Source organism: Vigna angularis, chromosome 4 (assembly GCF_016808095.1).
Source record: "Vigna angularis cultivar LongXiaoDou No.4 chromosome 4, ASM1680809v1, whole genome shotgun sequence".
In the NCBI taxonomy this organism is placed as follows: domain Eukaryota; kingdom Viridiplantae; phylum Streptophyta; class Magnoliopsida; order Fabales; family Fabaceae; genus Vigna; species Vigna angularis.
This window is the reverse complement of record NC_068973.1, coordinates 27704855-27776943: the sequence shown is the minus strand read 5'-3', so window position 1 is coordinate 27776943 and position 72089 is coordinate 27704855. Positions and strand designations below refer to the sequence as shown.

General features: G+C 36.2%; 3 protein-coding genes across 7 annotated transcripts; 1 reads left to right on the top strand and 2 right to left on the bottom strand.

The window, feature by feature from the left end:
• Positions 1-29712: 29712 nt before the first annotated feature.
• LOC108332079 (pentatricopeptide repeat-containing protein At3g49240, mitochondrial) lies at positions 29713-32359 on the top strand. 4 transcript variants are annotated; one of them, XR_001832475.2, is made up of 2 exons: positions 29713-31740; positions 32033-32359. XR_001832475.2 is itself a non-coding variant. In XM_017567186.2 (2 exons), the coding sequence occupies exon 1, from the start codon at positions 29779-29781 to the stop codon at positions 31672-31674; it is 1896 nt and encodes a 631-aa protein (XP_017422675.1). In that variant the 5' UTR covers positions 29713-29778; the 3' UTR covers positions 31675-31704; positions 32033-32359. The 4 variants fall into 4 exon arrangements, 2 of the variants coding, with proteins under 2 accessions (XP_017422675.1, XP_017422674.1); XR_001832474.2 differs by having other exon boundaries at positions 32026-32359; XM_017567186.2 differs by having other exon boundaries at positions 29713-31704.
• Positions 32360-33318: 959 nt separating this feature from the next.
• Positions 33319-37308, bottom strand: LOC108332112 (E3 ubiquitin-protein ligase SINAT5). The gene is made up of 3 exons (XM_017567233.2): positions 36776-37308; positions 34396-34782; positions 33319-33981 (listed from the first exon to the last, which is right to left on the bottom strand). Exons 1-3 carry the CDS (start codon positions 36998-37000, stop codon positions 33619-33621), a joined length of 975 nt encoding a protein of 324 aa, XP_017422722.1. The 5' UTR covers positions 37001-37308; the 3' UTR covers positions 33319-33618.
• A 7405-nt stretch (positions 37309-44713) lies between these two features.
• LOC108331630 (CLP protease regulatory subunit CLPX1, mitochondrial) lies at positions 44714-57763 on the bottom strand. 2 transcript variants are annotated; one of them, XM_017566445.2, is made up of 15 exons: positions 57133-57763; positions 56975-57039; positions 56761-56864; positions 56355-56434; positions 55872-55922; positions 55296-55370; positions 55125-55202; positions 54936-54992; positions 54541-54611; positions 54346-54445; positions 54143-54247; positions 53747-53809; positions 45938-46060; positions 45119-45274; positions 44714-45036 (listed from the first exon to the last, which is right to left on the bottom strand). In XM_017566445.2, exons 1-15 carry the CDS (start codon positions 57496-57498, stop codon positions 44968-44970), a joined length of 1563 nt encoding a protein of 520 aa, XP_017421934.1. In that variant the 5' UTR covers positions 57499-57763; the 3' UTR covers positions 44714-44967. The 2 variants fall into 2 exon arrangements, with proteins under 2 accessions (XP_017421934.1, XP_052732198.1); XM_052876238.1 differs by having other exon boundaries at positions 56761-56856; positions 57133-57205.
• Positions 57764-72089: the final 14326 nt, after the last annotated feature.

Here is a 72089-nt window from a genome sequence, read left to right as displayed (position 1 = left end):
GGAGTTTCATTATCTAAGAATCTTTATCTCTCTAAAACTTCTTTCTTCAAATTTGCTTTGCCTTATCTCAAGAAATTCTAACTCCCTATTCATCTATCGGAAGATCAGAGACCGTCTTAGCACAAGTGCAATAAAAGGAAACGACAACGGTTATTTTCGCCTATAGGCAGCGATTTCGCAACCGAGGTATATACAGACGAGGTAAAAAAGGGTAAACTTTTTGCCTCGATTTTGAACCGAGACAAAAAGGGTAGAATTTTGCCTCGGTTCTTAGGTAATCGAAGCAATAGAGTTTTTTCTTTTTTTTTATTTTGCTTTTTGCTTCGATTCTTTTTTTTTGTAATCCAAGATTTCCCAATTTTAGAAACCCAATTTGATAGAACCCCAAGGTTACAATTTTTGAATGGAAATAATGTTTTCCCTACAATGAAAACACAGAACCAGGAGAAATTTGTGGAAACGAAGAAGAGTTCCTGCAAATCCCCAAATAAAAAACATTCAATCATGAGCTTTGTTGTCGCGAAACCGCCTTAGAACGGAGACCACCACACTGCAAACGCAAGCCTACTCTTAATCGCCATCAAACAGGGCTTCTAGCATCGCAAAGACGAAGGAGATGGAACCCTTGCGGAGGCAGTGCCGCTGCAGCCCTCATTGTGCCGCAAGAAAGGAGTTTACTCTCGTTCTTGCGAAACTCAGTCAATCCCAATGAAAGAGAAAAGTGAAATGCCTCCCTTAGTCGCGATATCACTACACTGCCAACTACGCCCTCGTCGTGCCCTTGTCGCGCCCTCGCCACCTTAGCCTCGTCGTCATCGTTCTTTCGCTACCATCGTCTTTCTTTGGTTGTCTACGAGAAAGGAAGAACGATTAGAAAATGGCGATGAACGATTCTTGTGTGAGGAAGAAGAAGACGAACGCAAGAAAGAAGAAGAAGAACACAAGACAAAGAGGATCTACGAGGAAGAGAATGAACAGTGTAGGTTAAAATTTTTTACGTATCTAGAGTTAAGTAAGTCATACTACCTCGGTTCTTCCAGTAACCAAGGCAATAGACCCCTTATTGCCTTGGTTATTAGTACAACCGATGCCTAAGGTGCTCAGAGAAAAATCAAAATAAAAAAGGAAATGACAATTTTGAAATTATTTTCAACTTATATGCCTCGGTTGGCGGTATAACCAAAACATAATGCACTTTTAACAACGGGTCTAAAGAAACTGAGTCAATAGGGGTTGACAGAACGTTCAAAAAGCAGAACTGTCAAGGATTTGACAGGCTTTTATGCCTCGGTTTTCCTCTCAACCGATGTAGTAAGTATCTTCCAGAAAAGGTGTTGGATGAAAAGTCTGACTTGCAGAAAAGTAGGTGAATTCTACAAGTTGTTATGCCTCAGTTGCTCTTATAACTGAGGCAATAGACCCTTTTTGCTTTAGTTTTCAAGGAATTGAGGCATATAACTTTGCTATTATTACAAAATGCCACCACGTTTTTATATGCTTTGGTTTTTATAAAGCTGAAGCATATATGACGCGTAAAAAAACAATTTCTTTTACTAGTGGAGGGTTCCTTGAGGCGAGATCTTCATTTCTAACCGATTGATTTAAGCTATAAAGTAAGTTGATCTTTACCATATTTTCTTAAATTTTGGTGTCTTTGCCTGTAGGGATTTTCTTCACTCTTTTGGGGTCTATGTCTTCTCTAAGACTCTTTGGTGATCAGTGCTACTGAGGGTATACTCTGATCAAATTGTCATGAATTATAGGAGCAAATAGAGATCTTGGAGCCATAGGAGGAATTTTAGAGTTCGTAGAACTGTTAGAGCATCAACCAAGTAAGGAAAGCTAGTTTATTTAGTTTGGATTCGGTATGCATGTGATATTTGATGTTTATATGATGATTGATTTGTGAAATTTAATTAAATCGTGAAATTTGGTATGTTGGGTGATTGAAAATGGTGGTGTATTGATTTGAAAACTTGTGCATGTTGGTGTGTAGTTGGTTTGCTGATGTGAAAAGTTGTTTATTGATGAATTTGTGAATATAGATTTAGTGAATCTGAATTGATGTATTTTTATAGAACTTGGGTTTGAAATAAATTAGAAGAGTTAGTTTTGGGCATGAAATGAGGGTTTTGACAAGTAAAATTTTTAGATCATTGTTTTGAGAAAGTCTACAGTTTTGGGAACTGTCTTGGGGCCATTTAGGGTTTAGTTGATATCTTATTGTACTAAAAACTTGGTAGATCATCTGGTAGGGAGTCATCTGGTAAGGAGTCATTTGGTAAGGAGTCATTTGGGTAGGAGTCGTCTAGTAAGGAGTCATTTGGTAAGGAGTTGTCTGGTAAGGAGTCGTCTAGTAAGGAGTTGATTGATGGTAAGCGTTTGGTGGTACGAGTTGTCTAACAATGATTATGTGGTTTGGGATCACAAGTTTGGTGTTCTGAATATCAGTTCTGGACGTTTTTCTTTTGCGGGAGGGGGGGGGGGTGTGTTGAACCCTTCTAGAGCTATTGGTGAAGGTTTCCAAACTGTTTTCCTTGCCTAATGTGTATCAAGCTACTATGAAGAAAGTTGTGTTATTGTGTGGTTGCTATTTCCAAAATATTATAAATGATTTTATAATTGAAATACTTTGAGTATGTGATGATAATTGTTAGAAATAAGGAGACTTGTTTCTCAACACCAAGAGGGGGTGAATTGGTGTTTTATAAAAAACTTAAACTTTTCAAATCTTTTTGAGAAATTAGAATGATCTTTAAACTTTCTTATGTTGTAAGTAAATGCGCATGCAAAGAAAGTAAAAAGATAAGGAAAGAAAATCAAACTCAAGATTTTTATCCCGGTTCGGCCTCAATGTCTACACCCGATCACTCTCCCAATCAACCTTAGATTGGAGAGTATTTCACTATAATGATCAAAGTATTACAACAAAGGTTTTACAGAGCTTTCTCAAATGCAAACACCTTCCAAACTCTCAATCAAATATAGAAACAGAATACACCTGCACACACAGAACCACTTATCCATGTTGCCGAAACCCTTTGAGAATCCCTTCTCAAAGTCCAAGAGCTCCTCACTCTTCTTCCTGACGCGCACATCCAGGAAACAACAAATCAAAGATTGCAAAAACTTCTTCTGATTAATTCAGATACACTTGCAGTAGTGCTAATGTGATCAGCCAATGTAGTCCACGAAAATGCCTCTCAAGAATGCTTCAAGATTCTTCAAATTCTTCACGTTCTTGATTATTGGAGCGTATCTGCAACTTGTAAAATCTTTTCTCACAAAGAATATCAGATAAGACAATTTACAAAATGATCGAAAGTTGTAGTATTGCAAACAATGTGTCAATATATAGTTTTTATCAATTCAGACGCAAAACAATCGATTACGTTATTTATGTAATCGATTACATTAAACCATATGTAACAGTATTACAACAAACTCAGCCCTTAATTAATGTAATCGATTTGCAATTAATGTTGGTCAAACATATTTAAAAGTATGATCGTTAAAGCAGTTATGACTAGCATGAAATCAGTTTTCAAAACTTAACAGATTTAATTGAATACACAACTTATGTAATCGAGAAGTTAAATTTACGTCAGATTAAAAAAATTCGACGTTAAACTTAACGTCAAATTTTGTCAATATTCGACGATAATCAATTTTTTTTTAATTAATTGTGATCCTTTTTTACAACTCTAGGAGACCTGAAAAGCAAAAAAAACAACAAATTTCAGTTTTTTGTATTTTATAAAGCATGAACTATGAACGTGTAGTGTAGTATCAACAACAAACAATAATAACCAAAACCAAACAAGTTCAATCAAACAACAACAAACAAGTTCAACTAAACAACAACAACAACAAACAAGTTCAACAAAAAAAAACAACAAACAAGTTCAACAAATAAGTTCTTCAAAACGAAAACGAAAACTAACCTTCAAAAGGTGGGTTCGTCGGAATAAAGTTTCGTCACAATGAGAGAGAAAGCAGAATACGCCTATGAAGGACAAGAGTACGAAAATAATCGGTTAAAAAAAATAAAATCATACATAAAGTAATTAATTAATATGCATTTGTATCAAATGAGAGAAAGAGGGTCTCGCGCACTAAGATAAAGTGAATGAATTTTCAATCTCCCGCTCAAATTTTTATTGAATTCACTAACCTTTTGACGTCGAATGTAAAAGTCATTCGACGTTTTATATCCTTTTACGTCGAATTATAATTCTAAACGATGTTTAATAATTGCATTTATTTACAAAAATGTCACCGTTCATTTTTAACGTTGGTTATCCAGTGGTTGGACGTTGAACGCGTGACGTTATACACTGTTTTTGTACTAGTGTATGTATAACACAATGCATAAACCCTTTTCTGTTGTGACATGACATTATTCATGTGTTGTTGCTATTAATGTGTTGTCATCATAAAAAACAACATAGTAGGGATTGGGTTCAACTATCATATTGCTCCCCCTATCAACAATCTTCCCCTGTTTTTATGATGTCCAACCATGATGTACAATACACAATCAAAAATTATTTCACACAATTTCAACAATCTCATTCAATATTCAATTATTTCTTCCCCTTTGGACATTAGTAAAAAAGGATTTATAGCATAATGTAATTGAAACACAGAGATATTGATTTACACAGAGATGCATCAACACATGTTATCAGAAAAATATGATGCTTCCCCTGTCAGCAATATTCACATGATTTTAATTTCTTCCCCTTTTTAACATGTGATCAATTATGTAACATGATAGAAAACTCCCCCTATCAATATGCATATCATATTTCAGTGTCAGAGTTGGATGATAGAGATATAACAGAGTATGTATCATTCAAACATTTTCAAGCAGTGTATCAAACAAGTATATCTCAAATATCAGAGCATTTCAGATACAGCTTGAAACAAAACAACCTGGTGTTATCATACATAAACTCATACCATATTCACAGCGGATTTCAAATAAAGAGATTTATGATGAGTAAACACACATGAAATCAGAAGTCAAGGTTTAAAGTAAATGTTTCAGCAGTTTAGAAACTTCAAACTTCATAAATATTAATTGGTATCACAATGAATGTGAATTGTTCTTACAAAGCTAAGAATGTACCCGACAAAGACTTTCAAGACTTTCTAAACGCTTTCAACCTTCAACCTTTAGAGTACTTGTTCTATTTCAGAGTGCTCGTCCTCCTTAATACGAAAGGGGGTTGTCCCTGTAGAAGATACTCTAATGCTAAAGTTAGTCTCTCACGTTTAACAAACAATAAATGTGTAACTAATGAAAGTGTAATCAATTTACCTCGTAAAATGAACTATTTATAATTATATTTATGAGGTTTTCTACCTGGATGGGCCTGAGCCCATTGACCTAAGTACCTTTCATCTCCTAGATTATCGTAGTTAATAATGGGACATGTGACTTAATTTCTTGTATGACATTGCACTAGCCGAATAGAGATAAACCAAATACATATCAACTTAGTGGATCGACATGACACGAAACCTATATATGGCCAATAGATACTCAATCATATAGAATACAATTAGATTATTAAAGTTTACAAATTAAATTATATGGATATGACATTTTATAAACTAAATCAATATAAACTTAAGGATTTTATATTTTTTTTTTTGCGTACAAAAACTGAAGGTTAACTGCGAGAGATATAAGGATTCAAAAAATACTCATAGAAACACTTATTAATATCTATTAATAAATTTATACATTAACAACGTAATTTAAACTTAACTTTTTCATATTATGAATTATATTCTTATTAACTAGATCCGTCTTTATTTTTCTCAACCACTATTTGTATTGTATTATATAGTTAAATGCATTTTTGGTTTGACTAACATTTACTTTTGGTTTTCCTAACCTAAAGTATAGCTTTTTTGTCCATTTTCTTTAAATTAATCAATTTTCACTTTTTGAACTATTTTTTGTGGATTCAAACGATTATGTGACTAATGAAATAAAGCGTGCATCATGTGTTATCTACAGGTATATGATTGAATTAATCATTTCATTCGATTATCAGAATATTATAACTAAAAGTATATATTTATATGACAAATTTTTATGAATTTAGAAGGAGCAAAGTTTCTGATATTAAGTTCTGTAAACAAGAACCATAAACATAAAGATAAGGGAATAATTATTTATAGAGAAAGAAAAAGAAATCAAAGGAGAAAAAATGTGTTTTTGTGATAAGTGAATAAGGAGTAGGTTTCAACCACACATATAAATTATCAAAATTTAATAATTATATCCTGATTAAAAAAGTATATAACTTTTGCCATGTAATATTAATAATTTAATTATCATCCGTGCATAGATATGCAAAAGTAGGTAGAGGTTGTTTCTCCTTTGATTTCTTTTCTCTTTTTCTCTTTATAAATAATATATCCCTCATCTTTATGTTTATGGTTCGCGTTTACAGAACTTAATATCACAAACTTTGCTCTTTCAAAATTTATAAAAATTTAAGCCATATAAATATATACTTTTAGTTATAATATTCTGATAATCGAATCAATGATTAATTCAACCATATACCTGTAGATAACACATGATGCATGCTTTATTTCATTAGTCACATCATCATTTGAATCATTAACCACTCTTTGAACTATATCAATATCAATGTTACATATTTACTCATTTTTCCATTTTCATATAAGTGATAAATGTCATATATATGCTAGTATTTCTAAAGTGGGATAAAATATTAATCTCATGTTAAAGTTATTGATGTTATTTTAGCTATTAAATTTGTATGGATTGATCTGTAGACGTGTATAACTTGCTGTAATTTTTTTTATTGTGTCAGGCTTTTTTAATTGTTCCCAATTCTCTTTAAAGAGAGATAGAAAAATGTATAAATATTTATTATGAAGTTTATGTTATTTAACATCGCATGTGAGCTATTAAATAAAAGATTATAATTCTGAAAAATATATAATAGATAGATAATAATCATACAAAATATTAATATATTTATCTAATATAATAACTATACACATAAGGTCATAAATTAATTAAACAAATTTTTTAAAAGATAAATAACTACTAAGAAAATTATCTAACTAAATACTAAAGATTACTCGACAACATCCTTTGTCTATACATACTAAAAGCATGTTGGTATCTACCTCATCCTATGCTCACACCAAATAGTGATTATTATAAAAGAGAAATAACACAAACAAAAAACAACACGATAAGCTTGTATTAAAAAGAAAATATCATAAAATAACTTAAAATATCACATATTAATTCACAATCATAATATTGTATAACTCAAATAAAATATAAGTAGTTTATTCTAGACACAATTTATTCGAATATATGTTTTGACAAATAGTTTCATTATCTCTATGTAATAGGGTGATAACTTGCGTTTATGAATCTCTTGTCATCATCTCCCTCATCACATTCATCTCTGTATGAGTTGAATGACTGGTAGTATATCAAGATATTTATTTTATGAACTTTCATATGTCAAAGCACATACTAAAGAACACCACAACCAAACCCTCATTGGATTGGTTCTAATCATCCTCAAATACACATCACAAACTAATCATTATATTATCATTCATAGAGAAATATTTTAAATAATGTAAATAAAAGCAAAATTGAAAAGAGATGTTAGACTATGTTAATCTCGCATAACGAGAGTATCTATTTGCTTAGCAAGTAGTATTTAAAGTATTCTCACTTAGCAACCTGATAACTCTTCTAACTAGATCGTTACTGGATGCACAAGCATAACGCTCAGTTCGTTTGAAGGTGAAACACTGTGCAACGAGAAAAGAGAGCGATGATTTACGCAGCAAAGGTGTTCGTTTGGATGGATTTGCGAGCGACGAAATGCAGTGATTTGCGAGATGGGGTTATTTTTTTCATCTCGCTGATACGAGGAGATTTGCGCTGATTTCTTCGCAAATTACGTGTATGTCCTCGTGATTATGTTAAATATCGCGAAGGAATGAAGAAGCGTGTACTGTTCGATGTGTAGCAAGGGAGTTGATCAGAGGTGGTTGGATGTGGTTGAGAAGAAAAAGAATGTGGTTGATTGCGTTCTCCACTCACCGCCGCGGAAACCGTCACCTTCGCCAAGCTTGCCGCTGACAACACCCTCTCCGCGCACCTCCCAGACTTCTGCTCCGCCGAGCACTTGCTCTGTTATTCCAAATCTCTCCCTTTCTCTTCCGAACGCATAAGTAGAGACGCCAAATTTGCTGTCTACAACAACAGAAACTTCTCCGACTACGAGACGAGTCGACTCGGTGTACTCCACTCGTTCAAGAACTACTCCGACAACCAGCGTGCCCCAAAACGACTTCCGCCAATACAACAAAGCGTCGACAAACCACATTGAGAACACTATCTATCTCCCCCTGGAGCTTTCGACTCGCACCCATTGATCACGCTTCTCACTTCACCCAATGCCAGAGTGATGGTCCAATTGCTCTTTGATTCGGGTTTTAGGGTTTTTTTCTGCACTCACTTGCTTGCCTGCTTGCTTGCTCAGAGGACGCGGAGATTCTACCACTGCATCACTGTTTCATGTATAAACTCCATTTTATTATTCGTATTAAAGGAGGTTAATTTTTTTATTTTTTCAAACAAAGTTTAGTATAATTAAATAAATATGAATCACTAATTTTTAAATTGTGGATCTAGTTTTTTTTACCATAAAATCTATTAAATATTTTACATTTTTACTCCTTTAATTTATCTTTTTTATTTTTAGTCTATCCCATTAACTTTTAAAAGTTTATTTTGATGCTTGTAAATTGGTTTATCTTGGTGTTTTTTTGTAATACATATAATTTTTTTTAATTTATATTAATTTATATTAATTTACTACTTGATAGTAAATTATATTACAAACAAATACTACATTTAAAAATAAATTTATTTTACTAAATTATAACTTTTTTACTCTTTAAAAATTATTTTTAATGATTATTTTTAATTTTTTACTCTTTATAAACATTTTTACAATTAAATATAACATTAACAAATAACATTTTATATTATTTTAATAACTAGGGGCATTTTGGTAATCTTTAATTTTTATCAATTAAACTAATTTTTTAAATCTGTCACATCAATCAAATTCTACACTAATTCTCACAAACTTTACTTTCAAATTCACTCTCAATTACCCACAAATCCACTCAAAAAAAACAACAAAAAAATTATCCTCAAATCCACTTAAATCCATTCAAATCATCTCCCCCAAATTCCTACAAAAGAACAAAGCCTAAAAGATCATGAAATTCTTTTAGCAAGAATGGTCTCGCTCAACCATTGTCAAGTTAGTGATTTTTATGATTTTAGTCTTGCTTAACGAGAGTTTTCTTGCCTAACAACAACTAAGTCAATAGTTCTTTGACTCTAACCTTGCCTAACAAGTCTGCATAATTTTACAAAACACGAATTCTATAAATTTATGACTAGGCAACCTTTGAGATTCAGCCTAACACCAATGATATATGGTAACACAACCATTTCTCACATCCACTAGTACAAAAACAGCGTACAACGTCGAATATTTTGGGTCTTTCACGTCGAATTTGAGAACGACGTCATATCGGGAGACGTTAAATTGACGTCGAATTTAAAAAATTTGACGTTAAATTTAACGTCGAATTTTATCAATAAATGATGTTGATCAATTTTTTTATTTTTTTAAATTAATTGTGATCCTTTTTTACAACTCTACGAGATTTGAAAAGCAGAAAAACAACAAATTTCAGTTTTTGGTATTTTGTAAAGCATGAACTATGAACGTGTAATATAGTATCAACAACAAACAACAATGACAAACAATAAACAAGTCCAATCAAACAACAAACAAGTTCAATCAAACAACAACAACAAACAAGTTCACCCAAACAATAACAACAAACAAGTTCAACAAAAAATAACAAGAAACAAGTTCAACAAATAAGTTCGTCAAAACGAAAACGAAAACGAAAACTAACCTTGGTTCATCGGAATAAAGTGTTGCCACACGTGAGAGAGACAACAGAATGCGCCTATGAAGGACAACAACACAAAAATAATCGGTCAAAACAAACAAAAATCATCCCTAAAGTAGTAAGTTAACATGCATTTGTATTAAATGAAAGAAATATTACATATGATGGTCGTCAAACTTTGTTCGATAAAAGTTTGAGCAGAGAAAAGGGTCTCGTGTGCTAAGATAAAGTGAATGAATTTTCAATCTCCTGCTCAAATTTTTATTGAATTCACTAATTTTGACATCTAACGCTGGGGCATTCGACGTTTTATATCCTTTTACGTCGAATTACAATTCTAAACGACATTTAATAATTGTATTTATTTATAAAAATGTCACCGATCATTTTTAACGTTGGCTATTGAGTGGTTCGACGTTGAACGCGTGACGTTATACGCTGTTTGTGCACTAGTGATCATACACAATTTCAACAGATAATTTACTTCAAATACACTCCCAGTCATTAAACATAGCAGAGTTTAAATCATATAATCTCCAAAGACAAGTTCCCTAATCTCAACTAAACGGGTCAAATTGCATCAGACAATGAAATTTCACAATTCAACTATCATACAAGCCTACAATCAGTAATTAAACCTTGCCTATTAGTTAAAATCAAAGTAACCATCTTCCTTTACTTGTTAGATGATCAAACTGCTCTAAGAGTCCTAAACCAGCTCCATCAGTACTGAAAACTCTATATGCTCCTACGAACAATGGAAACATGATAGGTCACGCCATCAGGACCACTGGTTAGCAGACACATGCAAGAGAAAAACACTTACATGCACAAATATGCTTAGACAAAGAAAAAAAGTAGTAATCAACTTACTCTTTTGAGGAAACTAATCGGTTGAAGTAGAAGACTTTGCCTCAAGGATCACTTAGGCGGTATCTGATCTTTAAACATATGAACAAGGAGTCAGAATTTCTAGAGAAAAAGAAAATAAAGGGTTCTTAAAGAAGGATTTTTAGAGATGATGTATTTTTAGATTATAAAACTCGCTAATAGAAAATTCTATATATACGTTGAACTTTTAATAATAAAATAAAGAAACCTCGTTATCTTAACAATACCACTAAGACATTTTTTTCTAAGTTATTCCATTCATAAAGAAAATCCTTCTATTGATAAATTTACTCATTTTTATATTATAAATATAATTTGAATTCAAATGATTTAATTTCAGCTTAAATGTTTACTTTGTCCCCATGTTAAAAGGTGAATTTATATTTTGTACCCGGTTTTGAAAATGAAGACATTGGGTCCCTATGTTATGAAAATTGTATAAATAAGGTCTTGTCCATTAAGTTGACAGTAACGGTGTTAATTTCATGCTGATCTGGCGTACTTTTTCTCTTCTCTCCTCTGTTGTCCAGCTTTTTCTCTGTACTATTCAACTTTTTCTCTCTCTTCCAACTAAATTGACATGAAATTTCTTGATGAAATCGTGCGCTTTTAAAAGAGTGAGACCAAATTCCTCAATTAAATCAGTAGCAAGTAAAGCTTGAATAACAAAGCTAATATCCCATGTTTGGCTTCCAGTAGTACCCTGCATTATATACACAATCTTCAAAGTTATTATAGTTTTACATACCGCCCAGTTTGAATTTGGAACCTTAACCACGAGCACGCTGAAGCTTCTCGGCGATGCCCATTTGAACAACAACACCGTCAGCCTCACCGGCGACCTCGTCGTCCCAAACTCCGCTGCTGGCAGAGTGCTTTAGGCATATGAAAATGTGTTGGTCTACACCAAATTATTAGTTACTATTAGCAGCAGTTATCAGATAGAAGAAGGACCTGGTTGGGTGGCATCTATCTGAGTCTTCGTTTTTTGCAGTACCTAAAAAATATACATCCACTTAAATATTAGCTGGCAACTAAATGTAGGATAAGATATTTATCTTAATTATAAAGTAATTTAGACTATAGAACATATTATCATGTGGAATTCTTCAAATAATAATAGAAAGAGCGGTGATATAAGGGAATAAAAAAATAGTGAAACAGAGCAATGCCTTTACTGATTTTTTTCACACCGGCATTTTCAGGTCGTTCATAGAACCATTCATACCACCTACAACAGAATGGAAAGTGCATAAATATACACTCACATTTTGAAATTAATAAGAATAAGGAAATTGACATTACTGGAGATGATGACATTATTACCAAGAAAACATAATAAGAGAACGCGTAGTTTCCTTTTTAATTTCTTAGCTCATGCTGAAACCTTTTCCATGAAGTGTTCGTCCAGAAGAACATTTTCTGGTTTGATGCCACAATGAACAATCTTCGAGTCACAATCTTCGTGCAGATAAGTAAGTCTTTTGTTGTTCCCAGAGCTATATTAAACCTAGTATCCCAATCCAACTGAAACTCACCTTTGTTTTTCTAGAATATCCATTTATCCAATGAGCCATTGGGCATGTACTCGTAAGCAAGCAGTCTGTGAGATCCATCAGCACAGAATCCCTTTAGCCTAACCAAATGGAGGTGATGAATGCTGCCAATGATACTAACTTCGGCCCTGAACTCTTTCTTTCCTTGTCCAATAATTTCCAATTTCTTCACTAGTATTTGAGTTCCATCTGCTAGAACTCCCTTATACACTGACCCAAGACCCCCTTGCCCAAGCTTCACAGAAAAGTTATTGGTGGTAGTTTCAAGGTCCTTGTAGTTGTAATGGATTGGCATACCGGTTAAATTTTCCAAGAAATTGGCCTCTTCTGAGCCATCTGAAGGAGACTCAGGCACCCTTTGCTTTCTTCCTTGGTATCTAACTCCCCAAAATACAAGACCACAAATGACAAAAAAGGTTACTAAGACAATTATCACAACAACTACAGTGTGCTTATTGCCACTTCCACCGCCCCCAAAACCCGAGCCAGAACCTCCTTCACTGGAGACCTTGATATAAGAAACATAACCAGGATCAGAAGCAGGTTTCTGAAAGCTTCCTACACTGTCCAAAAAGAAACCATTCCCCGAACTTCTATGGAAGAACATAGCGAGGCAAGAACAGTTTCCATGGCAAGATGTTTGGCAACCAGCCATATCGATTTTGGAAAACGGTTGAAGGAGTGTGCTGTTAGACGGTGTACAAAGGTGTACTGCCTGAAATTTTCCACTAAGGGGTTCAGTGCTAATAGGGTCATTGGTCATGGTGCTTTTGGGACCGTGTACAAGGGTGTGCTGCCTAAGAGTGGTGACACTGTTGCGGTGAAGAGGAGAGAGAAGAATGAGAAGAGAGAAAAAGCTGGGTGTTACAGGAAAAGCATAGGAGAGAGGGGGAAAAGTGCTCCACGTCAGACGAAGTTAACGCTGTTACTGTCAATTTAACGGACAGGACTTCATTCATATAATTTTAACAACTTTAGGACTCAATGTCTACACTTTTAAAACTGGATACTAAACAGAAATTCACCTCTTAACATGGGAACGAAGTAAGCATTTAAGCCTTTAATTTCTTTCATTTTATTATTAACTTAATTTTTTTTATAATAAGTATCATCTCACTTCATTTTAGGTTATATAGTTATTTTAAAAAGAAGTTTGTTTTATATATCCTTTAAACATAAATTTGGTTTGATCTTTCTATATTTTTGTTCTTTTTATTTTAATGTATAATTCACATAATAAGAGATGATACATAAACTCTTTTATCAGTTTGTACTATACAGAGTGTACAAGTCAGAATTGCCCATGATTCGCCACTAGCAGACGTCGATTTAATAGAACCTTCCGTCAAGTGAAGGACGTGGGAAGGAAGTTTATACTGAGTAGCCTGAGGACTTCCTTGAAATCGGACCTTTTGTTGATAGTTTGTATGCCAAAATGCCACAAACATTAAGAGCATTGCAGGAGAGGGTGACAAAGTTCATATGCATTGAAGAAATATGTGCTTTTTAGAAGGGACACGGAGAAGAAGTCGTACAAACGATGACCCCAACCGCGAGCGAAAGGAAGGAAAAAGACCATTCAGTGAAGATGAAAAGCGGGAGGCTCAAAGCGTAGGGATTTTCCTAAGGGGCCCAGATATATGAATTACACACCCTTAAACGCACCCAAGGCGAGGGTATTGGAGGAAGCATTGTGGACCGATCTGTTGCCTATGAAGCAGACATTGACCCCACCAAATGTTGATGGAAGAAAGCATTGTTAGTATCACCAGAATCTGGGACATACTACCGAAGAGTATACAACACTCAGGGACAAAATTGAGGGATTGGTAAGAGCAAGGCGTCTATAGAAGTATGTGAAGAATGAGCAGAGAAACTCCCCGAGAAGGAGAATTAGTCGTCAGCCTCAATAGGAAGCCCGAAGCCTTAGTGATCGGCGGAGCAGGAGCAGAAGTAGGGAACGACCCTTGAGGGGTCACATAAATACAATTTCATGAGGGTTTGTTGTGGAGGCTCGTCAACATCTGCAAGGAAAAGGCACCTGAGGGGGTTGAGGAGTGTGCACAGGGTAGATGTGGTTAAGCGATCCATGTCAGCTATCACGTTTTCTAATGCAGACTTTCATGCTTATGATCCTGATCAGGATGATTTGATGGTGATAATAGTCGTTATAACTCGACGCCCCATTTGATAATGAAGTACCTATCGGATGATGACATAATCTGCACGGTTCGGGTTGGCCAAACAACAACTCAAGAGTGTTATGTAGCAGGCTTAAAGATTGAACCTTTGGTTTCAAAGCAGAAGGTTAGGTGCTCGGCGGTGGCCATGACAGACTCAGATCCGCAGACCAATACCGAGTATTGGATGGAACCGTTAGGTGAGTTCCAATCGTTCGGTTTGGGGAGGACGAATGGGTATATTACCTTCATATGAAGCGATCTTACAAAAGGTCAAGCTAAAGCCATTGGCCGAGAACTAAGGCTGAATAACGATCTGTTTGCGTGGACTATAGCTTACATGCCTGGAATACATCCAGTATAATGTAGCAAAAGTTAGCCCTTTTCAAGGAAGCTCGCCCCATGGCTTAGAAGAAGAGAAGATTGGGAGAGGAAAAGAGGCAGGCGGTGGATGCTGAGGTTAGGAAGCTTTCAGAGGCTGATTTAATTCGGGAGGTAAAGTATACTACTTGGTTGGCCAATGTAGTAATGGTGAAAAAATCGAACGAGTAGTGGAGAATGTACACGGACTTCATCAATCTGAATAAAGCATGTCCTAAGGACGCGTACCCGTTCCGTAATATAGATGGCTTAATAGATGGAGCATCAGGGTACCAAACCTTTAACTTCCTTAACACTGATTCCGGATACAATCAAATCCCTATGTACCAACCAAACCTTTAACTTACATCTACTGATGGCTTAATAGATGGAGCATCAGGGTACCAAACCTTTAACTTCCTTGACACTGATTCCGGATACAATCAAATCCCTATGTACCAACCAGACTGCGGAAAAAACGACCTTCATCACCAACGGTTAAACTATTGTTATAAGGTTATGCCGTTCGACCTCAAGAATGTTGGAGCCACGTATCAACGTCTAATGGATAAGATGTTTAGGCAGCAAATCGGGAGGTGTATGGAGGTTTATGTAGACGATATGGTGGTAAGGAGTCCGTCGGTGGAAGATCATGTGAGGGACCTGACAGAGGTGTTCGATCAGGTGCAAGTACGGAATTTTCTTAAATCTAGAAAAGTGCACATTCGGAGTACCGACTGGGAAGTTATTGGGTTTTATGCTGACAGCACGGGGGATTAAAGCTAACCTGAATAAGTGCAAAGCGGTGCTAGAGATGAGGAGTCCTTAGAACCTCAAGGAGGTACAACGGTTAATAGGGCGACTAACTTTCTTATCCCAGTTTATTCCAAGGTTGGTCGAACGGATTAAACCGATTATTAAACAATGAAGAAGGATGCCCGAGGAAGATGGGATGATTAATGTGAGGCGACGTTTGCCAAAGTTAAGGCGATACTTACTAGCCTGCCAATAATGGGATGACCTAACAACGGGCATGACTTGCAGCTCGTTTTGGTTGTCACGGAAGCAACAATCAGTGCAGCACTGGTACAAGAAAATCTTGAGTTCAAACAGATCTATTTCATCAGTGAATTCCTTAAAGATACTAAAACAAGGTATCAACAGGTAGAAAAGGTTGCCTTAGCGTTGCTTATGGCATCTTGTCGTTTGAGACCATACTTTCAAGGACATCAGGTAGTGGTGAGAGCCGATCATCCTATAGAGAAGATATTAAGAAAACCAAACTTGGTTGGGAGATCGTAGGATGGTCAGTGGAGTTATCAGAATTCGGATTACAGTTTGAACCGCGAGGGTCCATACGTGGACAACACTTAGCAGAATTTGTTGCCGAGTTACCGACCGATGTCAGAAGCGTGTTGCAACCCTGGAAACTTTTTGTTGATGGGTCGACTAACAGGCAAGGAGGGGGAACAAGAGTGGTTCTTAAAGGACCAAACAGGTTGGTGGTCGAACAATCACTCATTTTTCGATTCAAGATAAGTAATAATCAAGCTTAGTATAAGGCCTGGATAGCAGGTTTGGAGCTTGACCAAGAATTAGGCACAACATCCTTGGACTGTCAAATCGACTCCCAATTGGTTGTAGAACAAATGAATGAAAGTTTGTAGGTTAAGGATGATCAGTTGTTCCAGTACTTTCACAAGGCCAAGCGTTTGGTTAAGCAGTTCAGGGCTGTTGAGGTAAGGCGCATACCTCGGGGAGAGAACGCTCGGGTGGACATCTTATATAAGCTAGCTAGCGGAAAAGAAAAAAGTCATCTAACATCAGTAATAAGGCAAGTCTTAATGAAACCAACCATCTAGTGCTTAACTGTGTTATGTTTACCCGATCGCTCGGACTGCAAAGATGAGGTTATCCGATTAATGAAAAAGCAAGAAGAGTGCAAGTCCACCCAGGCAAGGGACGCGAAGAGAATCGCTCGGTACCTCCTCATCGGAGGGGAGCTTTATAGGAGGGGATTTGCTACACTGTTGTTGAAGTGCCTTTCAAAGAATGAGGTAGACTATGTGTTGAGGGAATTCCATGAAGGAGTGTGAGGCATGCACACTGATTGGCGGGCATTGCGGACCCGTATCTTGTGAGCAGGGTATTTATGGTCGTCGTTGGAAAAAGATTGTGGCATGTTCGTACAAAAGTGCTTAAGTTGTCAAGAGCATGGAAACATTTTTGGCTTACCAACCACTGAGTTTCATAACTTGGTTTCCCCTTGTCCTTTAGCTCAATAGGGGATGGATATTGTAGGACTATTCCCAATCGGCAGAGCCCAGAAGAAGTTCCTCTTGGTAGCAATTGATTACTTTACCAAGTGGGTGAAGGCAGAACCTCTGGAAGATCGTATGTCATTTTGTCTTACCACGGACGATAGTGACGGATAATGGTAGGCAATTTGTAGATAGGAAGTTGGCTACTTTCTATAAACATCTGGGGATAAAACATGTTACAAATTTGGTAGAGCATCCCCAAACTAACGGGCAGGCGAAAGCGGTCAATAAGATCGTAGTTAACGAGTTAAAAAAGAGACTCGGAGAAGCTAAGGGCGCGTGGGTAGATGAGCTTTTAGAAGTGTTGTGGAACTACCATTGTACCCCGCACGATACCACGAGAGAAACGCCTTATGGCACGTATGCAATGTTGCCAATGGAGGTAGGTTAACCAACGGTTAGAAGAGAGAGATTGAAGACATGGCTAGAAATGAAGAACAATTGCGGATGGACTTAGATACCTTGTAGGAGAGAAAGGAGGTAGCCATTGTTCATGCGGAGGCCCAAAGGAGGCTGATAGTGCGTTGTTATAATACTAAGGTACGACCATGACAATTTATTGAAGGCGATTTGGTGTGGACAAAATCGCGGAGGCCCAGAGAAATCGAGCACACGAAAAATCTTAACAATGGACCTTATCGCCTTGAGCACCCGAACGACAAAGTCGTCCCTAACACTTGGAATTCTTCTCATCTTAAATTTTACTTCAGTTAAGTACGTTATGTAATTTGAAATTAGAATAATAATAGCAAATGTTTTCAGTAATCATATATATGTGAACCTACCTGCAAGTCCTCGACCTAGGGAATGATTCCAAAGAGAACTCCTAGAGTTCGCCGCTCGATAATTCCAAAGAGAATTCACTTGAAAGTCCTCGACATAGGGAATGATTCCAAAGAGAACTTCTAGAGTCTGTCACTTGGTGATTCCAAAGAAAACAGCTAGCGTAGGTCGCTCGGTGATTCCGAAAAGAATTCACCTAAAAGTCCTCGACCTAGGGAATGATTCTAAAGAGAACTCCTAGAGTTTGTCGCTCGGTGATTCTAAAGAGAATTCACCTGAAAGTCCTCGACCTAGGGAATGATTCCAAAGAGAACTCCTAGAGTCTGCCGCTTGGTGATTTCGAAGAGAATTCACCTAAAAGTCCTTGACCTAGGGAATGATTCCAAAGAGAACTCCTAAAGTCTGTCGCTCGGTGATTCCGAAGAGAATTCACCTGAAAGTCCTCGATCAAGGGAATGATTCCAAAGAGAACTCCTAGAGTACGATGCTCGGTGATTCCAAAGAGAACTCACCTGAACTTCCTCGACCAAGGAATGATTCCAAAGTGAACTTCTAGAGTCCACCGCTCAGTGAGGAACGATTCCAAAGTAAATTCTCACCCGAAGCCTAACGATCCCTCATGAACGCTCGTAGAAGATATTTAAATAACAGTGTAATAAAAAAAGTAAGAGATAAAAGGAAGAAAAAATGGTCTGATCATTCACGATGAATATGCATACACAAAAGGCCCCAACAGCCAAAAAAGAAATGTCTTTTTAAACTAAACGAAACATCTTTTAAAGTTTAACCTACTACAATTACTAAATGGTCAAGCCTCAACATCGACGATTTCTTCAATAACTTCAATAGGTTGGGGTTCATCCTTTGCTTGAGGTACGATTGGAGCAGGAGGCTCAGCATCATCAGGGAAAGACATGGTCACCAACTGCCCGTCGACCACCATCTTCATAATGTCATAACTGAGATGGTCCAGCAACACTTGGAAAAAGTAGTGACATTGGGCGATCCCCTGGTCGAACCCAAGAAGGCACTCGTTGCAGATTTCTTCACCCAAAAATTTGTTTTGGCCATAGCTTCTCCTGATCGGCAGCCAGGGCATCCCTCTCCTTGACAAGGTCCTTATTCTTCGTGGTGGCCTTTTGAAGATCCAAGTTCAGATCATCATTGGATCGCTGTATGCGATTGTTATTCCGTACCTAAGTAAGAGTAATAATGGCTTTTTCCCGCTCGTCCTCAGCCGCTTTCAGAGCGTTTTCCAAGCATCGAGTCAAATCCTCGTTAGCCTTTTGGGAAGCCTCTAAATTGTCGGGCAGTTTCTAGCTCCTCAGCCATTAAGGACTTGGTGGAGCTTGCGACATAAGTCATACATATGTTGGACCAAACGTTAAGTTCGTACGCCATATCTAAAGCTTCAACAACAGTCATTCCCTTAAAAGGATTTTCCTCCTTGGAATTGAGATTATATTGAAGGCACTCAACAATACGTACGCTCGGATCAAGCGATCCAGCAATCAAAGGACCCTCGAGAATCCTCTTCTTGCTCGAATAGACGAATTTCTCTTGTGAAGACTTCCTTTTCCCTCACTTTTACGAGGAGCACCCTCGGGTTTAGGTGTTATAATGGGAAGGGTAGAAGAAGGCTGGGAATCTGTGGCTATTTTCAAAGCCGGATTCACGGTCCGGGAGGGAATGACCTTGGAAACGGGAGGTCGAGCCAGGGTGGAAGAATTTCCCTCCCTAGTTTTCTTGATCTCTTCCTTTCGTCAAGCAATCATCAACAAAAAAGGACTTGCTTTTCTCCATTGCACTAAAGAGATCTTAAACGAGAAAGAAAATTTAGATAAGTTACAAATAACAGCTCGATATAAACAAGCTTAAAAATCTTACTAAACACTTTAGTGCATAGAGCGTTGGAACCCAGGAAGCCGATGGGCGTTCGGGAATAGGTCTTCCGGGATAGCTGATTAAGCTAGTTGGCCCACGAGACAACTCTCTTTGGATGCTCAGTCTAGTAGAAGGGAAATTTGGGTCGATTGTTTTCCATATGAAAGCTAGACTGATTGGACCCCTTTATTGATATCTTGAAGAAAATCGTCTTGATTTCCTTATAAGAAGTGTTGAATAGAGTGAATAGATGTTTATCCTTCACGGGTGAAAGAGACACCCAAGATTTATTTGGATGTGGTAAGGCACTTAAAAAATAGAGAAATGAAGCGGGTGTGGGCGTCAGGGCAAGGGCGATGCAAACCACGGAAAACGCCTGCATGTATGCCCACTCGTTTGGGTGAAGTTGAGTTGGAGCCACGTTTAGTCATAAAGAATGCCCATCTGAAATTTTGTAAAAGGAAGTTGAACGCCCAGATCACGGAACAAGGTGGTATACACATAAAAAAAATCAGTGTCATGACCTTCCCGCCCGTGGCAAGCTCGCTCGTTCATTTTGTAGATAGTCAACTTGATACTCTCGGCATCTCTCGTGCTAGCCAATATATTCACTCGGCTGACTAGATACTCCAACGAGGCACTAGTAATGTAGAAGGGTGCATATAAGCCTACCTCGTGGGGAGCCCAGTGATACCCAGTGACGGTTGGAGGGGGAGCGACGTTAACCCATTCTCTAGTAACATTGATCTCTATTTTTGCCTCTTCCTCCTCCACAACTTCTTCACCCACCATTGGTTGATTCCCCTCACCGGCTGATCCCAAGACGAAGGACCTCACTAACGAAGACTACTTCATCGCAACGTCAGCATACCCCTGACCTTCATCGGTGGGCTCATCGGTTGACCACGTTGTAGAAGACATAGTTACCTGAAAAAGAAAAAGCTTTTGGGATCGATTGAATATGGAAGGAGAGAAAAGCATGACAATGACAACGGTCTCATCCCCTATTTATAGTCTGAAAAAGCGGTTTCTAGATTTCAATCTCAACCGTCCATCACAATCGAATTGAATAGCTAGGGAGGCTCGACCTTTCAAATTCAATGGACACAAATCCCACTGTTTCATGTGTCCCACAATCAACGGTTATCTCACATGTAACTACATATGATAACCATACTTTCGCGCCACTTTGAGACCGGTCGGCATGTGCAAAACTCTTTCGCAATTGTTCTTAGTTCCTTAGGGCTTGGGGGCTTATGTACTATACAGAGTCTATCAGTCGGAATCACCCATGATTTGCCACTAGCATACGTCAATCAATTCAGGTAACCGATCGGTCGTACAACAACAGAATCAGCAGGTATGTTGAAAAGCATTAATTGTTAATTAATAAGTTTAATTGTCATATCAAATATAAATATATGATATTAATGAGTAATTAATGAGTTTTATTGTCTAAAAATATACTGTATTAATGGATAACTAATGGGTTTGGTGGTTATAAAATCTATAAATATGATATTAATGTTCAAATAAAAACATTTTTTTCCAAAATTATATTAAGACCTTTTTAAAAAATATATCTAACTTGAGCTTCAGAATATTTTCTACCTTTCAACTACCAACCACGAATGATTACTTGAAAAATTGGACTATCAATGTGATTACTTTGAAAAATTGGACTATCAATGTGATTATTTGAAAAATTGGACGATCAACCTAATACCCTTTCAACCGAAACACACTGTAACTTAAAAACCAAAATTCGTAATTAGACAAAAGATAAATGTCAATACGATAGAAGATGTTGGAGAGATTCTCTCACTGAGTCGGTGATCGGTGTCAACTTCTGGTACGTAGGCCAAGCAGAATTTCCCGAAGTTTGCTTGCCACTATCTAATCCATTTGTTATTCATAGTTCAAACACACCAAACACTTTGCTATCAATCAACTCACTTCCGCAACTGTTAGATCTTAAAAAAAGCTTATATATGTCAGATAATTTGACTCAATCAATAGCAAAACCAAATTTTTTTCCATAACATTTCTTACCATACTATATTTTCACATTAATACTTTTCATCACATCAATCAACTTATCATATCTTTTCTTTTCTTGTTACTCTATTTGTTAAATGATGTAACATTTTATTACTGAAATTGACAACAAAAACAGACAAATCCACATAAGTTTAAAGTTGTCCGGGCAAATAACAACTAAAAAGATGATAATATTTAAATTATATATTCATATAACTTTTTATTAATAATAAAAATTATTTTAAATGTTAAAAATTTATAATTTATAAAATAATTTATAATTTAGTTAATATAATGATTAATTATTTTTATTTTTAAATTTGGTTATTATTTAATAATTTTTTTAGTGATCAACCAAACTTGTAAACAATAGAAAGAAAAAACAATAAAAATTACCATAAAAACCTTGATCAATTCTAATTATCAAATTGATAACATAGTTGCACGTTCTTTCTATAATTCAAGGCATATTCAACTATGTACAAACGTCGAAATTAAAGATCTTTTTCATCACTCGTTAAGTTATCCCTTCTCTTAATGAGTTACTCAATTATTTACATAATATCAATGCTCATGAAATAAGTATAGTACTTAAAACATAAAACAACTTACACAAAAATAAATTATAGTCTAAATTAAAACTTTAGAATTAATGGAAACGTTTTTTTTTATTGTATTATAAGAAAAGAAGATGAAAACATAATACTAAAAAAAAAAGTCTTTGATTGTTTTACAAAATCACTCTTAACTTTAATATTATAATTAGGAGTGGATAAAATGAACTACATTTGTTAAAAATTGCACTGAATAAAAAATTAGTTTGTTTGAATTGATTTGAACTGAAAAATAGTTCAAACAAATTGAACTAAACTATTTTTTGTTCTATCAAATTACACTGCACTGAACTGAATTGTTATGTACCTTAACTTATTTTGAACTACATTAATTTTGAACTGAATTGTACTATTTTTAAACTAAACTGCATTATTTTTTAACCAAAATGCACTATTTTTGAACCGAAATACAATATTTTTTAATTAAAAACTTATAAAAGTAGTATTTACCCTCTTCATTCATAATATAGGTTCTGTCATAAAAACCAAAATTAAAAAGTAGAAAGGAGTTCGGTCGAACAAAGGTTGAGACTGATCAAGTCGGACAAAATGTCGAAACAGGTTTGGACCAAAATTCGATCGCGATGAGCATAGTCGAAACTTAATCGAGTCACCCCCACCTTAAATAGATTGAATTAGGTTAGGAAGACAGCAAAAGAAACCCAGTCCAATTGGTCTGGACCGAAATTCGACAGAGTTAGCTTGGGTTAAAAATCAAACAAATTCGGATGGAACGTCTCGATTGAAACTCGCTCGATTCAGCTGATTGAAAATCGATCAAATTTGACCGAGTTGGTCCCGACTAAAAATCAGCCGAATCAAGCTAGGACGACCATGATTGAAACTTAGTCAAATTGGTCCTGATCGAAATTGGTCGAATCCGACCGAGTCGGCATTTGTTGAACATCAGGAAATTTAGTCGGAGTGATCACAAATGGTCAAGATAGTCCCAGTCGAAAATCAATCGAATTTGATCGAGTAAATCCCAACAAAAGAATTAGTCGAATTTGACCAAATCGGACACAATAGAGACTCAATTGAGTCCGTCCGATTCAATTAATTTTATCTACCCATAACTATAACATCTAAAAAAATTACAATACATAATTTTGTGAACAATGTAATATAAATATATTAGTTATAAAACATCACTAGTTTGTGTATTTTTCTTTCATGCCTAAGGTACTATTATAAAAATATACTTTTGTGCGAAATTTGTTTAAAAAATCTTCTACATACGATGACTCGTGAATGAATTAATTTTAATATCTTTTGAAGATATTATATTATATATATATATATATATATATATATATATATATATATATATATATATATATATATATATATGTGTGTGTGTGTGTGTTTTTTTTAAATAAATGGAGTTAACTATTATTCTTAATTTTGTTTGTACTTTAGTACAGAGTAAGTATTTGTTATGTTTCTTTTATCTATTTTATTGATAAATTTATATACTATTTTCCTATTTTTAATTTATATAAGTATTAAAAGTAGGTGAAGATATAAGAGCTTAATTGTTGAACTGTGAGACGCAAGTTTAAATGTGGAATGTCAGGAATCATATGTCTAATATGTGGCATTTTATAAAAACAAAATTATAAACTTCATTAACAAATAATTAAAAAAAATTATTAATATTATTTTAAACTTTTACAATAACAATTAAAAATAACTTTTTTGTTCTAGCAAAAATATAATATTCGGGAAGGAAGGGAGGTAATACAAGTTTTATAAAAGCTTGAAAATTTCTCCTCGAATATATCATCAGACATGCTTCAGTGTTCCAAATTCAATGATTTATAAATACTTAGTCAAAATATATACATTAGTTCCAGCTGTATATAACAAATTCTCCAAGTTGGGGATACGATAACAGTATTTAATGTATCAAATACTAGTGGAGATTATTAAATGTCGTTCAAAAGTCTAAATTGACTTCAAACTATATTATATATTTATATTTTTGTGTTCGAAAGACACACACGAGTACATTGTATGTTGTTATTAGTATTTGTCAATTTTGCTTTCATTTTGGGATTTGCTTTAGAAATTTTGATAAATACGACTCTATCGGTTTAATTAAAAAAAAAAAGCATATTTGTCCATTCCAAATCTTTCATATAATGTTTTTTCCTTTATTATTTATGCACTGAAAGATATGGAAGATTAAATGGCAACCGCTACGTCTTATAACAAGACAAATACTATCATCCTTTCTTTTCGGACATGTATATTTGTAAAATATGGCATTCTGCTTATTATACGTAACATAACGAGTTCATAATTTAGTAGTTTAGGTAACTTCATTATAAGTTATTTTTATTAAAATGTAAACATTTCATATAAATTACATTAATATGAAACATATATATATATATATATATATATATACACATTTATTTAATTATCACAACATGCTAAAAAACATTCACAAATTCATTATTTTCATGTCTAAAAACTAAGGAATTACAATATCTTTCAAAAAAAAAAAAACTTGTAATGAGCAAATCCTATTGAAGATTAACGGGTAACTCATTTCAAGCCTATTATCACACATTAATACCTTAATGTATTTAGGATGGTTCATAGTAAAAATTATTAGAGAAACTTTTTCAACTTTTGATGTCAGAACCATAAAAATTCACTCATGATTTGCTTTAGTGGGTTTCACGTGTCAAGAGAGAGGCTCGACACTCAGCTGGTAGAAGATAGGTGTCGGCAGGCAAGCGGATGTCCGTTTTGATATGGAAAGTAAAACTTTGAATTCTAGGAAAACTCACGCCATTCTCTGATTGCACCCGTCTTCCTCAAAACTCTGATATTCTTATTTCTCCTCCTTCTCTCTAAAAGATCTCCCTTCTCTCTACCAAAAACTTACCTTTTCTCTTATCCGATCTCCGTTCAGACACCGTAGAAGCACTTCCGGCGTCAAGAGCTTCAGTCTAAACCGATCAGTTTCGAGTTCTGAACTGGTAAGTTCATCCCTCCTCCTTTCGTGTGTTTTCTGTAACATGCAAACCCAGATTCTTGGTTGCGTGAGTTGATCCTATCATTCTGAGTATTTTTTGGTCTTGTGTTTGTTATAGTTCTTAAAACGTGTCGTAGAACGTTAAGGCCTCTGTTAGAGGAGAACCCTAGTTTGTATCTGTGAACGTTCGGCTACCTTAAGAGGTAAGGGAAGCTTATTTAATTTAATTTGTATGTTTACTGTGCCGTATGAACGTTCGTTAGTTGACTGAATGAATATGATGCATGATGGTTGATATGCTTGGATTGTATGAAGTATGAAAAATGATTATGAGATGAATGTATAAAGTTATGAAATTATATGTTAAGAAATGAATTGGAATATAAATGATTCTGATATGAAATTTCTATATGAAAGAGTATGTTCGTCACTGAATGGTCATCGACCGTTCGGTATTTCATAGTAAACTTGGTTAGACTGGATTCTTTCAATTGGGAAGAATCCTAGTTGAGGACGGTTGTCTTCTTTTCGAAATATTGTGCATAAGTGATCGTCTGAGTATTGCTTGGTCTTACACCAAGCGATCGTCTGAGTGGTGCTTGGTCATACACCAAGCGATCGTCTGAATGGTGCTTGGTCTTACACCAAGCGATCGTTCTGAGTAGTGCTTGGTCTTACACCAAGTGATCGTCTGATTGGTGTTTGGTCTTTCACCAAGCGATCGTCTGAATGGTGTTTGGTCTTACACCAAGCGATCGTCTGATTAGTGCTTGGTCTTTCACCAAGCGATCGTCTGAATGGTGCTTGGTCTTACACCAAGCGATCATTTTCATTCCTTTTATAATATATCTTGATGAAAATAGCGTTTGTCCAACTTCAATAGAGTTTTCCTTTTTCCGTGTTCAATCATTGACTGGCATTCGGTTTTATTAATGCTAAACTCAAATAAGCTAAGTACTCATAAGCGTTCGGTTTCTTCATGTGAATTCTTTTAAGTATTTTTCTCTGAAGGTCTTGAAGTGTATACATCCATTTGGTTCCGGCTTAGAGCTTTAGTATTTGGCATGGTTCTTTCGGTGTTCGGTTAGAACTCTCAACGGTCAGTTCATTTAATTGGCTCACTGATTTAGTAACGATCGTTCTAAGTCGTTTCTGTTATATATGATTATACTCGGTTTCTTTCTCAAACCAATAGTAGTCCCCTCTGTCTTATTCTATTCTGGAATGGGAGACTGCTTTGTCTCGTTCCAAGTGTTCGTCCTCGTTCTGAGTAAGGATTGAACGTTCGGTATCGGGTATCCGTAAGAATCTTTGAACAAAGATGAAATTTAACTTATTGGTAATGAAAGATGAATTTGAGAAAATTGATAATGAAAGATGAAATTGAGAATGATTATGAATGAAATATGAAGAGAATATGATGTGGATTGAAATGTTTGGATTTTGAACGAGCGTTCCGAGGAGGAACGACTCATGGATGAATATTGGAATTGGTAAAGTATGACTGTGGGCATGCTAGTGTTGGCTGTTCATCCTGATGTTCCGTGAATACTTGTCCTCACGTAGAGGAGGGTAGGTCATGTGTGGGAATGACAGGAGGTTCATGTCCTTAGGGGTACTTTGGACAGATAGGACTAACCTCGGGTGGCAGCTGATGAGAGTATTCCAGTTACTACATCACCTGGGTGCATGAACGCCTGTAGCTACACAGATTTCATACAGTCCGGACAATCAGTCTAGTATTAAGTTTTGTATGAAACGTATGATGAATTATATTGTTTGGTGGATTGTATGAAATGTATGTTTATACATGAATTAAATTACACAAGCTTACCCTGTGTTTCCTGTCTTGTCTTGTTTTGTACGTCTGTCTTTGTCATTGCAATGATCATCCGTATGGATGTGAGCAGAAGGAGACGTACAGTTGGAAGAGGCGCTGGAGGAAGAAAATCTGGTGGAAGTTGAAGTTAAGACCGAATAGTAGGACGTTCAGTCAATAGTTTAGTTGTTTTAAGGTGGTCGTTCGATCACCTTCCCTTTTGTTAGGTATGACCGTTCGGTATTTTTTCCTTCTGTGAACCGTTCGGTTGTAGTTCCTTTTGTAAACCGGTCGATCGAACTTGTACTCCTGTATAGTTCAAGTTTGACACTTTTCCTGTAAGGACTTTTGGCTACAGACTTGCGTTCGCTCTACTTTTGTGTATGAACTGAGCTGTAATATTATTATATGTGATCATTCTATTATATGGTTTTACACTGTATTTTTGGGATGTTACATTTTATCATATTAAAATATATGTGATTTAATAAAAAAAACAACAAATTGATCAATAAATTAAAGACGATAAAATAAATGTGGTGACCATATCATTTTGTTAATAACACAATCAAACAACTCAAACAAAAAAGAAGAAATCTTTAAAACATGAATAAGAAAATATTTAATAGAAATTTAATTAAAAATATTCAAATTCATAATATATTTAAAACTTAATTAAACTTACATGTAATTATTAAATTTTATTAGAGTACTTTGTTGTTAAAATATATTTTTAGAGGACAGTAAACAAAAAACTATTTTATTATGAAAGTATTAAGACTAATTCAAAACTTTCAGTCATTCAATATTTAAATTATATTTTCTATTTTTGAAAGGACTAAACTGACAACGTTTTCCCTCTTTAAAAGTCAAATTGATGATTTATGCTTAATTATTTTTATCCATACACCTTGGATAGTCGATAAACAGAAAAATGGGTGACAAAGCAAGGATTATTAAATTTTTAAAATACCCCAACTAGCTTCAAACAATACTACAACTAATCTTTTCTATCCGTATAAAAGGAAAAGAAAGGGCCATTGATTTGCTCGTTCCATCATCTTCTTGCTTCTACTTTTAATACTACACTCACTCCAACAAAACATCTACCCTATATATTATACATACGTAACATCAACACAGAAAAAAACAAAAAGTTGCATATACACAACCTCTCTTATCAACACTCTCATATTTGTCATACATACATATAAGTAGGGAAAAAGGAGGACATCTAGATATGTTGAACCCTTATTTTATGCCTCACACCTTTTTCCTAAAATAGTATAACTTTATTTAGTGTCTAACTTTCAATTACAAGGTTATAGTATTTGTTTTGTTTCAATGAGAAGAATTTAAAATATTGAGAAATTAGTGAATATTAAGGCACTTAACATTTTTTTAATACGTGTAAAGTTAGAATTTTTATATGTATACGAGAAAGGAGTAAATGTGGAAAATTTCTCCTCCTTTGGACCACTTGACATAGGCCCATAGGAGCATGTATGTTAGTATAAACTTGTAACTTTGAGGGTTCTTCCTATACTATATCAGATTTTTTCCTCCACCACCTCATTTTACAAATATTCTTGACAGAAAATTTAAACACGTTGGTTAAAAAAAAATTATTGCTTCATCTACTCTTTTAATCAAACAAACATGAAAATCAACATCAAATGCATTAATCAAACGAAGAGAAGAGCAAACCAACCAGGATTGAAGTGTCGAGAGACCAAACCAACCAAGCAGCAAGCACACTCTTCCTCGACAAACAAACCAAACACCTCAATTAATGAAAGCAACAAAAATGGAAATGGAAGAAAAGAGAAAACAAGAATAATAGAGGAGGAGATGAAGAAAGCAAAAAGGACGAAAGAAAGAGAAAAATAAGATTTGTGGAGAGTGAGGTGCGATAGGACGAGTAAAAGGGGAAAGAGGAGTTAGGGTTTTAAATTAAAGTAAAAAGTTAAATGATAAAAGTAAAAAAAAAATTTACCTATGGATATTTTTGGGAAAAACAAAATCTGTGGAGGTGCAGACAAAATCTGAGATGGTGTAAGGAGAAACCTCTGTAATTTTTACATTTCTCATCACCTTTGTTTGTTTAGCTATTATATTTAATGAGGTGTAGGAAGAAATTTAATGGAGCTGGAGGGAGAAAGAAACGACCAATTCCTTCAGGGGAAAAGTAGACCAAAGCCCAAAATTCAAAGCCCAATATTTCCCTTTCGTCACCATCTTCACCATCTCTAACTAAACTAAACCCTGTCTGAACCCTATCCAATCCCAAACCCTATCTCTCGCTGTCTAACATGGCTCTCTCCAAAGCCTCCTTCTTGACGCACCTCAGAGCCGTGGCGAACCCTCGCCGGCGCCCTCCCCTCTGCGTCTCCATCCGTCTGCTCTCATTCTCCTCCCCGGAGGAAGCCGCGGCAGAGCGCCGCCGCCGAAAGCGACAGCTCCGTATGGAACCCCCGCTCTCAGCCCTGAACCGCACGCAAACCGCGCCAAAACCCCAACAACAAACCCCGTACTACCTTAACCCTAACAACCCGAAGCTACCCGAACACGTGTCCGCACTCACCGGCAACCGTCTCAACCTGCACAACCGCATTCTCGCCCTCGTCCGCGAAAATGACCTCGACGAGGCCGCGCTCTACACTCGCCACTCCATCTACTCCAACTGCCGCCCCACCATTTTCACTATCAACGCCGTCCTCACCGCCCTCCTCCGCCAATCCCGCTATGCCGACCTCCTCTCCCTCCACCGCTTCATCACCCAGGCCGGCGTCGTGCCCAACATCATCACCCATAACCTCATCTTCCAGACCTACCTGGATTGCCGCAAACCCGATACCGCTCTCGAACACTACAAGCAGTTCCTCAATGACGCCCCCATGAACCCTTCCCCAACGACTTACCGTGTTCTCATCAAAGGCTTGGTCGATAACAACAAGCTTGAACGCGCCATGGAAATTAAAAGCGAAATGGATTCTAGAGGGTTTGCGCCTGACACTCTTGTTTACCACTACTTGATGTTGGGTCACGCAAGGGTTTCTGATGGTGATGGCATTTTAGGGCTTTATGAGGAGCTGAGAGGGAGGTTGGGGGGAGTTGTGGATGACGGTGTTGTTTTCGGGTGTTTGATGAAAGGTTATTTTATTAAGGGGATGGAGAAGGAGGCAATTGATTGTTATGAGGAGGCTTTGGGGAAGAAGATGAGTGCTGTTGGGTATAATTCAGTGCTTGATGCACTCTCTAAGAATGGGAGGTTTGATGAGGCGTTGAGGCTTTTTGATAGGATGATGAAGGAGCACGAGCCTCCCAAAAAGTTGAGTGTTAATTTGGGCAGCTTTAATGTGATTGTAGATGGGTATTGTGGTGAAGGGAGGTTCAAGGAGGCGATAGAGGTTTTTAGGAAGATGGGGGAGTATAGGTGTAGCCCGGATACTTTGTCGTTTAATAACTTGATTGAGAGGTTGTGTGATGATGGGAGGGTTGTGGAGGCTGAGGAGATTTATGGGGAAATGGAGGGGAAGGGAGTGAGTCCTGATGAGTTTACTTATGGGTTGTTGATGGATGCTTGTTTCAGAGAGAATAGGGCAGATGATGCGGCCGGATACTTTAGGAAAATGGTGGACTCGGGGTTGAGGCCTAATCTGTCTGTATACAATAGGTTGGTTGATGGGTTGGTTAAGGTGGGGAAGATTGATGAAGCCAAGGGTTTCTTTGAGTTAATGGTGAAGAAGCTCAAGATGGATGTTGCTGGCTATCAGTTAATGTTGAAGGTGCTGAGTGACGCGGGCAGGTTGGATGAAATGCTTCAGATTGTTGATACGTTACTGGATGACAATGGGGTTGATTTTGATGAGGAGTTCCAAGAGTTTGTTAAGGTGGAGTTGAGAAAAGAAGGGAGAGAAGAGGAGTTGACCAAGCTGATGGAAGAGAAAGAAAGGCTGAAAGCTGAAGCTAAGGCTAAGGAAGCCGAAGCAGCCGAAGCTGCAAAAAGAAGTGCCAGGGCTGCAGTAGCTTCCTTACTTCCATCCAAGTTGTTTGGAAACAAGGAAACGGATTCAGAATCTAAATCAGAGGGTGATATTCAAGCTCTCAATAAAGAGAGCTCTGATGGTACCGCTCCTGAGGCAGAGTTGGCAGAGAGAACGACTGAAACTGAGGGTGATAAAGCAACTGAACACGAAACAGCTTGATGTTCCAATTTCTTGGTGCTTCATGTGGAGGTATAACAATAACCTAATGAATGCTTAGATGAGGAGGTATTGTTTCTGTGTCTGCCAATATAGTTTTGAATCATCAATTTATGTTACCAACATTTTGAGTCATACTACCTGTAATTAAATTTGTTGGAAAGGATTACGCAATCTATGGTTTTCCCATTTTTATAGTGCCGTACTATTGGGGTGTTGGTCTAAAACCTTCTAAGTTGAAACCCCGCAACAAGATCGGCCATTGTTTTAATTTTGTAAAATGGAATAATGATTCTCTAGGAATTATGATGGATTTTCTTAAATTGCAAGTGAAGTAATATTGACATTGGGTAGATGACAGGTAAGAACTTCGAAGCAAGATGAAGCAACTTATTTTCTATTGTACACCGTAACCGCAGTGAGTTGGGAACATTATGGTGCGTAAAAAGCGTAGCTCTTTTCACTGCTCTGCAATGAGCTCCTTGGTTCAAGCAGTGTCCACCCTTCCAAACATAGTCTAATTTTGAACAAATGAAGTTGAAACACATCTACCAATTCAGTTTGGGTTGGATTGGGATAGTTTTAGTAGTTATTGTAGCGATCCTTTATTGTTAGTTGTTATATTTGATTATATGTAAAAAGTGTATGAGAAAGTCGTTTTATGAAAATATATTTTGTTTAGATTATCCTACATAACAAATTTTTTATGCTGATATTATAAAAAAGGGGCATTCAATTATTTTCGATGGTTAATTCTGCATATACATTGATCAATTGATAGGGTTGGGAGATAACGTGGAAAATGCAGCTAATTCGAGAAAGGACTATACAATTGAATTTTGAAGGAATCGAAAATAGTTGTTCGATTTAAACCCAAGAAAAACCACCCATCTGGAAAGTGTATACCAAAAGAGGGGTGTAGTAACTGATACGGGCATTGTTTAACTAGAATGGGAAATAAAAACTATTAGCAGTGGAGGAGAAAGTTAGTAGTAGTTATATATTATTGGCAAGGAAAAAACGTATTTCGTATTTTTCGGTAAACTTGATCTTTGTACTGTATTTTAAAATTGATGAATTAGTTTTCTAATATTAAAAAATGTGTGAATGTAGTTTTCTCCAACATTATCCTCAACTGTAATAAAAAAAGACTTTTATAATATTAATTGAAGTTTTGGAAAAAAAATAAAATGGTATATTTTAAAAATTAGAAGATTAATTCATCAGTTTAAATATACAAATTTCAAAATCAAATTTATTCGACTAAAGGTATACTTTTTCTTAAGCACTATTTGATGTAATTTTTTCAAGGGTTTCCATGTCTGATTATTATAAAAGTTGGATCAAACAACTTTTTGGTAAGAATTTTTTAAATGCTATTTTTGATGAAGAAAATTACAAAGATTACAAAAATTAATTTTAAGATATCTTAACTTCTATTTTATTTTTCTCTTTTCAAAACATTCAACATCACATGAGAGAATACATTGCAACTTAAAAATAAAAAGAAACTTTAAAGTTTAATAAAACATAAATTACAAAATAAAATTAGGCTTTTAGCTATAAGAGTCTTCTGATAAAAATGTCTTATATTTAACACTTTTTTAAAGCTATAATTGAATACTTGAAGAATTTACTTTCATGCAGTTTGAACAGTAACCAACCCGATATATATTATCACCGTAAAAATGACAAAACTCTCCAATCTACATCCTAAACAAAAACCTAATGAAAAAACCCATTAAGCCAGTATTAGCCTTGGCTTGACTCAGATGTTCAGAGCAAGAGTTAATTCAAATTCCAATCAAACAAATTTCAGAGGAAGAAAATCTGGTTCATTACACAGTTTATAAAAACTGGACATTTCAGAGCCACTTCGATGGTATAAATATATAGCCCAAATGAGTGAAGAAACAGAACTGATAGAAATGCCCTTCAAATAACATGTCAACTACAGAGATTTGGCATGCACACACCAGCATCAGAATTCTGTTGCTCCTTCCATATTCTTCCTGTAACTCTGAGTTTCAGCTCCTTTCTGTCCCCACCAGAGAAAAATAGAGCCATATTTCTTTGAATGATGAGCCCATCGTGGCTATCCCTCACTTTACGGTGGCTATCTCGAACACTTCGTGGCGTACCCTCCCAGATGAGTTTTCTACCATTGGCCCCAACCTCTAGGCTATAGCTATAATTCCGAGCCTCATTCTCATCACCCATAAAACGAAGAAATGCCATGTAAACAGGTGCCATGCCAAGCTGGAAAGCTTCAAAATGAAGGCAGAAATATTGGCCAAAACAATGAAACACCTACCAAACAAAATGAGTTTTTCAAACAAAACAATTAGACGAAATTATTAGTGTAAGTTAAACTCAGACAGGATTTCAGTTGCAGCTACATGATGCATTAAAATAAAAAGTTGTCATCAGCCATCATTCTTCAATATGGGAAAAAAATATATTAATAGGATGGAACACACAAATTTCAGTCATATAAATTACATGATGTAATTGGCAACAATTATTACGAGCATTTAATATAAAAAAATTAGCCACAACATCAGTTCCCTTGGCTCTTTCCAAATCAGAAACTGAATCCCTACAAACAATTTTTGAACTGCAAATATATAATGAATGGGGAAAACAATCTCCCCCACTCCACCCTCTTCCAATATTTCAAAAATGAAAGAAAAATCAGAAAAAGGATGTAATAGATACACTTACTGTGAGCATCCAGGTTGCATTCTCCACTTCACGTGGATTTGACTTCACATAACGATGGTTGAATGTGCATCCTGTGTGCATGTCCACTTTATGATCATCCCTTAAATGAGCAACAAGGAAGGGAATATCTCCCACGACAGAACACTCTGATCCAGCATAAGGGCAACTATATGGTCTATAATTGCATACTGTCTCATGCTTAAGCTTGCTGTAGTATGGAAAGATTTCTGAACATCCAAGGGAGTAGTACTTGCAAGGTAGCTCAAGTGATTCAGCCACCTTTTCCAGTGCCAGACACCTAATATCTCCAAGCTCTTGTCTACAAGTGGGACATCGGTTGTGCACCCTTGTTTTACAAGTGGAACAGAGTGTGTGGCCATTGTGACACTGCAAAAGTAAATTAATCTTTTACATATTTATCCTTTTAAGGCATATATACAATACACTCTTTTGCAGCTTCAATAATGACAAAATCAACTTTCAACTTGAATGAAAAAATGAAAACAAGAATTGTAGAATCAGAGATTGGATCAAGTTTCAAATATGGGAAGAAACTCTAGCTTCATTTTTTATGCCTGAAGTTACGTAAACATACAAAAAACATTGACTATTGGGCCCCTAAGGACCAAGAAATGTGAAGAATAAACCTCATTATCTACTAGTAACTATTTCATATTCCAAGACAAGTTGTATCCACCAAATTAAAACATAATCTCATATTTGGAGAGAAGAGACAAACCAGAGGTTGTTTGGATCAATTGAAAGATAATAGAAATGAGTGGAAAGTAAAATAATTTTATTTACTATTATTCATTATTTTTAATACTTTTCATTATTTATTATTACTATTATAGAAAAAACAGACAAAAAAACACCCATATTTGATTATGGGTATTCCTCTGTGGGTTGGTCTGGTTTAATCAAAGTCAACTGATTCTCATGGAATACGAGGTGAGTTTTAACCGAGCTGATCACTTAGTCTGTAGGTACCTCTCCTATCCTCTTCTTTACAAGGTCTAGTTTCTACTTCCTTCAAACGGGGCCAAGTCTTTAGTTTAAGTTAGGTCATTGCAGTCTCATAATCGATTATGTATACAAATTCAAAATACCTGCTGTTATACTAATATAATCAATTTATGTTACATCTTCCCTTACTAGCCACAAGTCAATCTGGATTTCTCTTAGTTTCTTCTAAAATCTCATCTCTTCAATCCAGAAATCAAGAACCGTAGGGACCACATAATATGCCCTCTACTTTCCTAGGTAATTTACCTGTTCCAAACCACCAAAACCACACCATTTCTACGCCTCTCCATTCGCAGTAGAACTCCCTAGTAACACTTTAAAAAGGGGTGACACATCTGTATTTATTTAATACCAATGATTACTTCAGAATTTGAGCTTAACTTTGGTTGTAGTTGAAGAAAGGTTCATTAGGTATGAGAACATTAGGTAGATTTTCAATCTAAAGTTTTTAGTTGCATATCTATTTTAGGAAGGCATTGCTTTCCTAACCTGTATATTTCAGTTCATTGATATTTAAAGGGCATACTTAGGTATGCAACAAGATTGGAGATCTTTATTGAGTTTATGGTATGCTCTTCTGGTCTATGTTCTATTTAGTTGTTTTTTCCATTTCTAGTAATATTCTATCTACCCTATGAAATTCCTGATAAAATCTTCTGAGTTTTACAGTCAGATATAATCACATAAAGACACACTGAATCAACCACTTTCAACATTATCAACAAATTTCAACAAAGGCAACGCTTCAATCCATTATACTAGCATACATGTGTTTTGCATTCTGAGCACAACGCCATTGTGCAACCCCAAAATATATTCAACTTGAAACATTTTTCACAGGATATAGGCATTAAACGAAGGCTCGTTACATGTTGGGTCTTGCTCTCACTAGAAACAAACGATAATGCTTTAAAGATCATAACTCCTTTTTAACTAACTCATAAAAAGTCAAATACATGGTTCAATGCTTGGAAGCAAAATATGTAAACTATCCTAAAATCAACCTTCCCTCAAATACAACAGTATGCATACAAATGGAAACAATGAAAACTAATTTGTAATTTTGTTTGCACTAAGCCGAAACAGGAAGTGTTAAACATCATAATGAAGCTCTCCATAGCCATATACGTACAACCAAAAAAAGATTAATATTTGACAACACAACAAATCCCTCTACATGACACCATATTACCAAGAATTGCAAGTAATGTCACAATTCAACAATCATCACTGAAGACTCATCAAAACCAGTCAAAAGCCTATCTTAATTGTCCTCATCCTCTCATAAGATCCACCAATCGAATTCACCAAGAAAGCCAAACACGAGATTAGAAAAATTGGAGAAAGAACATACCTGGTGGATTGGAGGGTACATTGAATTAGTACACACAGGACATTCCAGCAACTCATGGACGCTGGTAGCCGGAGCAAGGGCGGTGGACCCCACAGAATTAACGTTATTGGTGCCTCCATTGCGAGGCTTTGTGGAAGAAAACTCAGAGTGATGATGATTGGTGTGGATCTCATCCTCATCCATGCCATCCGAGGATGACACACACTCAACGCTTTCCAAGTCCATCAACTCAGAAAAACCCCTTTCCCCCACTGAAGGTAAAAAGATGAAAAGAGAAACACCCAGTTATCAAAATAAAAAATTTCACGGAACCAATTACCTGGGTATTCCCCGTTCTCAATCTTCTTCCTTCAATTCTCTGTGTTCTTCTTTCCCAAAAGAAGAACAAGAAAATGAACAAGAAAAAGAGAATAGGAGAAGGAAGACGGTGATGGACGTGGATCGGTGAATAAAGAGGATTGCTATAAAACCAAAGTCCATTCTGGTGACCAACGGGTTCTTTTCTTCGTTGTCTCTCTCTTTCTCTCTCTACCGTCCTGTGAAGAGAGAGAAAGGGGACGAGGACCGTTAATTTCAGAAATTAGATAGTACATGCGTTCATCCAACGGTAACTAAATTTCTTCTATTTCCTTTACTAAAATAACAATATCAATTTCACGTAATATATTTGTTATTAGTTATTTTGTTAGGTCACATGTTTGTTTTAAGGAAAAAAAAAACATAACTGACTCCCCTTTTACTTCACATTTTTTCAATTTCAATTTCTACTCAATAACGTGTTTATTTATTTAAATTTTATACCAATTATTGCAAATTCGAAGTGAAAACTTGGAATGCAATGGAAGAACTGAATTGGGTTATCCACTTGATATTTTTCTTCACCCAAACTTCACTCAAAAACACAATAACAATTTCCATTGAAAAGAAAGAGAAAAAGAAGGTTATTTGATTCGAACTTTTTTTTTAATTAGAAGCAATGATCATAATGTTGGTGGTGTACTCGATTATTTGTGAATTTCTTCTAAAATAAGTATACCGTACGTGCCTAAAAATAAAAGAAGGCTAAGAAAGAACAAAAGGAAATGAAAATATTGTGGTGAAGTTACATTACACCTAATGAAGTTATTTTACAAAGCATTTAACAGTTAAAATTGAAGTTTGAGAAATCTTATTCGTGTGGATGCAAAGCCATAATCAGAGGGTGAAGATCCAATAGAAAGAGGTTGACAGAACGAAAATGAAGTGGATTTAACTCACCCACTTTTTTAGAGCTGTTTTTAAAATATTATTAAGTAACATGGTGAGAGATGGAGACTTTGGCACGAATGATGAAGCTTATAGGGTTTCACAACTTCAATTGGAGGCACGTGGTGGCTTCTCTTGCTTTCGTGTTATATTATTATGTACTATCATTCATTGATATTGCGATAGCAAATAATACCAAATCATAATTCTAATAAATATTCTTCACGCATAAAGCTGACAATTTCAAAGTAATGGGCATCATTAAACAATGAAAATAGTAGCCAGAAAATAATGAAAGAGTCAATTATTTCAGAGGAAATATATTCAATTTGTCATTTTTTTATTTTAGAATTTGGTTTCGATGTTGGTTTCAAAGTTTTAAATAAATCTTTGTCTTAATCAAATTTCAATATTTAAAAAATTGATCTAATTAGAACTTTTTTTAATGGAACTGAGAGTAAATAAGGACTTACTTAAGTTAATTTTTAAAAAATTGAAACTTGATAGAAATAAAAATGTAAATGAGGATCCACTTAAAATATTTCAACCACGAAACCAATATGATTTGGTAAGAGATGTTAATAAATGTTTTTTTTTTCAGTGGTGGATGATTGTAGAAGTCTTTTAGTGAGATTTTGAAAATCTTAATATTGGTTTTAGTACTTTTGAAGACAAGGTAATCTTATGAATATATTTTTGAAATTAAGATTCCGTTTGAAACTTTATTGTGCTTTCAAGGACACAAAATTGATGATGAAAACTTCAAATGAACTAATACTCGTATTGAACATTATCACAAAAAATCTATATGATATATGATTTTTTTTCGTGTAGTAGATCTGTTTGGATTTAAATTATCTGAGTAGACCACTAATTTTTTTATTTACCTCAATATACTTAACTATACTTTGTAGATAGAAACTAGGTTACCTAGAACACGAAATTAGATGATAATTCATACAGAAATTTATGCATTTGTCTTGTTGAAGTTTGGCTTTTTAGGAATTGAATTCTAAGTAGATATATATGTTTTTTGAAAATAAATTTTAAAACATGGAATACAGCATATAAAACGAATGAAAATACAATTTAAATTTTAAATAACTTAATTAATTAATTAAATTTCAAATCAATTAAAATAACGAAATATAAATAAAAAATGTATATGTAAGAATAAAATTTAAAAGATAATTGAAATTAGAGAGATTACATTTTTTTGTCTTGTTTGAGCAAATAAATTAATTTATAAATTAAGTAATAGCTTTAAATTTTGTTCTAACATAGATTTTTTTTTAAGATAACATATTTTGAAATGAATTTCATCATTTTATTATATTTAAATGTAAAGAGAAATTTAAAATAAATTTTAGAAATGATTAATAATATTGATGAAATCGATTTATTGTAAAAACTTAGAAATTTGTTATTTTAGTGATTTGAAAATAGTTAGAACTCATGTTAATATTAAATGGTTTTAATATAAATAGTTTTATTACAAAAAGGAGTTTTGTTATTTTAAAATACAATTTCTCTAGAAATTACTTCTCTAAAGGTCTTTAACTTCTCTTTAGAAACCAAAACCGTAGGAATGATCCTTCCGACAAGCTCTTTAATTTGGACCGATCAACTTCTTCATTTGAGTAAGTTGAGTTTCAACATTTTTCCTTTGTCTTTTCTTTTATTTGTTGCATGTGAGTATTGTTCTACTTGTATGTATCTTTTGAGTCATCAATATAGGTCTCTGCTGATCAATGATCATAATGGTGCGTAATGATCGTTCTCGTGATGTTTCTATGTGTAGATAGAGCATCCTTGAAGTTGGGAGGAATTTCGTTATTGTAGGATTTCTAGAGCTGTTTGGTTATCCTTCAAGTATAGGAAACTAATTTTTTTTGTTTAAAGTTAAAAATGTGATGAATATGATAAATTGCATGTCTAATTGATGAGAGTATATTGAATTGCTAATTTGGTGTTTGACTTGTTGAAATTTGAATGTGTTACTATGTTTGTGTGTTATTTGCTTTGTGACTTGGAGTTGAGTTAAGAAACTGAGGATCTAACCATTTGAGCAAGTCGATATGCACTCTGACATTAAAAACTGATTTTGAATCAAACGTTAAGTTAGGAATACCAATTTAATCATCTAAACAAGTCTCTTTTTTCCAAATACAGAATTGAATATGTTTTTTTCTGATATGACGCTGAGCAGTGACAAGTTAGCGCTAAGTGCTAGTTCCTTGTGTAGGTTTGAGATCATTTTTTAGCTTCAGACCGCTAAGCGCCAAATTTAAGGTAAGTATTTTATGCCTCCCTCGACTATTCTTGATCATTAAACCTAATGAATTTATTTTTTATCATTAAACTGAATGAATTTGTGTTATTGTGTTACTGATTAGGATTTAGTAACTTATATTGATGGATGAGTCAATTACTAAACCTACTATGAATGTTGATGTCAATGACAAAGAGGATGTTGTAACTCAGAATGAGTTTGAATATGATAAGGAGAGTGTTCAACGTAATAACAAAAGGAATAAGCCAACAACTTCTAATTGCTGGAAATATTTTACTAGGATTGAAGTTGGTGATGATGGAAAGGAGAGGGCAAGTTGTAATGGTTGCAACAAAAAATACATAATTAGTAGTAAAGAATATGACACTTCCCATTTGAAGCATCACATTGAGAAATGTAGAAAAACTAAATGTGCAGATGTGGGCAAATGATAGCAAGGAAAGTTCAAAGCCAAAAAAATAGATAAAATGATGTTTTGAGAATATTTATGAAAGAAACAACCATGTTAAAGGAAAAGTTCAAGAAAATTTCAAATAGGATTTGTTTTATGTAACGCCCCGGCAACTCACAGGGACCATTGACTGCCCCACAGATCACCACCAGGCTTTCCAGTGTGCTTTGTCCTCACTCGCACACTTTCCGGGAAAACTTCCCAGAAGGTCACCCATCCCAGAATTTCTCCAAGCTAAGCACGCTTAACCATGGAGTTCTTATGCACTAGGCTACCGAAAAGCAAATGCATTTTGGTGATATGAGTAGTCAAATCAATTCCTTTAAGTTATCCTTCAACTGTATAGTCCCATACCTATGGGTCTCCAGATCCCTCTCATTCCGGTGTATGTTCGATTCATCCATGTACCCCTTCCACCCGAAGCTGCCAGGAGCCGCTCCTTGTCTGTGCCCCCTGCACCATGCTTCTTGCACCGGTGTCACTCCCCGCCCTCGTCTCCGTGCCCGGGTGTCACATGCCCACCAGCTTTTGCTCTGGTTCGTCCTCGAACCACACCGTACTGGGAGAGGCTAGGCTCTGATACCATCTGTAACGCCCTGGCAACTCACAGGGACCATCGACTGCCCCCACAGATCACCACCAGGCTTTCCAGTGTGCTTTGTCCTCACTCGCACACTTTCCGGGAAAACTTCCCAGAAGGTCACACATCCCAGAATTGCTCCAAGCTAAGCATGCTTAACCATGGAGTTCTTATGGGCTAGGCTACCGAAAAGCAAATGCATTTTGGTGATATGAGTAGTCAAATCAATTCCTTTAAGTTATCCTTCAACTGTATAGTCCCATACCTACACAGTCTCCAGATCCCTCTCATTCCGGTGTATGTTCGATTCATCCATGTACCCCTTCCACCCGAAGCTGCCAGGAGCCGCTCCTTGTCTGTGCCCCCTGCACCATGCTTCTTGCACCGGCGTCACTCCCCGCCCTCGTCTCCGTGCCCGGGTGTCACATTTTACATCTGATTTGTGGACGTCTTTAATTATTAATGGTTATATTGCTTTGAAAACACACTATTTGGACTCAAATTGTAAGTTGTGCAGCAAATTCTCAACTGTTGTCACTTCCCTCCACCTTACACTATATTTAAGTTGTCAAAGAAGATAAATTAATTTTTTTATGACTGCAAAATTGAGAAAATAATCTTTTCTTTGACTTTAGATAATTCTTCTGGTAATGATGTTCTGATAAAAAGCTTTAAAAAGTGAGCTTGTTTGCAAAATGCTTTGGTCTGTGATGGTGAGTTCTTGCATGTGCGTTGTTATGCAAATATTTTAAATTTGATTTGCAAGGATTGAAAGCTCTCAGTGATGCTTTAGATCATGTTAGGAAAAGCATAGGGATCTAAAAGTATAATGATGAAATTTAAATAATGTCTCTAAAAAATAGGAGACATGGATGCCAAGATTGCTTTGTGTATAAATGTTCCTATAAGGTGGAATTCAACTTTTTTTATGCTTCAAAGTGCCCTTATATACTAACATGTATTTGCAAGTTTAGACCTAGCTGACAAGAATTGCAAGTATTGTTCGTTTGAGGAGAAATGGAAAAAAGTATAAAATATGTGTTTTCTTGTCACCATTTTATGAAATTATAGATATGATTTCTACCTCAAGTTATCCTACATCAAACTTGTACTTGTTACTAGTTTGGAATATCCAAACCCTTATAATGGAAAGTTTAAAAATGAAGATGAAGTTATTAGAGATATGAGTGAAAGGGTGATGGTGAAGTTTGATAAATATTGGGATGAATACAACATTGTCCTTGCATTTGGGGAAATTTTAGATCAAATGATGAAGTTGGAAACAACAGGATATTGCTATGAGAATGTATATCCTCTAACTTGGGAACTAAACTTAGAGAAGATGAAAGAAAAAGTGCACAACCTTTTCTCTGAATATTGTTCTGAGAATGAGACTTCCCTTATTCTAAAGTGTAAGCATAATGATTAATCAATATCATCCTCAATTGCTTCTGTTAAGTTAATTGCTCTTAATGTAAGTCATTTCTTTTTAGCCATTAAATTACTATTATTATACATATAAAATAAACTTTTATTTCACTTTTTATATTAGGAAATAAAAAAAGCAAGCTTACTGCTGAAATTGAAAGGATCCAACTTAATATATATGAAGGGTTAAATATGTTTTTAGTCCCTAAACTATTGGTCGTTTCTGGTTTTCGTCCCTCTTTCAAAGTAAGGTACAATTTGGTTCTCATTCTTTTCGAAACGTTCGTTTTAGTCCTTGAAACTTTGGTTTTAGTCCTCATTTATTGCTAAATGAGGACCAAATTTTCAAACAGTGTTTGGTTTTCGAGAACTAAAACGAACGTTTCGAAAAGAATGAGGACCAAATTGTACCTTACTTTGAAAGATGAACGAAAACCAGAAACGGCCAATAGTTTAGGGACTAAAAACATATTTAACCCTATATATGAACCAATATTAAATGTTGATATTAGTGAAAATATACATGTTTTCAGCTGAATATGTTATAAGCACTGGTTCAAAGATTTTGAATAAGGATAAAAGTCATTTTTAAAAAAAATGTGGAAGCAATAATTTTTAATTTTAATTGTATGCATGAGTGTTGCGATTATATATGCTAACTTCTCTGATTTAACTTTTATTAATTTTTTATTTTTATAAATAGTTTTTATATTTTATCTTTTTTTTAAAATTTTATTTAATGTGATATTTAAATGATGATATTGATGAAAATGGAAGATTGAAAAAGAGTTGTCTTAATAGTACATTTAATAACAACCTAAAAACGAAAATGACGAAAATTGAACAAAGAAATGATGATGGAAGTGATGTGAAGATTTTGCCTTTGGATTATCTGATATTTTGATTGTTAATTTTTTAGTATTATAATAATTGAATGATTGGAAATTAGATTTTTTTGGTGTTTACTGATGTTATAAAAATTCAAATTAGGGATGTTTGCGTGAACAAACATTATTTAATCTTCTGTATAATTAATGCATTAAATTTCTGGTTTTGTCTATTTGATTGTGTACACATCTGTTTTGTATGGGTTAGTACACTAACCAAACTGACAGCTCGGTTACCGTTTCAATTAGTTTACGTGTAAATTTCCATATATTTGATGAGTGGAAAAAAAATAAAACAAAATTAAAACTGACGAGTTAGTCTGACAGCTTGTGTGTTGAGTTGTAAAAATTTCTATTAAAAATTATATATTTTTTTATTTTTATTTTTACATTTTTTCGAATTAAAAATTTCTATTGTTTAAAAAAAACACATACCTGCTTATAATTCAGCTCTTAAGGAGCCGAATTCCAACAAGTCAATCCATAAACTTCTATACTTAGTAACCGAATATCTTTCGTGCACAATATTTGGATCTATTGAGGTAAATAAAAAAACAGATGATCTACTCAAGAAAGTAAATCTCAAAACAGACATACTATACTGTAGGAAAATAATCACGTGAACCTCATATATTAAAACGAATTCTCTTTATTTATTTTTTAAAAGACAAGAGTCCACCATATCTTCAAATAAGATGGGGCAGAATTGCTTTTAATATACACATTTATTTATTCTTCCAAGGAACATAAACAAATGCAAATTAAATATTTAAATAATATCATTTAATTCAAATATTTAAATAATATTGCTACAAATAGAGAGCCACTAGTTGTATTCGCTGAACACACATTCTAGAGTTTGGCAAGAGGAGCTTATTTGATAACTGAAATGAAATGGATTTGCTTTGGAATGGTTCACAATTGCTTTGCTGTGTTTTGCAATGGGTTCACAAGTTAATCTGTACTATTGAACTAAACAAAACATTAAACATGATCGTGCTATTGAACTAAGGGGATACTGCAGAACTCAATATTAAGTTGAACGACCAATGTCTATAACAAAAATAGGAACGAAGCTGAATAATTTTATTTAACGATACACATTTTGGTTCCACCAATAATGCCTGAAAATTTACATACGAATCAGGTATTGCACACTTACATGTATGTGGCATTTAATTTAGCTCTATGATCGGTGGAAACGAAACTAATCACGGAGGTGACGGTAGAAAATAACCTTATATTTATATTATTCAACAATTGCATCAACTATATGTACAAAAATAACAAACAGTAATATTTGCAACATTACATGCTGGCAACAATGGAAGGAAGTTCTGCGTCTGCTTCATGATCTGTGGCTGATGTTTCCATGGTCTACGTACAAACAAAAGTGTGATTAGGAAGTGCAATTTGATAGAAGCAGAGAGAAAAATAATGCATTACAAATTATGCACACCTCTGAATCACTTTTCTGCTCTGTTAGATAACGATCCAATGCACCCTTACCATAAAGAATTTTAGCCCCTCTCCCAGCACACCCCACATTTCCAACAGCTTCTTCATCGACGACAGCAGCGTCAATAACATCGTCACCTGTTCTAACATCAGGAATCTGCACAAAACGTTAAATAAGCAAGCTAAATAGTCTACACGTTTCATGAAGCAGTACAATTCAATATGCCCAATTTTAGTGAATAGAAGCTCAATTATTACTTGTGTTTTAGTTAAAAGGAAGACTTCGAAGTGAGGGAGGATTAAACACAAAAAATTTAGAGAACGAATTTCTGGGACATCATTGAGTATGACAAGACATTTAAGGACCACCACAAGCTGATCAAATGACCATTACATAGTCATTAATAATATCAAATGGCGGAAGCAATTAATCCACTGCTTCACAAATTGGGCACAAGGGTGAACCTAAAGAAGGACATCTTAGATTGATTACTGTCACCAACAGAAAAGAAATTACAAATCATGGAAAGTAGGTACTTGTTTCAAGTTTCAAAACTAATTTATTGTATCTATATTCTTCATAATAATAATAATAATAATATTATTAAGAATAATAATAGTAGTACCGCTTTTAGGGGTAGCACTAGAGGTCAATAAGCATGTAGGTGGGTGCCAAGATCCAATGCTTGATGATTGTGCGGTGTCATTAAATTTTACTGTCTTTAATGTTATGAACCCCCCACTAATTCTATAAGCAACACCAGCACCCCATGTCACACTACAAACAAATTACTTATACAAAAGAAAAGTTATGGCATACCTCATACATAGCATCTACCAACACATTCTCTAAGATTGATCGTAATCCCCGAGCACCAGTATTTTTAGATATTGCTTTTTTGGCAATTGATCTCAGAGCGCTTTCTGTATAATGTAGCTTTACCTGAAATTACATAACTTTTTTTGTCAAAACAGTCATTTCCATTCCAACAAAGCCTACATTCAAAATTCAATCGAGATAAGGACCAAATATTGATATACTTATTTGTAATGAGGATGACAATAGTAGTGATGGTGGTGACAAGGATTATCATATGAAAACAATAATGATGGTAAAAGTGATGATAATGGTGACACTGATGACAATAGTAATTCTTAGAAATAGAATTTTAAACCCAACTCAACCTCACAAATATGTCCTCCAAGATGAGATATATGTCCACTCATATGCTGCTTTTTGAATAAATAGAATGCATTATAAAGGTGTTGTGTGCGTTCGGCTGCAGCTAGTTCCTAGATATATATTTTCACATTCTCTTCTATCCACTTTCATACATTGTATCTTGTGTATCTAAAGTCGGTTATAATGAGATCCTAAAAGAGGGAAATTAACTCTCTAAATTTCATTCTAATTCCTTTGTATTATTCTCAAATTGGTTTTGTTGGACCCATTGTCCCATCCACTATCGGAACACTCACAAATATCTAGTCAAATGCACAAGATATTTGTTGGAAGTCCCACATCGACTAGAGATAAGGTCAATTCTTAGTTTATAAGTGGGGTGCAAACCTCACCCTACAAGCCGGTTTTGTGGGGTTGAGTTAGGCTTAAAACCCACTACTAACATGGTATCAGAGCCATGATTAGAGCCTATCCTAGCGAGTTCTAAGTGGGCATTCTATTCTTCTATTCCACCCGCTATCGGGCCGTTATCGGACCACCCAACTTCTACTATCACGCACGAGATGTCTATACCTCGGCGTGAAGGGGGTGTGTTGGAAGTCCCACATCGACTAGAGATAAGGTCAATTCTTAGTTTATAAGTGGGATGCAAACCTCACCCTACAAGCCGGTTTTGTGGGGTTGAGTTAGGCTTAAAACCCACTACTAACAATATTAGTACCTCAGCATGAAGGAGTGTATTGGAGATTCCATGTCGACTAGAAATAACGTCAATTTACAGTATAAATGGATGTAAACCTCACCTTATAAGTTGATTTTGTGATGATGAGTTAGGTTTAAACCCACTTCCTAATATGGTATTAGAGCTTGACACATACAACTTGAGGTGTTGAGTGTTTTCCTCTGCACATAGTTCCTAGATATATCTTTTTATATATCATTTTAGATTCTCTTCTCTCCCCTCTCATACATCGTATTTGATGTAACTAAAATTGTAAATACGAGATCCTAAGAGAGGAAAACTAACCCTCCAAATTTAATTCTAATTCCTTCGTATTATTCTCAAGTACTATAACATAATTATTAGAAATAGGACTTTAAGCCTAGCTAATCCTCACAAATTCAGCCTACAAGAAGAGTTTTACATCCACTTATATATTATCATTTAGTCATATATCTAGTTATTGTGAGATCTCCAAGACACTCTCGAGTGTGGAACAAGATTTTGTGGATAGCCGAAAAGCAAGTGACACAATAAGTCCCACAAACTTTGCTAGGATAGACTCATATCATCTTAGAAAGTGAGCTTAGGCCTAATTTTACCTTACCAAACCGACTTGTAAGATGAGGTTTATATCCACTTATATGTCATAATTAAGCCTAATACCTCTAGTTGATGTAGGATCTCCAATAGTAATACAAAATGATAGCAATGATAATGATGATGAAAGTCATCACAATAACGACATAAGTAGTAACAATTGTTATGATAACAAGGGTGATAGTGACAATGACAATAATGATGACAGAAGTGGTGACACTAGTGATAGTGTAATGATAATTGTTACAATGGAGATTTGATAGGAAGTTGAGAGTGTATGTAAGGAGGAAGAGAGGTTAGAGGTTAGTCAACTGTTAGTTAACAGTTAGAGGGAGTTAGTTGGCCAACTGTGTTAACAGTTAGGAAGAGCGGGAATATACTTTTGTATAAATTGTTGAGATGGGGAGAGGAGAGGGACTTTTGGGCAATTCAAGTGTATAAACAGACTGTTAGTCTTGTGGGGGAGATTAGGCTCCCTTATTACTTCATTCTTGTATTCTTTCTTGGAGATCAATAAAGTCAGAGATTATACAGAACTTGTGCTCTGTTGAATGTGTTAGTTGGGTGAAAGATAAGGTTTCTTTATCAGAAACCTATCAATTTGGTCCGACCTGCCGGATCCAAATTCTGGGGACGCGGAGGTGAAGAGATGGAGACGACGACAGGGGCAAGATTAGAAGCGATTGAGATAACAGTGGAGGGAATGAAGGCGGAGTCGACGGCGATACGTCGCGATTTACAACAAATTATGAAAATGCTGGAAAAATAGGGAAATCACGCGGAGATTAATTCGGAGGATAGCTCCGTGAATGATAACCGACACAGAGGGAATGAGGAGACCAGAGGCGGTGGAAGCGGCGAACGAAGTGGAGCACAAAAGCCTTGGAGGAAAAGGGTTGAGTTACCCACCTTTGACGGGTACGAGCCGTTCAGTTGGCTCAATCGGGCAGAAAGGTTTTTCGATATACAAAGGGTGACGGACGATGAAGAAAAGGTGGAGGTCGCCTACGTAAGCATGGAGGGCAGCGCGGCGTACTGGTTCACTTTCTGGAAAGAGAAAGCGAGAAACCGAACGTGGAACGGGTTGAAGGAAGCCATGGTTAATCGGTTTCGGTGGTGGATTCAGGGGGACCGTATTCGAGCAACTAGCTACTCTACGTCAGGAAGGAACAGTCGAGGAATTCGTACGTCAGTTTGAAGTATTGATGGGGCAGACGACGAGGATTCCAGAGGAACAGGTGATGGGCTATTTCTTAGCTGGTTTGCGGGAGGACGTGAAGGGTCATGTGTGGATCCAGAACCCATCGACGTTGATGGAGGCGATGAGGATTGCGTGCGATGTAGAAGATGTGATGATGAAAGCGCAGGGAAGCCAGGCTAGTGGACTCAAGACGAACCCATTCGGTGTGCGATCAATGGGTGTCGTGACGCGATCGAAATCGGCGAAACCAGCGACGAACCCGTTTGGAAGAACCGAGGGAGGAGGACCGGCGAGGAGAGAGGGAACAACGGCTAACACCGTGGCGAGGGGAAGCGCTGCAATTAGGGGCGAAGGTCGAGGCCGCATGGTTCGAAACTTACCCTACCCCGAGTTTCTTAAGAGGAAGGAGGAGGGGCGTTGTTTCCGATGTGGCGGCCCGTTTACACCAGGCCTTCGATGCGCCGAGAGGAGCCTACGGGTGTTATTACTGGCAGAGGACGAAGACGAAGGGGAAGAGGGCGAGGTAAACGACGACCAGGAGGAAAAAGTGATGGAGCTGTCCGCATGTTCGGCGGAAGGATGGACCAACCCGGGAACCTTGAAGTTGACGGGGAAAATTGGTGAACGGAGGGTGGTGGTACTCATAGACAGCGGAGCAAGCCACAAATATATCAGTAAGAGAACCACGGAGGAGCTGGGCTTGCCGGTGATCGATACGGGACCATACCCAGTGAGTTTGGATGACAGGTGTCGACGGATTACCCAAGGACGATGCGAAGGGGTGATTATCCGACTGGAGGGGGTGGATGTGGAGGAAGAGTTCCATGTTTTTGAGTTCGGGGGTGGTCGACGTGATTCTGGGGGTTGCATGGTTGGCTAAGCTGGGAGATGTTCGGACGAATTGGGGTAGCATGACAATGGAATATATGGTGGGGAATAAACCGATCACGATCAAGGGTGATCCACCCTATCGCGCCAGTTGGTGAAGGCGAGATCCTTGTGGAAGCTGGGAGATAACGCTGAGTCAGGAGCATTGGTGTGGGGTCTAAGTGCAATAGAGACAGCGGAAGATGGTGAGTGGGGAACAGATGTGACAGGCCAGCAGCAGGCTGAACTGGAAAAGCTGCTGCAAACCCACTATCGCTTATTCCAAGATATGCACGGGCTACCCCCAACACGTCACATACAGCACCGAATCAAGTTGAAAGTGGGTGTAGACCCTATAAATGTGAGACCATACCGCTATCCTCACATTCTAAAAGGGGAGATCGAAAAACAGGTGGATGATATGTTGAAGGCCGAGATCATACGCCACAGTACGAGTCCGTTTTCTAGCCCGATCATCCTCGTGAAGAAGGATGGGAGTTGGCGCTTTTGTGTGGATTACAGAGCTCTGAACAAGGCCACTGTATCGGACAGATTTCCTATTCCGGTGATAGAGGAGCTACTGGACGAATTAAGAGAGGCCAAGTACTTCTCAAAGATCGATTTGAAATCTGGGTACCACCAGATCAAGATGGAGGAGGAGGATGTGGCCAAGACCGCCTTCCGCACCCACCTGGGACATTTCGAATTTCTCGTGATGCCGTTCGGACTTACGAATGCGCCGGCCACTTTTCAGAGTATAATGAACCAGCTGTTACAACCGTATCTTAGGAAATGGGTGTTGGTGTTTTTCGACGATATTCTCGTCTATAGTCCAAACTGGGTGGACCATTTGAAGCAGCTGGGTGTGGTGATGCAGAGGCTGGAACGCAATGGGTGGGTGGCTAACCGGAAAAAGTGTGATTTTGGAAGACGGAAGATATGTTACTTGGGCCATCAAATTTCCGAACAAGGGGTGGAAATGGACAGTGATAAAATTAGAGCGATAGTTGAATGGGAAGAACCCAGAAACTTAAAAGCGTTGAGAGGGTTCCTGGGGCTCACCGGTTACTATCGGAGGTTCGTAGCGGGCTATGGAAAAATAGCAAAACCATTGACAGAGTTACTCAAAAAGGGGAGATTCACGTGGAATGAGTCGGCGAAGCAAGCTATGGATGCATTAAAGGCAGCTATCACGTCAGGGCCCGTGTTGGAGTTACCCGATTTCAACCAGGAGTTCCATATTGAATGTGATGCCTCAGGAGGAGGAATAGGTGTCGTGCTGACCCAAAACAGGAGACCCATCGCCTTCTACAGTAAGGCCTTGTCGGAGAACACCTTAAGTAAATCAATCTACGAGAAGGAGTTAATGGCTTTGGTATTAGCCATCCAACACTGGAGACCGTACTTGGTGGGAAGAAAATTTACGGTGCACACAGACTAGCGTAGCTTGAAATATTTGTTAGAGCAGCGGATTACTACCCAGAGTCAGCAAAACTGGTTAGCGAAGTTGATGGGTTATGAATTCGAGATTGTGTATAGGAAAGGTAGTATGAACCAGGCTGCCGACGGGCTTTCGAGGAAACATGAAGGAGAACGGAAAGAAAGGGAGTTGCAAGCTATCTCTAAGCCAATTTGGCCAGACTTCCAAGAGATCTTGAAGGAGGTAGAGGAGGATTCAGAGTTACAGAAGGTGATCGCTGGTCTGAAACATGATTCCAACTCGCATGGGGCGTACACTTTAGAGAACCAAAGGCTGCATTATAAAGGTCGACTGGTAATATCTGCAAACTCAACTTGGATCCCCAAGTTACTGGATGAATTTCATGTGACAAAGACCGGGGGGCATTCGGGAGTCTACAAAACTTATAGAAGGATAGCCCAATCTTTGTATTGGGTGGGTATGAAGAAGGAAATTATAGAATTTGTAGCCAGTTGTATAGTGTGCCAGCAGCACAAATATGTAACAGCATCCCCTCAAGGCTTGTTACAGCCTTTACCAATTCCTCACAGGCAGTGTGGGAAGAAATTAGCCTAGACTTCATAGTGAGACTACCTAAGTCACAAGGATATGATGCTATTATGGTGGTTGTTGATCGGTTGAGTAAATATGCTCATTTTTTGGCATTAAAACACCCGTATTCTGCAAAAACAGTCGCGGATGTATTTGCTAAGGAGGTAATAAGGTTGCACGGGATCCCAATGTCGGTGCTGAGTGACAGAGATCCCTTATTCTTGAGCATTTTTTGGAGAGAGCTGTTTAAAATGCAAGGGACTAAGCTCAAAATGAGCACATCTTACCATCCAGAAACGGATGGGCAAACGGAGGTTGTGAACCGCATAGTTGAAGGTTACCTGCGGTGTTTTTGTTCTGAACAGCCCAAGAGCTGGTATCCAATGTTACCCTAGGCAGAATTTTGGTACAACACAAGCTACCAAGGGGCAGCAAGATGCACACCATTTGAGACCGTATATGGAAGGCCCCCTCCCTCTTTCAGTCGGTTTATTCCAGGAGAAACACAGGTTGAAGCTATAGCACAAGATCTCATGACGAGGGATGAGGCCCTGAAGCAGTTGAAATATCATCTCAGCCGCACCCAGGATTTGATGACACATCAAGCTAATAAAAAAAGAGAGGTGGATATAAAAGTGGGGGATTGGGTATATCTGAAGATAAGGCCACACAGACAATCGTCCATGCCGGTGCGATTACATCCAAAGCTATCAGCTAGATATTTTGGGCCATTCAAAGTATTACAGCAGGTTGGCAATGTGGCTTTTAGGCTGGAGCTTCCTGAAGCAGCGCGAATTCATTCGGTGTTCCATGCTTCTCAATTAAAAAAAGCGGTGGGAGATCAAATAGTGGAAAAAGGTTTACCCGAGGAGTTGCAGGCAGCAGGACCTGCTTTTTGGCCAACAAAGATACTGGAGCACAGACAAATACAGCAGGGAGATGAGGTGTGTCGACAGGTGTTGGTAGAGTGGCAGACCGGGGGTGTAGAAGGGGCGACGTGGGAAGATTTAGCAACAATCAAGGACCAATTTCCGGAGTTCAACCTTGAGGACAAGGTTGAAAATGGAGGGGAGGGTAATGATAGGAAGTTGAGAGTGTATGTAAGGAGGAAGAGAGGTTAGAGGTTAGTCAACTGTTAGTTAACAGTTAGAGGGAGTTAGTTGGCCAACTGTGTTAACAGTTAGGAAGAGCGGGAATATACTTTTGTATAAATTGTTGAGATGGGGAGAGGAGAGGGACTTTTGGGCAATTCAAGTGTATAAACAGACTGTTAGTCTTGTGGGGGAGATTAGGCTCCCTTATTACTTCATTCTTGTATTCTTTCTTGGAGATCAATAAAGTCAGAGGTTATACAGAACTTGTGCTCTGTTGAATGTGTTAGTTGGGTGAAAGATAAGGTTTCTTTATCAGAAACCTATCAAGATTACATCGTGATAGTGATAACAACAATGTTGACAAGTTTTGACAACAATAGTGGAAGTGATGGTGGTTGCCAAAACCATAGTGGTGCTAATAGCAGCACAGGTTACTATGATAGTTTTGCTGATAATGGTGTGTGATGACGATGAAGGGGGCAATGGATAGATTTTGTAACAATAACAAAGGTGGTGGTGGTATTTAATAGTGGTTGTAATAGAGTTGGGTGTAGAAAGAGCAAAAGGGAGGACGACTATCTTATCCTACTGCCTTGTAGTCCAGCGCCCCACTTCCCCCAACCCCCCCTCCGGAATAAGAAATACACATTAACAAGATAGGATAAAGTAATCATATTTTATCGTTGCACCAAACAATTGCTTAGAGCAGCATAATATGGTTATCGTATCCTTTTCTAGCCTATCCTGGCAACCAAATGGGTCCTAAAACTACAATGAACAAGCAAGAAACAGAATTATTTATAAGTGGAAAGACCCATAAACCTCATACAATACAGTTTTGTGCCAGGATATTAGGCCAACCATGGTATCTTCTCATACTTAAACCATTGGAAACAAAACATGTCATCTATAAAATATACAAGGGAAAAGAATGGCGTTGGTAAAAACTTACCCCATTCATTTGAAACATCTTCTTGTATTGCTTACCTAGAGCATTCTTTGGTTCTGTAAGAACCTATAGAAAGTTAAATCATTAATGGCATTAGGTAGCAAGAAAAATTGACCTTGTAAGGTTTAAAAAAAAAGAGAAATTAAGGTATACCACACAATTTAATTGACTTATGAAGAAAAATAAAAGGTCAAAACAAAGTCATATCAGGCTATACTTTTAGTTCGTGAGAATGCCAGTCCTTCTAACCACTTCCCATCCAATTATTTAATCAATCAATAGATACCTAATCTACTACATGATACATCATTCATTTGTAAAAACAGCCAGATGAGAAAAGCATTACAGGTACAACTTTTCTGAGCAACCAAGTTGAATTATTACACACATAAAGACTACCTGAATGAGTTGATTTTCAGTTAAAGCTGACAAACTGACAAGGATAGGAAACCGCCCAACAAATTCAGGTATTAAACCATAAGCAATAAGATCACTACTTTCAACCTGCAAAATAATAATTTGAAAAATGTAATGATCCAAGTTGAATATAGTTGGGTTAATAAAAGCCGTTATCCTTAAAAGATCTGCCTCATGAAACTTACAGTTTCTAACAAGGATGATGCAACGGCAGCTTCTGTGACTTTACCAGTCCTCATGTTTGCACGTATAGGTGCCCCAAATCCAATAGAAGAATCATGTCGCCTAAAAGGGAATCAAAAGTTACTAGTTAGATACAGCAACACTTGATACTCCATGTTATCAATGTCATTTCTATTAAATTTTCAGGAGATATGAACCTATCTGAGATTGTTTTCTCTAAGTCAATGAAGGCTCCTCCACAAATGAAAAGTATATTCTTTGTATCAATCTGTGAAGAGATTCAGATGGCTCAACAGTTATATAAATAAAATGAAGACTACAGAAGCCTCTTAAGTAATATAAAAGGATACCAGAAATTAAATTCAGCCAAACCAAAAACGCATGTATAAACATTTGAACAAACTGGAGAATGAAGAGAGAAAAAGAACAAGAGAGATCAGTTAAGCTCTCTCATAGGTTTAGAACAAAGAAAACTCTTAAATGTTGAAATGTCATTGCAACCATGGACCAGCACCTTAAATATATCTGATAAGTCCCAACAAGCATATAAATAACTAAAATGGTAAAGCACAAAATACTAATACACACATACCTGAATATTGTCACCTCTGGGATGCTTTCGGGCTCCCTTCTCAGGAACATTGACAATCTTGATTTGAAAGAGTGCAACAGGGTCAATATAAATGAATTGCTAAAATACAAAAATCAGAAAGAAAAAAAGAAATCTAGCTTTGTTAACTATCCACTAGCTTTCAATGTTGATCACATGAAAATAACTAACCGTTCCCTCAAGCATCTTTAGTAATGCCTGCTGAACACCTTCACCAGAAACATCCCTACTGATATTAAGGCTCTCTGCCTGAAATGTAAAGAGTAGTTGTAGAAAACAGCAGACAAAACATTTGGTTTTGAAATTAGGCAGATGGAAGAAAAAGTAAAAACAGGGAGGAACCTTTTTGGTAATCTTATCAACTTCGTCGATGTAAATAATGCCTTGTTGTGCAGCTGCAACATTATAATCCGCAACCTGGAAATAAACTCATGCAATGTTGATTCAGACTACGGTTCGTAACACTATGTTCATTTATGACACTTTCATCAAATTGCAACCACTCTATTTGACAAAAGAAGCAATAAAAATCTTAAAGATTAACAAACCATGGAGAAAACCATACTACAATAAAAACAGAAGGGAGTTAAAGATAGAAGAAAATAATTCCCATCAATAGAAGATTTTTCAAAAGTTTGCACAACAATAAATATTATATGCAAAAACTTGTTGGGCCAGCAGAAATCAAAATATCTTAAGAAGGAAAATTCTCCACGTCAAACACTTTAAACCCATTTTACATTTGATTTCACGTGGATAAGGCTTTGAAATATTAAAATTTACATTTTTTTTTTATCAAATGCCAAATTAATCCCTCAGAGTGCACATAGAATCATTGGTCTTGATCAATCTATCAAATGATCCCCAAATTACCACTTTGTATTAAAAACACAGACAATCATTAACCAGAGTATTTACCATGATGAGCTTGTATAATATGGACTCCACATCCTCTCCAACATAACCAGCCTGTTCAAAGGTGGCATGGGGGTTAGACACGTAAGATAAACATGTTGCTTCAGAGAAAAAAAAAAATCAGGATGAAGTTTTTTGTGATAAATGGAACAAGGCATAATAAAGGCAAGAATTATAATCACAGTAGAAAAAGGAAACAAAAAAAAAAGATTCCCAAAGAACCTTAAGGGCACATTGAATTTGACAAATCGAAATGTTTTGGACATATATCTAAATTTCTCTATGATTAGATTTTGCATAAATTAGCTATACCTTTTGAGAACATAAAATTACAGGATGGTAAAATGTGTCTTTTATGCTGAAAAGGTACAACATAGAGGGGAGCTTAACAAATCTTTGAAAAGAATAAGCCTCCAAACATAAACAATTTCATTCACTAGACAACAAAAAAATATCAGAAAACAAGAATATAACTCACAAACTTGCCTGAGTGAGTGAAGTTGCATCTGCAATAACAAAGGGAACATTTACAAACCGAGCCAAAGTTTTGGCAAGTAATGTTTTCCCTGTCCTTGAAACAGCATCAAAGAAAAACAAGTTACACTAGTAAAGCAGGAGTAACAAGGAATTAATGAAATGTTCACAGAAACAAAGATAAAAAAAAAGGCCCAATTACTAAAAAATATGATTTCGGCGTAGTATATAGCTATATACCCAAAGAGCTCAGCACAAAAATTTAATATATTAGCTAAGAATCATCTATCTCCATTCACTCAAACAATTTGTTATTCCAAAACGGAAGCAACAAACATCAAATTATACACTATAATTTATAAAAACTAGAGGAATATAAACAGCTAAACACTGAGATAGAAGGAAAAAACTGATTTACCAGATCCTGTTGGCCCCATTAGAAGGATATTGCTTTTCTCAAGCTCAACTCTATCATCTTCAACAGCATCAGCCTTCACATTATCATCCGAATCTCCTGCAGGCCTAACAATCCAAATAGTAAGAACATGTAAAAGTCAATTTGCACACACATATACAATCAATCCACATAACTGAAAAAAACGTAAAGTTCAGTAAAGAATAATAACACTAACCACTTGGGTAAAGAAGACTCGTTAAATATCCTCTTATAGTGATTATAAACCGCAACAGAAAGCACCTGACAAATGCAATCCAAGCACAATTAATAACAACAACAACATCAAAACTCCCAAAGGAAAAAAAGTGTCGAAAAAGAGTGACAAACAAACACCTTTTTTGCCCTCTCTTGTCCAATAACGAACTTGTCGAGCCCCTTGCAAATCTCCTTCGGCGTAGGGAAATTGTTCCCTAAATTGGAGCCCCCCCAACACCCCTCTTTCGAATCGCCGGAGTTGGGGGCGCCGCCAGCAACTTCAAAGTTGGAATTTCCGGGACGAACGACAATCCCGCCGCCGGACCACACCTCGGGCGGGTCCCCTAACGAGGCAACAACGTTGTAGCCTCTCGAAACCCCGAAGGTGGCGCGTGGAGGGCAGCGAGAGCTCCCGGCGCGTGTGAAGCTGAAAAGCAAGTGGTTGAAGTGGACGAGTGCGAGGGTCGCTGTTTCCCTGCAAGGCTTGGATCGAAACGCGAGCATGGTTTGCGTTTGGTGTACGAGATTGAATTGGAAAGTTACGATGTTTGGTGTGTGAGGGGAATCGAAGAGAGAGAATAAGACATTGAGTGTGGAAGGAGCAGAATTGAGGTTGCCGGAAAGTAATTTGATAATTTTGATGATGTTGTTGTGAGTATAACGCCACGCCACACCACCTATCGAACTCCTCCAAAATCTTATTCCTTCACCCCACTACCAAACACTTCGAGAAAGTGAAGTGAGAAGAACTGACGAAATAGAGTCAGATACGTCTCATGGACTTTTTAAGAAAAATAAAATTCATTTACCTTCTTTTAAATATCTTATCATTTCAAAAGATTTTTCTCATCATCAACTACGTTTTAGATTATTAGTTTTTATTTTCTTGTTCGCCATGGGTTTTATATATACATTTAATTTGAATAAAAACTATATCTTGCAATATTAGTCGAACAAAAATTAAGAACAGATAATTACATATGTTTTTAATCATTTAATTTTTGTGTAAAATTACATTTTGTTTTTATTTTAAATTTTGAATTTCTTTTTTATAATTTAGTTTTAATATTCAAATAGTATTAAGGAATTGGTAACTATATTGTGAGATGTGTGTCCATTTCATCGTAGCATTTTAATACATTAACAAATTTTTAACATTATTTTATTACGAGAATTAAGTTTGAGAATAATAAAAAGTGAAGATAAAAAAAATTCAATTTCACAAACGACTAAAAAACATGTTTCTCCAATTATAAAATTACTAATAGCTACGTAGAATTTAAATAATTGGATGTGGTAAATTAGATCTTTTGAAACACTTATTAAGAAAAGTTTAATGATTACAGTGATCTTTATCTTTTTTTAAATCACAAATTGTCTTTTTTTTTTTCTTAATTCAATTTTTATTTGTTTAGGACCGAATGTATATTGTAAAGACTTCGTTTCCGTAGACCGTTTTCTACCCCTATTACTTGTTTTAAGTTTAATAATAAGCTTTAGTCCATCCATTCTCTTAGTTAAGGAACACGGGTACCAAGTATCGAGATTGGGATACCCGATCCTCGATATATGGTATGTCAACATGCTTTAGGGCTATAGCCCTTATTTAGAAAGGTCAAAAGGCACTTAGCTCTGTCTAGTACAATTTCTAATTTAGAAAATTTGATACAATCTGAACCTTTCTGTGTACTAACATCATTAAAGAAAGTATCACATGCTAGTTTGAGTTTTTTTATTTGTTAAATATTTTTTTATTAAAGTTTATTTTTATTTTCATTGTTTTAATTTTAAAAAAATAACAAATTTTCGACATGCTAAATCAATTTTATGTCCTGTGACAATGGTAGCATGATGTGATAGGTAGTATGATGTGGCAATGATAGTGTCACATATCACTATCATGTCACATGGCCTCAGTCACCATTTAGTCCTTGTATCTTTAATGAAGCTTTCTCCTTACACCTTACTAAGTTTACCCTACACTTCCCAATTCTTTTCTAGTTCCAACTGTTGTCAATGAGAATATTTTGGTTCTATAAAAAGCTGACACACCCACTACAAAGAGAAACCTTCCTCTGTCGCATGTCACGTTTGAAACCCTACACCCCCTTCTGGACCCTTTCTTACGCTCCTCCCCTGCTCCCCTCCTCCCTCCTTTTTCACCATTTTTTTTAACGTGGTGAGTGCTCTTCCTTCCCCCTCCTCCCTAGTTTGTTCAGTGTTTCGTGTTGGTGTCGTGGTGAGCTGTAGTAGGTATCTTCTTCTCACACATTTCAGTACATCAAGCTTAGCTTTTTCCAGGTTAGTTATTTTGATCTCTTATTGTTAGATTATATGATGCATGGATTGGTGTGGCAAAAAAAATGCTTTGTTGTATGATAGAATATATTTTTGTGCTTCATTTCTGTTGATATGTTTGAGCATCGTTTCTACTTGATCTGAGCTGAACTAGGAGGCGCAAGCTTAACCGCACTTGGAATTGCGGTTAATGCCCGCCACACTTGGAAGTGTGGATGAGGGTGGTGCCGCAGTTGGATCTGCAGCTGATGGTAACCGCAGTTGGATCTGAGGCTGATGTTAACCGCAGTTAGATCTGCGGTTGGGTTTTCAGCATGTCAACGCACTTGGAAATGCGGATGCGGGTTGTTCGAAGTTGAATCTGCGCCAGAATCTAACCGCACTTGGATCTGCTACTAGTTGTCGCCGCACATGGAGTTGCGGTTCAAGGTTATTTTTTCTGCTTTTGTTTTTTTGTTTATTACGTTAGTATATTTCTTTTTAACAATTTTTATTTTTGTTTGTAAAATTTTATATTTATATATTATGTAATTTTAATTTTTATGTTAGGTTTAAATGTTAAATAAAATTTAATATATTATTGGAGTATATTATGAAATTTTTATTTGTTTGTTAAATTTTTTTGAAATTTTTTTTTTTATATAATATTTATTATGTATATAATTTTATTTATTTTTTTTATTTTTGTTTATGAATTTGTAATTTTGGTTATATTATTTATTTAATTAAATAATTATTATTATCCCAAAATTTATTTTCTTACAAATTACTTTTTTCTTATTTGTAATTATTTAAGTATTACTTAAGTAATTTTTTTGTTATTTTATTTAATTGTTTATTATTTTATTAGTCCTTTTTTATTTTTTGATTATTTATTAATTGTTTTAATATTTATTATTATATAATTATTTTTTTTGTATATAATATGTTAATAATATAATTGGTTAATAGAAATGGTTAGAACTAGAGGTGCATCATCTTATCGTGGTGAGGCTTCATCCTTTCGTGGTGAGCCATCATCTTCATCACATGATGAAAGGAGATGACCTACAACATCTGCTCGTAGAAGACGCGTAGAAGAATATTGCGTGAACGTCATTGATGAGCATGATCATGAGGAGCAGGAGGAGTTTATACAGTAGGGACATGGTGAGGATGATTATGTTGAGCAGTCATTGATGAGCATGATCATGAGGAGCACAGACAAGGAGCGGCTCCTGGCAGCTTCGGGTGGAAGGGGTACATGGACGAATCGAACATACACCGGAATGAGAGGGATCTAGAGACTGTATAGGTATGGGACTATACGGTTGAAGGATAGCTTAAAGGGATTGATTTGGCTACTTATATCACCAAATGCATTTGCTTTTCGGTAGCCTAACTCATAAGAACTCCATAGTTAAGCGTGCTTAGCTTGGAGTAATTCTGGGATGGGTGACCTTCTGGGAACTTTTCCCAAAAAGTGTGCGAGTGAGGACAAAGCACACTGGAAAGCCTGGTGGTGATCTGTAGGGGTAGTCGATGGTCTCTGTGAGTTGCCGGGGCGTTACACAACCTATCGTACACCTACCTATCATGGGGAAATTTTGTGAGGTGGAAGAGTCAGAGTTATGGGACATTTATTCAGGTCTCGTACCTCCTTCTCGCACATACTTATGAGCAGCTAGGAGATGCTAGTTTCACTACTATCAAGCAGATAACTGGATATTCCACTCTTCTACAAGTACATTTTAGTTTTACAATTTTTTAAATATATTTTAGGAATGTATAAAATAATTTAAGTAATGTTTTTTGTAGAGTTGGATATATGAGCACCTTCCTGGCATGGGAAGGAGGCGAGTGTCGAATAGGTACACAAAACTCGATCCACGGGCTTCACGATATATAACTCTGAGGCAGGGTTGGAGTCTGATAGAGGAGCAAACATATCTGGATGGGCTCATGTATGATGTGGTCATCTGGCATCCATACATTTCACACAAACATACCTGTCCATTCATGGCCATATGTATGTTTTCAGGATGGATCCAACTAGGTGACATGATTCACCGACATTTGCTTGAATGCGTGTTGCATCAGTTTGGTTTTCAGCAGATTATACCACGTTCACCTGAGAGCCTTCTGATGCCAGACATTCCTATGATTGATTGAGGTATGTAGAGCATGTCATTACTGGTGTCGTTGAAGCTCATGAGCTTTATGCGTGTGTTGATGGATACCTAGTGTGGTTTAGACAGGTGTGTCACCCATACATCACTGTAGCTAACGACGATGACCGACCAAGTCTTGCATCGCACATGACGCGACACCTTCCGGATGACATCCCGGTGGCCCCAGTTCGTCGTAGATGGTCGCTTGAATCTGGATTGTTGGTATGTAATGAAAATAAGTGTGATTGTTTATTATATCAATTTTTGTTTACATAGTTAATTTATTTATTTTGTTATATTCATTTCAGGGTGGTATGAGGTGTGTGATCAAGATGTTGCAGAGCATGTTAACCTGTCGAGACGTCACATAGGACACTATAGCTTATCAGCGTACTACTGAGACACTACAGGTTGCTCGTAGATCCGTTGAAGAGTATGAGGCCAGTATTAGTTATATATGTTTTTTTAATGCTTATTTATGTAACGCTTAATTATATTTTGACTCTTTATAATGAATATTTATTATGGTTTTCATACTGTGACTAATTATAATTTATTGAACATGTTAATATGAATCGTCTTCGTTCAATCAAATTATATAACGAGACACAATTCAAATAAAGGACAATTAATACGATAATTAATTCAAAACAATGAATTAGTACAAAACATATTTACAATGAATAAATAAATTACTAGAAAAAAAACTTAAATTCAATCTTCTCCAAGATCTACATAAGTTCTATTAACTCCCATTAACTCCATAAATGATTGCATCCTATGTGTATAAAATGAGGACTATGATCGCGCCTCTGGGTAACAATGGTTTGAGGAAATGATGTCCACCATGGGTAACAAACACCATCTTCTAATTGAACCTGTAAACATAATATTAGTAAATGAATTGTAATGGGTAATGGTTATGGTATAATAAAAATGAAAGTTTACCTATACGAAATGACATCCATTAACAAATCTAATGCATAAGATTCGATGTTGTCTGATATCAGTAGGCGATGGAGTGCGTAGTGGGAATATGGTAAAACTTTGAACATATGACAAACATACTAAGATGACATTGTATCTATTTGCAATGACATAACCAATGTCTGGTATGGTCATCCACTTCTTAACATTAACCTATAATGGTTGAAGGTAAGTATTTATGAAAAGAAATACAAAATAACAAATAAGTAATTTTTATGAAGTAAATAACAAATACATGTGATTGATCGTGGACAATCAATGATTGGTGTAGTTCTTCCAATCGATCGTAGCTTCCTACTATATTTGCGTATTCATCACGCCATTAAGTTAGTTCTTGATAAAGGTCATGTTGTATAATGGGTCATGCCTCTTCACATAGACCTAACAAAGCAGCAATACATCGATAACCGCAATGAGCATCGACAATAACATCAACAACATAAATAATGTATGGATGACAGATCAGATGAAATTGATTTAACATTGGTATTGGCCTTCACACAACTTCTTGCGGCTTCGATTTGGCTTGTGATTTTCGTGAAGAAGGCTCTATCTTGGAATGAAAAGTGTCAACGTGCTCAAAATATGATGGGTCACGTTTCGTAGACCTATCATGACATGCAACTTTAGTCTTCTGTGCACATTTTGTTTTCACTTTAAGCGACGGAGCAACCATAGATGTCATCTCTGGGCAAGCAATTTCTAGCATCTTCTTCTTGATGTTGACCTTTTCACCAATGTCAACGTTTTTGAATCATTCCTGTACCAGTTGAACTTCACGATCAAGGCTAAACTCTGGAAGGGATTCAGTACACACAATACTTGAAATGCTTAAACGGATCCACACAACATGTATTTCACCTAGAGGAATCATTGCAGGCTCATATCGTGCTAATACACAAGCACATGGTAGGCCATACGTTGAGCTCAAAATGCATCCACAACAAGCACTATCGAAACCGATTTGATTCACTCGCTCAACTTCATCAGCAATAAGTCCTAGAGCATATCGTGAAACACGTCCAACAAGTCTTCTATATCTCAATCCTTTATAAGCATCAATCATTACGTTAAAACTTTTTTCAAAGGACGCTCTAATCTTATTATGTTGTAGGACAATGACGTTATGCATAGCATCCCAACACAAGCATAGGTCTCCCATACTAGACCCCAATAATCTCTTCAGGTTCCAATGCGCAGACTCAACCCTGTCACAAAATACATTAATACTATGACAACAAATATGAAATTCATAAGTAAGGTCATTAACAATAATAATTACTTGTTTGTTGTAGTGTTTCCTAGATGCATGACTTTTTTTGTCCACACCTTGACGAAGTATGCCTTGTACGGAATGATCCAAGTATAGATCACATAATCAAAAAATAAAGGTCATGTAGTAGAGGCATACTCAAAACGATGAACATAAGCACCAAACTTCGACTGGTCATTACAGTCCGTCACATTTTTCCACACTTCCCTCAACACATCCCATGCCTCAACATTATCCACTAACATCTTGCATTTCGCTTTCACATTCTTCATAATGTTGAATGTACAAAGCATCTGATACGTCTCAAGAAAGACATTGCTAATAGCATTTATCAAAGCAAGGTCTGTGTCAGTGACAACAACGTGTGGACCGCCCTTTGATGTCAAAAGTAATCCTTTAAACCTTTCCAATGTCAAGTGAAATTATTTTGGCGTTCACTTGAAAGCAATGAAAAGGCGGCTGTGAATGTCAATCCAGTGGATGTGACTCCTACAATCTCAAGCAACGGAAGACAATATTTGTTTGTCTTGTACGTGGTATCCATTAAGAAGACAATATTAAATGAATTTACCAGGTTCACTGAATCAAAATGTGTCCAAAATAGGTCACTTACTAAGTCGGAATCGTCCAAAATTCTACTTCTTTGGATGTATTTGTCTTTATTTAACAACATCATCAACTGTTGCATTTCAGTTCTCAACCCTCTCAAAGATCTTTTGTAAGTGTGTCTCGCGTTATATATTTGCTTTATCGTCATCACATTATCTTCATTATGTTCTTTAAGAGTCAAAAGAATATTTGATGGCTTAACTTGACTCTTAGTCATGTCAACAAAAATTGATTGTTCATCAGTATTTAACCTCCCCGCGAAAGGATGATCAACCAAAGTCTTTGCTAATTCATGGTTATGATAGCCGCACATAACCTTTAATACCCAACCGTGTCTTTTAAGTTTACCCCTCAACCTAAACGAACACTCACATTTTCTTGTGTCAGATACACTAGCCTGAATATCTAGCTTATACTTCCTATACTTCCCACTCCTTCAACAGCCTAACACAATGAATGTTTTCCTTCCAGCTTCACTAGTTGTTGTGTTAGATCTTATAATCACGACAACAAATCCAAGGTCGAATAGAATCTTTCGAACCCATTCAATTAAATCAGCGTGTGATGGGAAGATTTGATCAGTGGAAAACTTATCGGTGATACCAATTGATATAATCCCTGCAACGGAATTATTAGCGTGGAACCAACTAAGAGGGGGGGGGGGGGTCAATTGGTTATATACTATTATTTTGCCTTTTATTATTTTTCTCTTAATTTTTCTTACTGAGCAGATAATTAAATATAAATGACAGAGTAAGGGAAAGAGAAAAATTACACAGGTGATTTTATCCTGGTTCAGATCACTCGGATCCTACGTCCAGTCGCTTATCTCAAACAAGATAAACCTTTTTCACTATCACAAAATAGTTACAAATATTAATCACAAAGAAAAACAATTTGTAAGAGTTTAGAAATACCACCTCTCTTGAAACCACAAGAGATGAACTTACACTTCCTTTGAATCTTCACAAAGGATGACCACCTCCTTCGAATGATTCACGAAGGATGATTCTCTTCCAGGCACTTCCTCGGATACACCAAGGATGAACAAGCTATTCCTCTGTCACCGCAATAGTACTTCAGGACTTTGCAGACAAGAGTTTCCTTAGCTTCAACAGAGTTCTCAAAGAGTTCAGAGATCTTTTGCACAAGGGAAGAGTTATTTTTGAGATGAAGAGTGAGTCATTTTATAGACTCAGCCTAATACTCTTCCATTCTTCGAAAACGGGCCATCTAACGCATATAATCGATTAACACAAGTATTAATCGATTAAAATGAGTACAACGGCTAGTTTTTCAAATCTGAAACCCACAACGGCTAGTGTTAATCGATTATTCTCAGGAATAATCGATTAACTAATCGATTATTATTAGCTTTAATCGATTATTACAGTGGCAATTGGGTTTTCAGTGCCAGCCTCGTTTTAATCGATTAAAACTGGGTTTAATCGATTAAGACGGCTTGTGGATGATTCTCAACAGCAAGTAAATCAAATATAAATTACAAGAATCAACCCTAATACATATTTGAGCACTATTACATCAACTTTGATTATTATAAAAGCTTTATAAAATACAGAGATCTTCAATTTGTCTTTATGGATCTTGACTTATGCAAATCTGTTCATCATCAAAACTTCATCTTTGATTTTTGCTAACATTCTCCCCCTTTTTGATGATGATCAAAAATTCTTCTAAGTTTAAAGCTTTTTAATAATCTGAAACAACCACAACTCACGAAAGGAGAGATTAAAAAAAATAAAGAGTTTAAACTATCTTCTCCCCCTTTTTGATCATAAGAAAAAAATATGTGCTCCCCCTTAATAAAAAGAAATTATGCATAGAAGAAAAAGAAATGAACAACAACTTTGCATAGTAAGATATAATAGAGAGCCAATCATACCTCTGTATTTGGTCTGACTTACCTCTTTACCTGTCTCATCTTTGTCTAAGTAGCAGGATGTTCCCATGGGAGTTGATGCTTCTTTAGCATTGTCCATCTCAAACTTTTTAAGGATTTCCCTGCAATACTTGGTTTGAGATATAAAGGTTCCTTTCTCCATTTGTTTGATTTGAAGTCCGAGGAAGAAAGTGAGTTCTCCCATCATTGACATCTCAAATTCTCCCTGCATGGACTTGGCAAAATTCTCGCAAAGAGTTGCGTTAGATGAACCAAAAATAATATCATCTACGTATACTTGAACAATTAGAAAATGTTTTCCAATTCTTTTAATAAATAATGTGGAATCAATTTTTCCTCTGTTGAAACCATTTTCTACAAGAAAATTGCTAAGACGTTCATACCAAGATCTAGGTGCTTGTTTTAAACCATGTAGTGCTTTCTTTAATTTGTAGATGTGATTTGGATTTTTAAAATCCTCAAAACCAGGTGGTTGTTCAACAAATACATCTTCTTTGATATAACCGTTTAGAAAAGCACTTTTAACATCCATTTGAAATAATTTAAATTTCATTATAGATGCATAAGCAAGAAGCAGGCATATTGCCTCTAACCTGGCAACTTGAGCGTATGTCTCATCATAATCTATACCTTCTTCTTGACTATATCCTTTTGCCACAAGCCTAGCTTTATTCTTGGTGATGTTTCCTTCTTCATCCAGTTTGTTTCTGAACACCCACTTTGTTCCAATTACTTGATGAGTGTCTTTTCTAGGAATTAATTCCCACACTTGATTTCTTTCAAACTGGTTGAGTTCTTCTTGCATTGCGATACACCATTTTTCATCTTGAAGGGCTTCTTTAATATTCTTTGGTTCAATCTGTGACACAAAAGCAACATTCATACAATAATTTACAATATTACTTCTTGTGTTTACTCCTTGTGTGATATCGCCAATTATGTTGTCCAAAGATAATCCTCTAGGTTGTCGCCATATTTTATTTAAATCTTCATCTTGAGGATTGTCATGATTCTTCTCTTCATTTGTCTCCTTTGATGAATCTTCACTTGTTCCTACATCAGATTCTTCTAACTCAAGAGGTTTTGCCTCAAGGTCCACAATTTCATCAAAAGTAACATGTATGGATTCCTCTATTGTGAACGTTTTCCTATTAAAAATTCTATATGCTTTGCTTGTTAAAGAATATCCAAGAAAAATTCCTTCATCAGCTTTTGAATCAAATTTTCCCAAATTTAGTTTTCCATTGTTTAAAACATAGCATTTGCATCCAAAAATTTTTAAATGGGAAACATTTGGTTTTCTATTTTTGAAAAGCTCGTAAGGAGTACGTTTTAAAATAGGCCGAATTATCATTCTATTTAAAACATAGCAAGCAGTACTCACAACATCAGCCCAAAATTGTTTAGGAACATTATTTTCATTTAACATAGTACGAGCAAGTTCCTCTAAGGATATATTCTTTCTTTCTACAACTCCATTTTGTTGGGGAGTTCTAGGTGAAGAAAAGTTATGAGAAATACCATGTTCTTCACAAAAATTTTCAAATAATTCATTTTGAAATTCACCACCATGGTCACTTCTAATAGCTTTTATTCTTATATCCTTTTCATTTTGAACTAAAACAACAAACTTTTTAAATTCTTTAAAAGCTTCACTTTTAAGAGTGAGAAACAAGGTCCAAGTGTATCTTGAAAAATCATCAACAATAACCAAAGCATAATAGTTTCCACCAAAACTTTTTATCCTTGAAGGACCAAATAAATCCATATGTAAAAGTTCTAAAGGTTTTAAAGTAGAAACAATATTTTTTGAATGAAAGGAATTTTTAACTTGCTTACCCTTTTGACATGCATCACACAATTTATCTTTTACAAACTTTAATTTAGGTAAACCAATTACTAGATCTCTAGATATAAGTGTTTAATTGTTGCATATGTATATGAGCAGCACGCCTATGCCATAACCATGGGTTTTCCTCTTTAACAACTAAACATGAAATATTTTTATTTGATGCATTTTCTAAATCAATTAAATAAATATTATTATGTCTAACTCCTTTTAATGCAATTTCAGAAGAATCATTCTTAAAAATAGTGCAAGAATTCTTCTCAAAGGTTACCTTGAATCCTTTGTCGCACAGTTGACTTATGCTAATTAAGTTATGCCTTAGTCCTTCTACATATAGCACGTCTTTGATCATCAAGGTGTCTTTGCTTCCTATATCCCCTTTTCCAAGAATTCTTCCTTTGTTGTTGTCACCATAGGTAACAAAGCCTTGTTTCTTTTCTTTAAAATTTGTGAACTTCGTCTTGTCTCCTGTCATGTGTTTTGAGCAACCGCTATCGAGACACCACATGACTTTTCTTGATTTCTATAATACTTGGCTGACATTATCATCATCTGCCATCAAACAGATGTTTGCTTCTTCATCTGAGTAGCTTGAATCTGAAATGGTTTCATTGTCGTCTTCCCAGGCAATGTAGGCCTTCTTTTTCTTGAAGAATCTTTTCTCCTTTTTGTCTTCACCCTTCTTTTGATTTGGGCAGTCTGCTTTTAGATGCCCCTTTTCTCCAAGCCGTAGCATCGGTAATTTGAGGAAGATACTTGATTATCTTTCTTTTCGTATCTAAATCTTCCTTTACCTTTAGACTTCATGAACCTGTTTAACCTTTTGATCACAAGACTTAATTTTTCCTCTTCGTCTGAGTCTTCATCTTCTGATTTGCCTTTGCTTCTTTCAACCTCCGACTTTAATGCCAAACTCTTCTTGTTGTTTTTGGCTTTTGCTTCTTCTTCATCAAGTCTTCCAAGATCTAGTTCATGTTCCCTCAACTTTCCAAAGAGTGCCGCCATAGTCATGGTGTTGAGGTTTTGTGACTCCGAGATTGCAGTCACCTTTGGTTGCCACGACCTGTCTAAAGACTTCAAGATTTTAATGTTAAGTTCATCGGTATCAAATGACTTACCCAGTCCAATGAGATGATTGACAATGTTGGTGAAGCGTTTTTGAACGTCTGAAATTGTTTCTCCTTGCTTCATCCGGAACATTTCATACTCTTGGATTAAGGATTTCTTCCTTGCCCTCTTTACATCATTTGTTCCTTCATGCGTCACTCTGAGTACGTCCCACATTTCTTGAGCAGTTTTGCAGACAGAGACCCTGTAGAACTCATCAACAGTCAACGCTGATGCAATGATATTCCGAGCTTTTACGTCATTCTGAAATCTTTTCTTTTCTTCAATGGTCCATTGACCACGGGGCTTTGGTTCCTGTGTATTGTTAGTAGGAACAGAAGAGTCAGACGCAATAACATCCCAAATTTCACAATCAATAGATTCAATAAATATTTGCATTCTTACCTTCCAGAATGCATAGTTCTCACCTGTGAATAGTGGGGGTCTATTGATTGATGCACCCTCTGCAAAGGTTTGATGTGATCCTGCCATTTGAATGACTATCAAAGCAAGCTCTGATGCCAATTGTTATAATTGCTGCAACGGAATTATTAGCGTGGAACCAACTAAGAGGGGGGGGGGGGGGGGGGGGGTCAATTGGTTATATACTATTATTTTGCCTTTTATTATTTTTCTCTTAATTTTTCTTACTGAGCAGATAATTAAATATAAATGACAGAGTAAGGGAAAGAGAAAAATTACACAGGTGATTTTATCCTGGTTCAGATCACTCGGATCCTACGTCCAGTCGCTTATCTCAAACAAGATAAACCTTTTTCACTATCACAAAATAGTTACAAATATTAATCACAAAGAAAAACAATTTGTAAGAGTTTAGAAATACCACCTCTCTTGAAACCACAAGAGATGAACTTACACTTCCTTTGAATCTTCACAAAGGATGACCACCTCCTTCGAATGATTCACGAAGGATGATTCTCTTCCAGGCACTTCCTCGGATACACCAAGGATGAACAAGCTATTCCTCTGTCACCGCAATAGTACTTCAGGACTTTGCAGACAAGAGTTTCCTTAGCTTCAACAGAGTTCTCAAAGAGTTCAGAGATCTTTTGCACAAGGGAAGAGTTATTTTTGAGATGAAGAGTGAGTCATTTTATAGACTCAGCCTAATACTCTTCCATTCTTCGAAAATGGGCCATCTAACGCATATAATCGATTAACACAAGTATTAATCGATTAAAATGAGTACAACGGCTAGTTTTTCAAATCTGAAACCCACAACGGCTAGTGTTAATCGATTATTCTCAGGAATAATCGATTAACTAATCGATTATTATTAGCTTTAATCGATTATTACAGTGGCAATTGGGTTTTCAGTGCCAGCCTCGTTTTAATCGATTAAAACTGGGTTTAATCGATTAAGACGGCTTGTGGATGATTCTCAACAGCAAGTAAATCAAATATAAATTACAAGAATCAACCCTAATACATATTTGAGCACTATTACATCAACTTTGATTATTATAAAAGCTTTATAAAACACAGAGATCTTCAACCTGTCTTTATGGATCTTGACTTGTGCAAATCTGTTCATCATCAAAACTTCATCTTTGATTTTTGCTAACATCCTTTGCTCCCTCTTTCTTCTTTACGAAGGCACATACTTCTCTCTCACACACTCACTCATTCATTACTCACTCACCTGCAAAGTTTAAGGCATACCCATGCTCAAAACCCATACTTCCTCCTACGGTTTCACGTATACTCCAACATTTCCCTTCCTGCATGCTACTATTTCCCCATTGTCGTACAAAGACACCTCAGACCCATTTGTCATTTAACCCAACACCCATAATTTAACTCCATTAAATTCTCTCACCTCCTGTATTCTCCTAATCTTATTCACTCATTGAAGACTCACAAAACTCCCTCCCACAACCTGGAATGCTCATTATTCTTTTGCTTGAACCCATCACACACTTCTCTCCTCAATCTTCTTTTCTTTTCACTTACCCGAAAAAGGCATAACCCTCCTAAGTAAAACCCCATGCACATCCACACTAACCCCCTAGGACGTGAAGCCTCCCCCACTCAAAATAAAACCTCAATATTCTTCTTACTTTCATTTCATTGCCTACGTAACAGTAACCCATCACCCATTCTACACACTTTGTCAATCTAACTGGATGTAAATCAAACTGGATGCCAAACTGGATGATCTAACAGAACAATTCATTTGCATGATGTATATCAACTGGATACTATAAGCCATAATATGACAATAAGGGAACAACAAAAATGAGACATGATTCACAATGTAATGTGAAAATAAACATAAAATGATGATAAGCAAGCATAATCATAATAATATTAGACTGCACAGGGACATGATTCATAATCAGCAATAAAAATAACAACGCACAGTGAAATCGCACTTGGAAGTGCGACACCCCTAAACCGTAGGTCAAAGTGCGATTAGGGTCAACCGAAATTTGAATTTCGACTACGTATAATCGGTGCCACCCTTAACCATAACTCCATTGACAGTTAAGGTGTTTACTTAAAATAATATACTAACCTAGTGAGCTCTCGCTGCCTTCTTCGTCCTCCACTGTCCACAGCACCACTGCCTTCTTCCTCCTTTACTGTCCACAGCACCACCAGCACGGGCACAATCACTATTGTATAATCTTACAACGAAAATAACTTAATAGTGCAAGTAAAGAATGAAAGTAAAAGAATAAAAAGAGGAAAGGGGGTGCACGTAGGGCAACAAATAACATTTAGGGTTTAGAGTTGTTGGTGGTTAGGAGGGTTGCTAGTGGTTACAAAATCATTAATCCATCATTGATTTCATTTGACTTTAATAAATGAAGGGCAAATGTGTAAAATGGGAGGTGCAGGGAGAAATAGGTGAGGTGTAGGGAGCATTGCTCATCT

Coding starts and splice junctions, on each gene's coding strand:
- LOC108332112 (XM_017567233.2), bottom strand. CDS start 37,000: ATGGACTTGGAAAGCGTTGAGTGTGTGTCATCCTCGGATGGCATGGAT. Junction 34,783..36,775: donor TGTACCCTCCAATCCACCAG/GTATGTTCTTTC, acceptor TTACTTTTGCAG/TGTCACAATGGCCACACACT. Junction 33,982..34,395: donor ATGCAACCTGGATGCTCACA/GTAAGTGTATCT, acceptor TTTGTTTGGTAG/GTGTTTCATTGTTTTGGCCA.
- LOC108331630 (XM_017566445.2), bottom strand. CDS start 57,498: ATGCTCGCGTTTCGATCCAAGCCTTGCAGGGAAACAGCGACCCTCGCA. Junction 56,865..56,974: donor GAGTCTTCTTTACCCAAGTG/GTTAGTGTTATT, acceptor TTGGATTGTTAG/GCCTGCAGGAGATTCGGATG. Junction 54,993..55,124: donor TAAAGATGCTTGAGGGAACG/GTTAGTTATTTT, acceptor TTTCAAATCAAG/ATTGTCAATGTTCCTGAGAA.
- LOC108332079 (XM_017567186.2), top strand. CDS start 29,779: ATGGCTCTCTCCAAAGCCTCCTTCTTGACGCACCTCAGAGCCGTGGCG.